Below are 72,089 nucleotides of genomic sequence, written 5' to 3'. Positions count from 1 at the left end.
GTCTTTCCTCTCTAGGACTGGACGCCGCCTCTCACTGATCCCTGACGTTGTCCTCTGTAGGACCTCACGCCGCCTCTCACTGATCCCAGAGGTCGTCCTCTCTAGGACCGGACTCCGCCTCTCAGAGCTCCATGATATCTTTCCTCTCTAGGACATGATGCCGCCTCTCACTGGTCCCTCACGTCTTCCTCTCTAGGACCTGACGCCGCCTCTTACTCATCCCTGACGTATTCCTCTCTAGGACATGATGCCGCTTCTCACTGATCCCAGACGTCTTTCCTCTCTAGGACCAGACGCCGCCTCTCACTGATCCCAGACGTCTTTCCTCTCTAGGACTGGACGCCGCCTCTCACTGATCCGTGACGTCATCCTCTCTAGGAGCCGACGCCGCCTCTCACTGATCCCAGACGTCTTTCCTCTCTAGGACCTGTCGCCGCCTCTCACTGATCCGTGACGTCTTTCCTCTCTAGGACCTGTCGCTGCCTCTTACTGATCTGAGGTCGTCCTCTCTAGGACCGGACACTGCCTCTCATGGCTCCTTGACGACTTTCCGTGATATCTTTTGTCTCTAGGACCTGTTGCAGCCTGTCAGTCATCCCTAACGTCTTCCTCTCTAGGCGGTGACGCTGCCTCTCACTTAGCCCTCCGGTCTTCCTCTCTAGGAAGTGACGTTGCCTCTCACTGATCCCTGACGTCGTCCTCTCTAGGATTGGACGCAGCCTCTCACTGATCCCAGAGGTCTTTCCTCTCTAGGACTGGACGCCGCCTCTCACTGATCCCAGACGTCTTTCCTCTCTAGGACTGGACGCCGCCTCTCACTGATCCCAGACGTCTTTCCTATCTAGGACTGGACGCCGCCTCTCACTGATCAGTGACGTGATCCTCTCTAGGACTGGACGCCGCCTCTCACTGATCCCACACGTCTTTCCTCTCTAGGAGCAGGCGCCCCCTCTCACTGATCCCAGACGTCTTTCCTCTCTAGGACTGGACGCCGCCTCTCACTGATCCCAGACGTCTTTCCTCTCTAGGACTGGACGCCTCCTCTCACTGATCCGTGACGTCATCCTCTCTAGGACCGGACGCCGCCTCTCACTGATCCCAGACGTCTCTCCTCTCTAGGACTGGACGCCGCCTCTCACTGATCCCTGACGTTGTCCTCTCTAGGACAGGACGCCGCCTCTAACTGATCACAGACGTCTTTCCTCTCTAGGACTGGACGCCGCCTCTCACTGATCCCTGAGGTCGTCCTCTCTAGGAACGGACGCCTCCTCTCACTGATCCCTGACGTCGTCCTCTCTAGGATGTGACACTGCCTCTCACGGCTCCGTGATACTTTTCCTCTCTAGTACCCGTGCCCACCTTTCAATGATCCCTGACGTCGATCCTCTCTAAAACGTGACACCGCCTCTCACATATCCGTGATATCTTTCCTCTCTAGGACCGGACGCCGCCTCTCACAGCTCAGTGATATCTTTCCTCTCTAGGACCTGACGCCGCCTCTCACTGATCCCTGAGGTCGTCCTCTCTAGGACCTGACGCCACCTCTCACTGGTCCCTGACGTCTTCCTCTCTAGGACGTGGGGCCGCCTCTCACTGATCGCTGTCGTATTGCTCTCTAGGACCTGAGGCCGCCTCTTACTCTTCCCTGACGTATTCCTCTCTAGGACATGACGCCGCTTCTCACTGATCCCTGAGGTCGTCCTCTCTAGGACGGGACGCTGCCTCTCACTGATCCCAGACGTCTTTCCTCTCTAGGACTGGACGCCGCCTCTCACTGATCCCTGACGTTGTCCTCTCTAGGAAAGGACGCCGCCTCTCACTGATCACAGACGTCATTCCTCTCTAGGACTGGACGCCGCCTCTCACTGATCCCAGACGTCTTTCCTCTCTAGGAATGGACGCCGCCTCTCACTGATCCCTGACGTTGTCCTCTCTAGGACCTGACGCCGGCTCTCACTGATCCCAGAGGTCGTCCTCTCTAGGACCGGACTCCGCCTCTCAGAGCTCCATGATATCTTTCCTCTCTAGGACATGATACCGCCTCTCACTGGTCCCTCACGTCTTCCTCTCTAGGACCTGAGGCCGCCTCTTACTCATCCCTGACGTATTCCTCTCTAGGACATGATGCCGCTTCTCACTGATCCCAGACGTCTTTCCTATCTAGGACGTGACGCCACCTCTCACTGATCCCAGACGTCTTTCCTATCTAGGATGTGACAGCACCTCTCACGACTCCACTCTTTCCTCTCCAGGCCGGGTCGCCGCCTCTTATGGCTCCGTACCGTATTTCCTCCCTAGGACCGGACACCGCCTCTCACTGATTCCTGACGTCTTTCCTCTCTAGGAAGTCGTGCCGCTTCTCACTGATCCCTGACGTCTTTCCTCTCCAGTATTGGACACCGCCTCTGACGGCTCTGTGACGTCTTTCCGTGACGTCTCTCCTGTCTAGGACCTGTCGCCGCCTCTCACTGGTCCTTGAGGTCTTCCTCTCTAGGACTTGAGGCCGCCTCTCACTGATCCCTGACATCGTTCCTTTCTAGAACGTGACACCGCCTCTCACATCTCCGTGTTATCTTTCCTCTCTAGGACCTGACGCCGCCTCTCACTGATCCCAGAGGTCGTCCTCTCTAGGACCGGACTCCGCCTCTCAGAGCTCCATGAAATCTTTCCTCTCTAGGACATGATGCCGCCTCTCAGTGGTCCCTCACGTCTTCCTCTCTAGGACCTGACGCCGCCTCTCACTGATCCCTGACGTATTCCTCTCTAGGACCTGAGGCCACCTCTCACTGATCCCTGACATCGTTCCTCTCTAGAACGTGACACCGCCTCTCACATCTCCGTGCTATCTTTCCTCTCTAGGACATGACGCCGCCTCTCACTGATCCAGGAGGTCGTCCTCTCTAGGACCGGACGCCGCCTATCACTGATCCCAGACGTCTTTCCTCTCTAGGACCGAACGCCGCATCTCACTGATCCCTGACGTATTCCTCTCTAGGACATGACGCCGCCTCTCACTGATCCCTGACGTCGTCCTCTCTAGGATGTGACACCGCCTCTTACAGCTCCAGTCTTTCCTCTCCAGGACGGGACGCCGCCTCTTATGGCTCCGTAGCTTGTTTCCTCCCTAGGACCGGATGCCGCCTCTCACTGATTCCTGACGTCTTTCCTCTCTAGGAAGTGATGCCGCCTCTCAGTGATCCCTGACGTCGTTCCTCTCTAAAACGTGACGCCGCATCTCACAGCTCCGTGATATCTTTCCTTTCTAGGCCCTGACGCCGCCTCTCACTGATCCCTGAGGTCGTCCTCTCTAGGACCGGACGCCACCTCTCACTGATCCCAGACGTCTGTCCTCTCTAGGACGTGACGCCACCTCTCACTGATCCCAGACGTCTTTCCTATCTAGGATGTGATAGCACCTCTCACGACTCCAGTCTTTCCTCTCCAGGCCAGGTCGCCGCCTCTTATGGCTCCGTAGCGTATTTCCTCCCTAGGACTGGACACCGCTTGTCACTGATCCCTAACGTCTTCCTCTCTAGGCGGTGACGCTGCCTCTCACTTATCCCTCCGGTCTTCCTCTCTAGGAAGTGACGCCGCCTCTCACTGATCCCTGACGTTGTCCTCTCTAGGACAGTACGCCGCCTCTCACTGATCACAGACGTCATTCCACTCTAGGACTGCACACCGCCTCTCACTGATCCCAGCCGTCTTTCCTCTCTAGGAATGGACGCCGCCTCTCACTGATCCCTGACGTTGTCCTCTCTAGGACCTGACGCCGCCTCTCACTGATCCCAGAGGTCGTCCTCTCTAGGACCGGACTCGGCCTCTCAGAGCTCCATGATATCTTTCCTCTCTAGGACATGATGCCGCCTCTCACTGGTCCCTCACGTCTTCCTCTCTAGGACCTGACGCCGCCTCTTACTCATCTCTGACGTATTCCTCTCTAGGACATGATGCCGCTTCTCACTGATGCCAGACGTCTTTCCTCTCTAGGACCAGACGCCGCCTCTCACTGATCCCAGACGTCTTTCCTCTCTAGGACTGGACGCCGCCTCTCACTGATCCGTGACGTCATCCTCTCTAGGACCGGACGCCGCCTCTCACTGATCCCAGACGTCTTTCCTCTCTAGGACCTGTCGCCGCCTCTCACTGATCCGTGACGTCTTTCCTCTCTAGGACCTGTCGCTGCCTCTTACTGCTCTGAGGTCGTCCTCTCTAGGACTGGACACAGCCTCTCATGGCTCCTTGACGACTTTCCGTGATATCTTTTGTCTCTAGGACCTGTTGCAGCCTGTCAGTCATCCCTAACGTCTTCCTCTCTAGGCGGTGACGCTGCCTCTCACTTATCCCTCCGGTCTTCCTCTCTAGGAAGTGACGTTGCCTCTCACTGATCCCTGACGTCGTCCTCTCTAGGACTGGACGCCGCCTCTCACTGATCCCAGACGTCTTTCCTCTCTAGGACTGGACGCCGCCTCTCACTGATCCGTGACGTCATCCTCTCTAGGACCGGACGCCGCCTCTCACTGATCCCAGAGGTCGTCCTCTCTAGGACCGGACTCCGCCTCTCAGAGCTCCATGATATCTTTCCTCTCTAGGACATGATGCCGCCTCTCACTGGTCCCTCACGTCTTCCTCTCTAGGACCTGACGCCGCCTCTTACTCATCCCTGACGTATTCCTCTCTAGGACATGATGCCGCTTCTCACTGATGCCAGACGTCTTTCCTCTCTAGGACCAGACGCCGCCTCTCACTGATCCCAGACGTCTTTCCTCTCTAGGACTGGACGCCGCCTCTCACTGATCGGTGACGTCATCCTCTCTAGGAGCGGACGCCGCCTCTCACTGATCCCAGACGTCTTTCCTCTCTAGGACCTGTCGCCGCCTCTCACTGATCCGTGACGTCTTTCCTCTCTAGGACCTGTCGCTGCCTCTTACTGATCTGAGGTCGTCCTCTCTAGGACCGGACACTGCCTCTCATGGCTCCTTGACGACTTTCCGTGATATCTTTTGTCTCTAGGACCTGTTGCAGCCTGTCAGTCATCCCTAACGTCTTCCTCTCTAGGCGGTGACGCTGCCTCTCACTTATCCCTCCGGTCTTCCTCTCTAGGAAGTGACGTTGCCTCTCTCTGATCCCTGACGTCGTCCTCTCTAGGACTGGACGCCGCCTCTCACTGATCCCAGACGTCTTTCCTCTCTAGGACCAGACGCCGCCTCTCACTGATCCCAGACGTCTTTCCTCTCTAGGACTGGACGCCGCCTCTCACTGATCCGTGACGTCATCCTCTCTAGGACTGGACGCCGCCTCTCACTGATCCCACACGTCTTTCCTCTCTAGGAGCGGACGCCCCCTCTCACTGATCCCAGACGTCTTTCCTCTCTAGGACTGGACGCCACCTCTCACTGATCCGGGACGTCATCCTCTCTAGGACCGGACGCCGCCTCTCACTGATCCCAGACGTCTCTCCTCTCTAGGACTGGACGCCGCCTCTCACTGATCCCTGACGTTGTCCTCTCTAGGACAGGACGCCGCCTCTCACTGATCACAGACGTCATTCCACTCTAGGACTGGACGCCGCCTCTCACTGATCCCAGCCGTCTTTCCTCTCTAGGAATGGACGCCGCCTCTCACTGATCCCTGACGTTGTCCTCTCTAGGACCTGACGCCGCCTCTCACTGATCCCAGAGGTCGTCCTCTCTAGGACCGGACTCCGCCTCTCAGAGCTCCATGATATCTTTCCTCTCTAGGACATGATACCGCCTCTCACTGGTCCCTCACGTCTTCCTCTCTAGGACCTGACGCCGCCTCTTACTCATCCCTGACGTATTCCTCTCTAGGACATGATGCCGCTTCTCACTGATGCCAGACGTCTTTCCTCTCTAGGACCAGACGCCGCCTCTCACTGATCCCAGACGTCTTTCCTCTCTAGGACTGGACGCCGACTCTCACTGATCCGTGACGTCATCCTCTCTAGGAGCGGACGCCGCCTCTCACTGATCCCAGATGTCTTTCCTCTGTAGGACCTGTCGCCGCCTCTCACTGATCCGTGACGTCTTTCCTCTCTAGGACCTGTCGTTGCCTCTTACTGATCTGAGGTCGTCCTCTCTAGGACCGGACACTGCCTCTCATGGCTCCTTGACGACTTTCCGTGATATCTTTTGTCTCTAGGACCTGTTGCAGCCTGTCAGTCATCCCTAACGTCTTCCTCTCTAGGCGGTGACGCTGCCTCTCATTTATCCCTCCGGTCTTCCTCTCTAGGAAGTGACGTTGCCTCTCACTGATCCCTGACGTCGTCCTCTCTAGGATTGGACGCCGCCTCTCACTGATCCCAGACGTCTTTCCTCTCTAGGACTGCACGCCGCCTCTCACTGATCCGTGACGTCATCCTCTCTAGGACCGGACGCCGCCTCTCACTGATCCCAGACGTCTCTCCTCTCTAGGACTGGACGCCGCCTCTCACTGATCCCAGACGTCTTTCCTCTCTAGGACTGGACGCCACCTCTCACTGATCCGTGACGTCATCCTCTCTAGGACCGGACGCCGCCTCTCACTGATCCCAGACGTCTCTCCTCTCTAGGACTGGACGCCGCCTCTCACTGATCCCTGACGTTGTCCTCTCTAGGACAGGACGCCGCCTCTAACTGATCACAGACGTCTTTCCTCTCTAGGACTGGACGCCGCCTCTCACTGATCCCTGAGGTCGTCCTCTCTAGGAACGGACGCCTCCTCTCACTGATCCCTGACGTCGTCCTCTCTAGGATGTGACACTGCCTCTCACGGCTCCGTGATGCTTTTCCTCTCTAGTACCCGTGCCCACCTTTCAATGATCCCTGACGTCGATCCTCTCTAAAACGTGACACCGCCTCTCACATATCCGTGATATCTTTCCTCTCTAGGACCGGACGCCGCCTCTCACAGCTCCGTGATATCTTTCCTCTCTAGGACCTGACGCCGCCTCTCACTGATACCTGAGGTCGTCCTCTCTAGGACCTGACGCCACCTCTCACTGGTCCCTGACGTCTTCCTCTCTAGGACGTGGGGCCGCCTCTCACTGATCGCTGTCGTATTGCTCTCTAGGACCTGAGGCCGCCTCTTACTCATCCCTGACGTATTCCTCTCTAGGACATGACGCCGCTTCTCACTGATCCCTGAGGTCGTCCTCTCTAGGACGGGACGCTGCCTCTCACTGATCCCAGACGTCTTTCCTCTCTAGGACTGGACGCCGCCTCTCACTGATCCCTGACATCGTCCTCTCTAGGACGTGACGCCACCTCTCACTGATCCCAGACGTCTTTCCTATCTAGGATGTGACAGCACCTCTCACGACTCCAGTCTTTCCTCTCCAGGCCGGGTCGCCACCTCTTATGGCTCCGTAGTGTATTTCCTCCCTAGGACCGGACACCGCCTCTCACTGATTCCTGACGTCTTTCCTCTCTAGGAAGTCGTGCCGCTTCTCACTGATCCCTGATGTCATTCCTCTCTAAAACGTGACGCCGCATCTCACATATCCGTGACATCTTTCCTCTCTAGGACGTGACGCCACCTCTCACTGATCCCAGATGTCTTTCCTCTCTAGGATGTGACACCGCCTGTCACTGCTCTAGTCTTTCCTCTTCAGGACGGGACGCCGCCTGTTATGGCTCCGTAGCGTGTTTCCTCTCTAGGACCGGACGCCGCCTTTCACTGATCCCTGATGTCCAAAGAGTGGGACACGACTGAATGACTGAACTGAACTGAAAATCTAACAGCACTCGTATATTCGTATGTGAAATAATAGAGTATTGCATATGTAGACCAAGGAAACCTGCATCCAAATGTCTTTGCGTGAAGTATAAAATATACCAAATTTCAGGTAAGATAATCTGTACCTCGATTTTCATTTTTGAAATGTACAAAGTTTCTATTTCATGAGTGAAAATTTGCATCGTGCTTTCATATTTGAGCTATGGACAACATACTTCATGTCAGAAGATGTTAATAGAGATTTTCATATAGAAAATATATAAAATTCCGTATTTCAAACAGGAAAATGTATGCTCAAATTTTCCTATGTAAGATATACACAATTCCATATTCATGTAGGAAAAAGTGTGCACAGACATCCAGATGCGTAACATTCCATAAGCCATGTATCACGACCAAAAATATACAACTAGATTTTCAAAAGGGAAATGCAGATTTCGTATTTCATGTAGAAAACTCTGCACCCATATTTTCATCTGTGAAACATAGAAAAGTACATATTTCATGCAGGAAAATCATCCTTCAGGTGTACATATGTATGAAGCGGGGCATCCAAAGCCAGTGATCTGGAAGAACCCAGAGGAATAATGTGGGGAGGGATGTGGGGTGGGCTTAAGGATGTGTTGGACACATGTGTACCTATGGCTCACTAAGGTTGATGTATGGCAAAAACCGTCACAATGTTGTATAGTAATCATCCTCCAGTTAAAATAAAGAAATCAACTTAACTTACTAACAAAATCAGAAAGAAAAGCACAAGGAACTCTAGTCAGTGCTCTGGAGACACAAATGGGAAGACAATCCAACACGAAGGGATCTATGTTAGCATATAATTGATTCACACTGATGTGCAGGAGAAACTAATACACCAATGTAAAGTAACTATACTCAAATAAAAATTGATTTAAAAATATTACAATGCAACTAGACCTCCAGCAGTGAATAAATAAATGGTTCCCCCATTTGCAATGTATATGTCTTTAGGGGCATTCCGCTAAGTAAAATATTTCAGTTAGAGGAAGACAAAAACTTGATCATCACATGATATTGTTAGTTAAAATACCTGAGTTATAGAAACAGAGAGTTGAATGTGGTTATCAAGGGCTAGTGGAAATGGACCATGATGGCCCAAGATACCAACTTTAGTCATACGTTGAATAATCTCACCAAAGAAGATGCTGTAAGAGGGCAGGAGGAATATGGAGCTGCACACTTAGCTCATGTCCATTAGTGAAGTTCGAAATCCAGCTCCACCAGAGTCAGCCTCTCAGAAGAGTTTAGTTAAAGATATATTGCAGGCTTTGCCCAGGGCCCTCCAGGTCCTCTGGCCTCGTGCCGGGTAGCAAGCCAGGGCACCTGGGGACAGGCTAAAGGCTGTGTCTTGCAGTGGCCCAGAGCCGCTTGCTAGAGCCACTCACTGGCCTGGCTCCAGGTTCAGAGCAATAGCCAAGCGCTCCCATCCCCACCTCCATGACTGAACGGTTGTGGCTTCTGCATGAGTCAGTCTACCGAACCCAGCCCCTGCCCGCTGAGGAGACTGAGGGTCAGCTGCATGCTGGACACCTGGCTCCCTCATTGAAGATGGCTGGGCAAAGTATGGGGACCTTGGTAAGAGGAGGGCACAGAGAACTGAGAGCTGCCTCTTCAGCTGGGACTGGCTTCCTGTGGGAGGATCAAGACTGGGTGCTGGATGAATGCTCCCAGTCAGGATAACCAGCATGCCCAGGGCCCGCCCCCCCACTCCTAAACAGGACCTTGGAGTGTGAAAGTCACGCTTGGAAGCTTTTCTTTCAGCATAGGGAATCATATTTGTTTCGATAGAGGCTTACATGAACACTGTTACCTCACCGTGACCTTATTTCACTAGCAGAGGATCTGACAGGGATACGTTTGCAACGGTTAATCACACCCCTCCCTCACCTCTCCCAGAAGTGTATTTGGCTGAAAACCCTTGGGGAGTTCAGGATTTTTAAAGCCATATGCCATCCTTTCATGGCCCTGCAATAAAACTCTCTCTGCTTTAAGCTCCAATGTTCTGATATTGCTTGGCCTAACTATACTGGGTACGTTGGTATTCATTAACAGTAGCACCTAAAGTCCTATTTCTGAAGAGGGTAACTATCTGAGAGAATACCTCACTCCCAAACCACATTCAGTCATTAAATTATGTGCAATTGATCATTCTTCCAAACACTGATGGCTACAACAAATTACCAGGTGAATTTAGGACAAAAGAACGGTGACAAATGTTGTCATCAGGTCTTCTTTGAGGAATACATGTTACTTTGTAACCTTTGTAATGACTGTGCTTTAATAGGATCATTTCAGTCACTCAGTCGTGTCTAATTTTTTGCGACCCATGCACGCCAGGCTTTCCTGTCCTTCTCCATCTCCTGGAGCCTGTTGAAAGATATGCCCATTGAGTCAGTAATGCCAATCCAACTTTAAATCAGTATGGAAAGTAAGCAAAACGTACATTTGACTCATGATAACATATTAAATAGAAAAATATTCATCAGGCACAGTACCAGACATATGAAAACATGTGTCTTTAGATTTCTCTTCTCTTGAAAATCAAAAGCATATGAAAAGGTTGATTAAAATATCTTCCCCCCAAAGAGAACTAGCACATTCTATTTGCTGACACGAAACCAAGGCTGTGGATAACTGAACTATAACAAAGCTCTAAGTTGAGCTAGTTAAAACTGAACATTAGATTTTCTGTAAATCTATGTTCTATTGAGGTGCTTTCTAATTTATCTTCTCTGTATAGACTACATGCAAGAACATTTGGACTTTCATAAATACAAAATACACTGAGAGAAAATTAATTCGGCTATTCAATAGCAAACAGTTTAGTTACTGTTCTTTTTGAAGTCTATTTTCTTCAATAACTATACCAACATATTTTATGGCTGTTCTCTCTTTCAAAGATTATATCAATGGGTTCGTTTGAATCTCAATGGAGAAGAGGCACAGACTGTTAAAAACTGGAATAATGAGCAATAGTTTTTCAAACACTATGAAGAACACACATAATACAGTGAAGACTCATATAAAATACACATATGCTTGTAGTGAAACTTCATGATAAATGTAAAACTGCAACTGCAACTGGTACGCATACCGATTTGGTTAACATCTCGAAAGGATAGAAGAGAATCAAAACAAACCAAAGAAAAAGGGGAGAAGTTCATCCTGAACTTCAAGTTTTGTGTGGAAACGCTGAAGAATAGTGGACAAAGCAATACTCAGGAAAAGAAAATGTGCTCAGTGTTGTTCGATTAAAAATATTTTTTTCTAATATGCATGATTTCAACTTATGGGTCCTTCATGAAAAAGTTATTAGAGGACTAATGAAGGAAAGTAATCACTGATGGCATAAACAGAAGCAGAAGTTTTGCTGAGCAGAAGATCTATTTAAACCTCAGAAAACCAGTGAAGTTGGTCAGTCGTGTCTGACTCTTTGTGATCCCATGGACTGTAACCTACCAGGCTCCTCCATCCATGGAATTTTCCAGGCAAGACTACTGGAGTGGGCTGCCATTCCCTTCTCCAGGGGATCTTCCCAACCCAGGGATCGAACCCAGATCTCTCGCATTACAGGCAGATGCTTTACCGTCTGAGCTACCAGGGAGGCCCCAAATGTAGGCGATGTCAGGAGTGAGATTAAACCTCAGGTTAAAGAAAAAACACCCGAAGAATTTATGGTAATAAAACACAATGGAAATATGGAAATAAGATAACTTTTTAGAGTAGACTGGTGAAACTAGAACACTGAGATACAACGACAGACTTATTGGAATGGTCAGATACAAAAATCTGACAAACCATTTGCCGGCAAAGATGAGGGACAACAGGAACTCTCATTCGTTGTTAGTGGGAATGCCATTTGGAAGCAATTTCTTACAGAGCTAAACATTGTCAGACCGCATGATCTAACCATTGTGCTCCTAGATAGTTCAGCAAACGATTTGATAGCCACTGCCCACACAAAAACATGCACATGAATTTTATAACAGCTTAATTCATGCTATCTCTCTCCCTGTCTCTCTCTCTCACACACACACACACACAAACACAAATTGGAAGCAACCAAAGTGTGCTTTAATAGACGACTTGATAAACTACTGTAGTACATCAACATAAGAAAATATTATTGAAGAATAAAACAAAGTGAGCTATCAAATCACAAAAAGAAATGGATGAAACCTGAATGAATGTTATAAAGTAAAATAAGCTAGCCTGGAAAAGATCACACACTGCATGCTGCCTATTATATGACATTCTGGAAAAGGTAAAACTATAGAGTGAATGAAAAATATCAGAGACTTTTTTGTTTTGCTTCAGAATAGTTTTATTAGTTTGGATAATGTATGTCAACGTTTAACAATGCCTCTCCTACTTTGACTCACAAATCCAGTCAATTGGATTCTTCGTTGCCCCAGAGCTCATAGGTCTGCAGGAACCTCAACATTGTGGGGGGGTGGGGGTGGTTACCACCAGTTGACGTGGCGAATTTCAGATTCCACACACTGGACACAAATTTCACGAGGTCCATCTCGAGCAGGGTTAAGGTATGGAAAAGGTAGTCTTCTTCAGAGGAAGACTTTTCCTTTTTCCTTCTGAGAGAGCCAAATGAACGGTCCTAATGGGCTGCAGGAGGAGGCTGCACTTTACTCTCGCCACTCTCTCCTGCCAACTTCACTGTCACGTACATCAGCACAATGAAGAAAAGCCAAAGCAACGTGATCTCAAGCAAGTCTCGGACATGCTCTTGTAGATTCTGCCGAATTAAAAAGTGCCCTCCACAGAGCAGCTTCCCCTGGGGTTCTTCAGCTTTCTCTCTCAGAGAAGTAAACTTTAAGGCGTAGACACAGGTAACACCCATGGAAAAGCACAGGAACGATTTGAGAGACCACATGGTGAGCCGAGAGGAAATGGCTCCTGGTGCGCTGGTCTGCCCTGGCACCTGGAGACTGAGGTCCAGCCAGGGCTGGGCCCTTGGTGACGTTTTAGAGGCCCTGCCCCATCCAGAACCCATGAGGCCATTGTGATGACTTCAGGGCAGAGGATAAGGAGGCTTGCAGAGGTCAACTGGTAGTAGGGCTTAAAGGAAGATGGTGAAATTTCCAGCGGGTAGTTGCAAAAGGGTTGGGGGGTGACAGAATGCCATCTCCTTGCCAGTGTATTCTTTCTGAACCTGGTGCTCTACTGGGAGGGTGGGTCTATCTTTCATTTTTATTTTTCCATTTGTTAAATCCAGACACTGGGTGAGCAGAGCAGACCCATGGGCACGTGGCCCTGTGGAACAGAGGGCCAAGTGGGAAAGAAAGATAGTAAAGGAGAGACCGCAAACTAGGAGCCGCTGAGGTGTTTTGTGTGGCCTTCACTGTTCTAAGTCGTGAGTGACTCCTTGGGACCCCATGGACTGTAGCCCAGCGGGCTCCTCTGTCCCTGGGATTTCCCAGGCAAGAATACTGGAGTGGGATGCCATTTTCTTCTCCTGGCAGAGAGGATGTTTTAGGGCAGTGAAACTATTCTGTATGATGTTATGGTAAATAGATGACACTGCATATTTCCCAAAACCCTCAGAATCTTACAGCACATAGAGTGAATCAATGTATGCATATTAAACAAATTTTGACCTCAAGAATGGAATACAGAATCTGTCTAAACTATCCAATTATATTGCAAATATTTAAAACAACCTCAATCAGATTCCCTGACTTAAGTAACTTTGGAAATGAACAGAGTTTGAAAGACTGAAAGCAAAAGATAAAAGCACTGTAATCTAGTTGATCGTGTTCTTTCTAGTAGTGATACAGGTTAACAATCTTGATATGGTTGCACATGCGTACATGAATTAAACTGTTAAATAGATGGCACATGAGTATACATACATACATTTCTTTGTTCTGTGAGCTGAAAGAGTCTAAGAGGAATGATACTCCCCATACCTGAAAGAAACAACGATGTAGAAATAAGCACACATTTTGGTTCCCAATACTTTCCCCAAGGAAAGGAACCAGGCTTCTAGGAGAAATTGCTGATTATAGGGCTCAGAGAAGAAATATAGAAGAGGAGTCTGGGGCATCTTATGGTATCAAAACGGAAGTGAAAAAAAAAAAAAAAGCCCCACAGTAATGGGGTTATGTCAAAGTAGACAGGAATGAGCTTCCAATGGCCAAAACTAGAACAGGATGAGCAACGGAATAAATTAAGTAAGTCATCCTTTGGGATTATACCCCAAAGTATAAAGCAACTATTCATAAAGCAATTTGGTGAGGTCTATCAAGACAGGCATCCATGATAGGGGACGTGGTACTATAGTGGGCCAGATGAAATGGTAGGGATGAAGAGGATATCCATGAAGACAAAGTAGCCTAGTATGGGGAGTCAGAACCCAAATAGGGTGAAACGCTAAGATCCACAAGAACAGGGAAAAGAGGTGTGTAGTATGAGATGTGATCACACCATTGGACTTATCTGTGTCATTAAGATCTTTTCTGTATAGATCTGTGTATTCTCGCCACCTCTTCTTAATATCTTCTGCTTCTCTTAGGTCCATTCCATTTATGTACTTTATTGTGCCTATCTTTGCATGGAATATTCCCTTGGTATCTCTAATTTTCTTCAAGAGATCTCTAGTCTTTCCCATTCTACTCTTTTCCTCTATTTCTTTTCCTTCATCACTGAGGAGGCTTAAACTCTTTGCTCTTCTTTGGAAGTCTGCATTCAGATGGCTATATCTTTCCTTTTCTCCTTTGCCTTTCATTTCTATTATTTGCCCAGTTATTGGTAAGGCCTCCTCAGACAACCATTTTGCCTTTTTGCATTTCTTTCTCTTGGGGATGGTTTTGATCACGGCTTCCTGTGCACTATGACGAACCTCCGTCCATAGTCCTTCAGACACTCTCTCTATCAGATTTAATGCCTTGAATTTATCTGTCACTTCCACTATAAAATCCTAAGGGATTTGATGTAGGTCATACCTGAACCATCTCATGGTTTTCCCTACTTTCTTCAGCTTACGTCTGAATTTGGCAATCAGGAGTTGATGATCTGAGCCAGAGTCAGCTCTCAGTCTTCTTTTTGCTGACTGTATCCAGCTTCTCCATCTTCATCTGCAAGGAACATAATCGATCTGATTTTGGTATTGGCCATCTGGTGAGGTCCATGTGTAGTGTTGTTTCTGGTGTTGTTGGAAGAGGTTGTTTGCTATGACCAGTGTGTTCTCTTGGCAAAACTCTGTTAGCCTTTGCCCTGCTTTTCACTTTTTACTCCAAGGCCAAACTTGCCTGTTATGACAGGTATCTCTTGACTTCGTGCTTTTGCATTCCAGTCCCCTATGATGAACAGGACATCTTTTTTGGTTTTAGATCTAGAAGGTCTTGTAGCCCACCAAAGAACCATTCAACGTCAGCTTCTTCGGCATTATCGTTGGGGCATAGACTTGGAGTACTGTGATATTGAATGGTTTCCTTTGGAAACGAACAGAGATCTTTTTCTCATTTTTGAGATTGCACCCATCCCATCGGAGGCAAGTAGCCTAACCTATCCGTGCTTCCGTATCTCAGCCGTGTGATCTTAGGCAGGTTGCCTGACCGTTCTCTGCTTTCACTTCTGAGCTCTATGATCCTAGGCAAGATGCCTGTATGTGCTGTTCTTTCATATTTCAGCCGTGTGAGCTTAGATAAGTTGCCAAAACTCTCTGTGCTTCTGCATGTGAGCTGTGTGATGTTAGGCAAGATTGCTAACCTCTCTCCTTCCACTTCTGAACTGTGTGAACTTAGGTAAGTTGTCTGATCTCTCTGTGTTTCCACTTCTGAGCTGTGTTCTTTGTCAAGTTGTCAGACCTCTCTGTGCTTATGTGCTTATGTCCTTATGAGCTATGTGACCCTAGGTAAGTTGCCCGACTTCACTGTTGTTCCGCATTGAAGCTCTGTGATTTTAGGCACGTTGCCTGACCTCTCTGTGCTTCTTCATATGAGCTGTGTGATCTTAGGCAAGTTGGCTGACCTCCCTGTGCTTCCACTTCTGACCCATGTGATCTCATCACCCGGCCTGACTTCTCTGGTCTTAACATTAAGAGCTGTGTGATCTTGAACAAGTTGTCTGACCTCTCTGTGCTTCCACGTCTGAGGTCTTTGATCTTAGGGAAGTTGCCTAAACTCTCTGTTGGCTTCCCTGTCTATCAACAACTCCCGGAGCTGGCTCAAACTCCTGTACATCGACTCGTTGGTGCCATCAACCTACTCATCCTCTGTCATCACCTTGGCCTCCTGCAAACAAACGTTCCCAGCATTCACGTCTTTTCCAATGAGTCAGTTCTTCACATCAGGTGGCCAACGTATTGGAGCTTCAGCTCCAGCATCAGTCCTTCAAATGAATATTCAGGACTGATTTCTTTTATGATGGACTGATTTCATGTCCTTGAACTCAAGAGACTGTCAAGAGTCTTCTCCAATATTCCAGTTCAAAAGCATCATTTCTTCAGTGCTCAGCTCTCTTTACTGTCCAACTCTCACATCCATACATGAGCACTGGAAAAACCACAGCTTTGACTAGAGGAAAGTTTGTCAGCAAAGTAATGTCTCTGCTTTTTTCATATGCTGTCTAGATTGGTCAGCGCTTTTCTTCCTGCACGAAGCATCTTTTAATTTCCTGGATGCAGTCTTGTTTCCTTTTATTTTATTTTATTTTTTTGTTAGGTTTTACGTGTGTGTGTAGGGGGCTTCACAGGTGGGGCTAGTGGTAAAAAAAAAACCCACCTGCCAGTGCAGGAGACAAGAGATGTGGGTTCGATCCCTGGGTTGCAAAGATCCCCTGGAGGAGGGCATGACAACCCACTCCAGTATTCCTGCCTGGTGAATCCCTGGACAAAGGAGTCTGACAGGCTATGGTCCACAGAGTCTCAAAGAGCTGGTTGTGACTGAAACGACATAGTACGCACAAATGTGTGTATGTATAGCGAGAACACAATTAGATATACTCTTAACAAATTTCGGGGCTTCTCAGGTGGCTCAGTGGTAAAGAATCCACCTGCCGTTGCAGTATATGCGGGTTTGATCCCTGCACCAGGAAGATCTCCTGGAGGAGGAAATGGCCACCCATGTAAACTCTAGAGCCTGGAAATTTTCCAGCTAGCATTCTTGCCTGGAAAAATCCCATGGACAGAGGAGCCTGGCAAGCCACAATCCATAGGGTCACAAAGAGTCCAATACGACTAAACAAGCAACAGATTTTGAATAATACTTTAAAAATCTTCCTTCATTGTGCATTTAATATCTGAAAGCTCTGTATTGATGTCCCCTATGGCATTACTGAAATTGGTAATTAGTGTCACTACTTGCTTTTTCTCTCTCTTTTTTTAATCAACCTGGTTGAAAGTTTATTATTTTGTTAATCTATTCAAGGTATCAACAATTGGTTTCATGGAGTTTTCTGGTACTACTGATTTTCGGGTTTCTATTTAATTGATTTCTGTTCAGATGTTTGTTAATCTTTTTTTTTTTTTTTTTGCTGGTTGTGGATTAAATTTTATTGTACTTTTCTAGCTTCTTCAGTAAGAAGGTTATTGGTCTTTGAACGATCATTGGCCTTTTTCCTTTTCTAATACAACGATTTAATGCTATAAATTTCCCTCTTTGAAGATTTGGTGTCACCTCATAAATTTTGATCTGTTGTATTTCCTATTTCTCCTTTGATCTTGGCATTAATTTGAAGTGGTTTTAATTTATAAATAGTTTGTGATTTTCTAGCTATCTTTCCACAGCTAATTTCTACTTTAATTCTCCTGTGGTCAGGGAATATACTTTGTATGATTTCAGTCCTTTTGAACTCATGACGTTTTTAAAATCGCATATCTCATGAACTTCCATATTCACTTTAGAAGAATATGTATTTGGTTGCTGTTGTTCTGTTGGTCTTTCCAGGTGGTGCAGTGGTAAAGAATCTGCATGCCAACGCAGGAGAGGCAAGAGACGCAGGTTCAGTCTCTGGGTCCGGAAGATCCCCTGGAGTAAGAAACGGCAACCCACGCCAGTATTTTTCCCTGGAAAATTCCACGGACAGAGAAGCCTGACAAGCCACGATCCATAGGGTCACAAAGAGTCCAATACGACTAACCATGCAACAGGCTACAGTCCGTGGGGTCTTAATGAGTTGGACACAAACGAGTGACTGAGCACATTCTATAAATATCAATTAGGTCAAGCTGGTTCATAGTATTATTCAAGTCTTCTATATATTTTCTCATTTTTTTGCTCTCTTATTGTATTAACGACTGGGAGTGAAAAGTTAAAGTTTCCAGCTGCAACTGTGGATTTGTCTGTTTCTCCTTTCCATTCTATCAGCTTTTGGCTCCTATATTTTTAAAATAGCCTACACATTCATGATTGTTACGTCTTCTCAATGAACTGAATTCTCTATCATTATGCACTGTCCTTTATCTTCAGTAAAAGTCCTCATTCTGAAGTATAGCTTAATGGGATTAATTCAGCCTCTCCAGCTTTGATTTGATTTGGAATTTGAAGGTGTAAGTATTTCCACCCATTTAATTTTAAATTATTAACTTTTTTAGGGTGAGATCATTTTTGACCATACATAATGTGATCTGACCAACTAGGTCTTTAAGTATTTATCTGGCTTCATGGGCCTTCGCTGCTGCGTGCAGGCTTCTCTCTAGTTGCAGTGTATGGGCTTCTCTTGTTGCAGCACAAGGGCTTCGTTGCCTCGAGACATGTGGGATCTTTGCTCCTAGACCAGGGATCACACCTGTGTCACCTGCATTGGAAAGCAGATCCTTAACCACTGGACCACCAGAGGAGTCCCCCAAAGTAGGTCTTTTAGTTGACATGTGTAGGCAAGTTACAATTAGTGTGTACACAGTTCAGTTTTAAATCTCCCATCTGGATATGCTTTTCTTTATATCACATATGTTCTTTCAGTGACCAGTTGTCCATTTCTTCTCTTCGTTTAGATGGTTGTTTTCTTTAATTAGTCCATTCTATTGCCTCTATTGGCTTTCTAGCTATACATCTTATGAAAAATCTTTCTAGGGAATTCCCTGGCACTCCAAGGATTAGCTCTTGGTGCTTTCACTGCCATGGCTCCAGGTCCAGTCCTTGGTTAGGGAACTAAGATCCCACGAGCTGAGTGCACAGCCAAAATAATCTTTCTAGCGGTGGCTCTAGAGTTTACAATATGCATTTTATACTTCTTCCAATAAGCCCTCAATTAATACTATACCCAGTTCCTATCGAAGAACCTTAAAACTGTGTGTTTCCCTTTCCTTCCTGCTATTCTTTTCTTACATTTTATTTTTGCATATGTAACAAACACCACGGTACACTTAATATTTTTGCTTTCAATGATTATCATATGAGATTAACTACTTTTAAAATGTATATTTATAAAAAGTATTACTATTTCCAGTATGAGTCAATTCTTTGTACAGACCCACATGTTTTTCTATCCTTTTCCTTCTTCCTTAAGAACTTCATTAAAAGACTTTGTATGGCAGATCTGTTAGCAATGAATATTCTTAGATTTTTAGTTTGATAGTCATTGGTTTAAATATTTCCACTTCATCTTCACGTTTCAAACAGCATTTGCACTGATTAGACAATTCTGGGTGGTATAAATTCTGATGAGAATTCTGCTTTCTCAAATTTGTTCCTGTGTATGAAACGTGTCTTTTTGTTTCTCTTTCTGCCACTGCTGATGTCACATCAGAGTCGCTGCTGATGTTTGAGTCAATCTTTTCAGTAGTTGAGCTGGCCTTCAGTTGTTTTCTGTCTATAGACATTTTCGATGCAATACAGTTTTTTACTATACTCTAGACATGGAGAATTGTACCTTGTTGAGTTCTGGATTTTATGATAATAGTAATAGCAATAATAATAATTCCTTTCAGTAGTTTTGAGACCGAGCCTGTGATGCATTTCAGATGCTTAGAAGGAGATTTATCCTTTTCAGGCTTGCTTTCAATCATTGTTAGATTGGACCAGAGCAGTCACTAATCTAGGGCTAATTTGCCCCGCTACTGAGGTAATATCTTGCTGAGTAATGTGCAAGATACCTGCATATTATGAGTGTTTTCTTCCCTCTGGCAGGTAAGAAGAAGAACTATCTCCATCCCTCTGTGAACTCTGAGATCGCTCCACCCACTCCTTTTCGGTGGTTCTTTTCGTGGCCTTAGGTGCATTCTTCACACATATGAGCTGATCGGAATGGAGCAGGGGGCTCCCAGGGAACCCTGTACAAATATCGGTAGCGCTCGCTCCTGTTCTCTCTCTCTCTCTGCAGTCCTCCCTGCTAGGTGCAGCTCCCCTTTCTCTTGTCCTGTGTTCCAGGATTTCTAGCTGTGTTGGCCTCCCTGAATGCTGTACTCTGTTTCGTCAGATCTGGCAGAGTGCTGGCCTCTGGGTGGGTTCCCTCTTCCTGCACTAATGCTTGGAAACTTCTTCAGGAAGTAAGCCAGGGAAAATTGTAGTTCTCACCTCGTTTTCCCCCTTCTCTCAGGCATCAGCATCTTGCAGGTTCTACTATGTATGAGAACCATCACAAAATTTCAGTTACTTAAAGTGGGAGGATAAATACAAGCCTGTTAACTCCTCATGGGCTGAACCAATTCCTAAGTCAGTCTTGTTGTTTTCTAAAATGTATTTATTTATTTTAATTGGATAATTGTTTTTTTAAAAAGTTTATCTTTAATTGATGTCTTTACAATTTACATTTCTGTATCTATTTTGTAAAAGACATAATTTATTAGCACAATAGTAAACCTGTACCATAAATAGAGTGTCTGTGCACCGCAAGGAAAGATCCGCAACTCAATTTGGGGTGCACGGACTCGCTAGCTGTGCCACAGGCTCAGTGGTTGGAGCGAATTCGCATGCCCTGCACTGCAACGTGAATTCTTAACCATAGGATTACCAGGGAAGTCCCCTCAAGTCCATCTTAGTTAGTTATTGAATTCTGGGTTCAGAGGGTCAGTTATCTTTCCTTATGACGTGTCTGTGTTTGTGTGTTCTGCGATGAAATGGTTGAGGGAAACTCCCAAGGAGTTGACATGAGTGCAAAGACGTAACAACTTTGATGCAGTCCTGAAAATTACCTCTATTTATGATGCGGCGGAGGCTGTCACGAGGGTCTGGAGTCTGCACCAACCCCATCTTCTCTATTGTACCTACACCAGAAGCGGATCAGCAGGGAACATTTACCGTGGCCATGTGCTGCTCTTCCCTACCCTCACATGAGCTGGGTTCCCTTATGCACACTAACTGCCTGGCCCTGGGCCATGTAAGTTTGAGAACCCTGTTCCTGGACATCTTCCAGAGGCCCTCACATACAAATGCTCTGTGCTACAGGTATTGTTTTCATCATATGACCTTGCTTTATATATTAATAGTTACTCAAATATTATCTGAGTACGGGGCTGGTGAGATTCCATTAGTATATCAGTACATGGACTACACAGGTCATCTCACTCCACGTTCTCTGCTCCCAGGACCTACCACTGGGGTTAGTTATCACTGCCTCCTTGTTCCTTTCAAACAGGTTTCTCTGTATTTAAACCACACACACACACACGGCTTTCACAAACACACACACACACACACACACAGGGCTTCCCTGGTAGCTCGGCTGGTAAAGAACCAGCCTGCAATGTAGGAGACCCCGGTTCGGACCTGGGTCAGGAAGAACCCTGAGAAGCAATAGGCTACCGACTCTGGTATTCTTGGGTTTCCCTGGTGGCTCAGATGCTAAAGAATTCACCTGCAATGCAGGAGACCTGAGCTTGGTCCCAGTGTTGGGAAGATCCCCTGGAGGGGGGCATGGCAACCCACTCCAGTATTCTTGCCTGAAGAATCCCCATGGACAGAGGAGCCTGGAGGGTTACAGTCCATGGGGTCGCAAAGAGGCAGACATGACTGAGCGACTAAGCACAGCAGAGCACACACACAGACAAATACACACACAGAGCAGGCCCCACTATGAGCATCTCCCATTTGCTTCCCCTCCCCACAACTATTAACAGCATCTCCTGAAGCAGTTCCATAGGATCAGTACACACTGGTCCCCTCATTGTGTTCCACGGCCAGTGCGTGCTGCATGCTCTACCATGAACCCCTCACCGTTAGTTTACCATCCAAAGATCATTGACAATTAATGGACATAAAGAGGTTTTGCACAATTATTTGCTACCACCTTCCTTCTACACACAGGTCTACGAATGTGGGTGTGTTGATTATACATTTTTAAAGTGGAGCTGCTGGATCAAGACTCAGTCGGTCACCAATCACCCAATGAGCACCTACTATGTGCTGGGCACTGGGGTGACTGACAAAACTGGACAGAAAATATCCTTCCTTCAGGGACAGGACAAGGATTTTGAAAGGAGTGTTCACTTTGATAGATGCTGCCACAGCGCTGTCCAATCTACAGTGCAGGAGAAGTCAAGCTTGCTTCCTACCTCCTCACATCATTCTCAGGGCGGACAGAGGGGAATCCCCTTTCTCAGATGTCCAGGAGGCCACTCCAACCCCCATTTTGCCCACGCCCGTCCCCTGCACATTAGCATACACAGGCAGCAGTTTTTGGTTGTGGGGCTTGGAAGGCAAGGAATACTAGACCACTCTGCACAGCCCACGTGGAAAACGCAGGTTCAGGCTCTCGCGGGGTACAGCGACAGAGACCCCAGATCAGACCAGGGCTCACACAGGCACTGAGGCTGATGAGCAAGAGCTTGCAGTGGGGGCCTGGGGCCTGAGCACCGAAGGGCCAGTGGAACCCAGTTTCCAGGAGTGTTTGCTGCCCAGTCAACAGGCTGGAGAGGCTTCCCCAGTCAGTGGCTGCTTTAGCGAGGTCACTCTAGGAGTCAGCAGGCATCCTTGGGCGGGGCTCTGAGTTTCAGGTAATCATCCTTCTGAGTTGCAGTGTCCTAAGCACTTCTAAGGTGCCATCTCACTTCTTCTTCACTAGGTCCCTTGAAGAAAACCCTGTCACACCTGTGGGACCTTGAGTCTGGCTCTTTCTCTCACAGACCCTCACCCTTTCCCACCAGCCCTGAGGGAAGTGCCCTGGACTCCTGGTCTGGGTCTGGATATTCGCTGGATCTTGGAGAGATTTTCCGTTCCTCCCTCAGCAGGAATTTGTGACAGACCCCTGTGTGTGGGCAGGAGAGAGGTGTCCTGAAGAATGCAGGGAGTAGACAGGGTCCTCACGGGATCCTCTGAGGAAGGGGGGTGCCAGCTGAGAGGCCACAAATGGAGTGAGGGTGTCAATGAGGCCCTGGGAGTCGGGCTGGGGGAGGGGCTAAAGAGGCCCCTGAGGTGGGAGGGGAGGCCTCTTGGAAGATGAGGGGAGGGGTGGGAATTTGCGGAGAGAGAGGAGTTGTGGCAGCTGTCACCAGGAGAGGGACTCTGGAAGATGACAGATGATTAGAGGGATGTAAGGGAGTTGTCATAGGCACAGTGAGGGGAAACCCTCTCCGATCTCCAGAATTCAGTAGCCCACAGTGGGTGCTGAGAGAGACGACCAAGTCCCCGGGGCTTCTTCTCTGGATCTGGGATTCACTCTGAACCTCCCATGGGGCAGGATACAAAGTTACCATGACCAGAGGTGACCGGTGATGGGGGGAGGGTTAGGGCCTAAGTCAGGGACCCAGACATGGGAAATCAGTTTCAGAACCCCTCAGCTCTAAGGCACACCACACCCCTGGAGTGAAACTGCCTTCCTCAGAATGACATGCTGGTGAATGCAGACTGCAGGGGTTGCAAGACTTGCGGCCTCTCTCCCTTGGTGTTGACTTAACAGAGTCTCAGTGCCACTGCCCACACGGAAGTCCAGAGGGAAAGAATTGGGGCTCTGTGTCCCAGGGTGCAGCCTGTCGGCCCTGTGCGGAGGGGTGTGACGCCTCCGAGCTAAAGGGGAGCTGTTAGCTTGAGTAGTGTCTACTTAGAGAAAAACATACGGTGGAAGTGTTGGGAGTCTAAGTTGGATTCAGGGTCTTCTGGGGACTAGAACCCAGGACACAGCTACTCTGTTAGCTCTGAGGAACCTGCTCTGAGGAGGTAGCAGAGAAGTCAGTATGATTTTGGCTAGGAAATACATTCAGTCAAGTATGGATATTGGTGAAAGATTACTGTGAAACACAGAGATCAGATATCACAAGTTACCGCTTTTCATGCTTTTCTGTGTTTGGGAAGATGCAAGAATCTGGCGTCACTGAACCTTTTCCTGAGGTATCCGTGCAACGAAATAAAGGCCAGCTGGTCCAAAGCATAGTGTGCCTCATCCTGTTTTTCACTCTGAATTCCTTCAGGATGCAGTGTCATTCAGCAACCACAGAGGTTACAACCTCACCCGATAGAACTGGCTGTGAGCAATGCTGTTTGTCTTAGGGATCCTAACTCATCTGAGGCCACAGTGGGAATTTCTGAGCTGGTTAGGGTCTGTGTCCTCAGGTGTGACATATTTGAGCTGCTTGGTATTGGTGTCCAGGATGAGCAGGCTCGGAACTATTTGTGGATCTCTGTCCCAGGTATGGAGTCTCTGAACTATGGGGAGGAGGGGTGGTCTTTGTCCAGAGGGATGGGCCTCTGAGCTGTTCATGTATCTGCAAATGAGAGTGTTCTTGAGATGAAGGCTGGATAGACCCCACTCTCACGGGTCTAGAAGTAGACCTGTGATTTCACATTTGCTATGATTTCTACCATGCCTGCCTACAGAGATGAAAGCTTGGGGCCCCATCCTCAGGGAGAGTAAGTGATGTGCAGTTCACAGGAGCCCATGGAAATAACTCTGATAAGAACAAAACTTTCTGACATGATGACCACCCTTGATAGGGGCCCTGTGACCAAATCTGTGTTCACACACTCACTCATTCAATCTGCCCAACCCACAACAAGGAGGGCACTGTTTGTAGATGGGAGCCCAATCCAAAGCCCAGTGCAGATGGAAAGTCTCAGCACCGGAGGAGGGGAGAAACTGGATGTAAGCCTGGGTTCCTTGGAGGAGGCAGGGAAGACTCAGCACAACCCTGGCCAGGTAGTGAGGGAGGGGGGCATTTGCACAGGGCCGCAAGGACCCTGTGACTGACGCACTGTCAGGATATTTCTCTGTGTCTCCCCATCACACACTCAGCTGGTTACCGGATATATGGAATGCAACCTTCTCATCCCCTGGGAGGTGGTGCTGAAAATTACAGAGGTGAGGCTCCAAGCAGGTGGGGAGAAACTTCACACTCAGCAATTTTCATGAGGCTCCACCACAAATGCAGAGACCCCTGCCTCTCTTTCCCCCATTAAAGCATTCATTGGCACTGAGGTCAGCAGGAGTGTAGTCTGGACAGAAGAGGTTGTGAGGGACCCTGTGTACAGCATGAGCCTCCCCATGACTGGAACATGTCCTTGTCTTGATGGGCAGAGGCCCCTGATGTGTGTCAAGGGAGCATGACCGATGCCCTGGCCATGGGTAACTCAATCACTCCCTAGAGGCAGTCCCCGAGGAGGGGCCTCTTTTCTCCTGTAGAGACAGGTACATCATCCAGTAGCAGGGCTGGGCACCCATAGGTGGCTGCTAACTAAGTGGGGACACTTTGCTTCCAGAAAGAGTCTCTCTGCTCCTATCTAATGCTCTAGCTTTGTCTTTCTCCCTGACAACTCCGTGCCTGTTACATCGTCCCTCTTTGCCTCTGTAAGACTGAATGTGACCTCACTCACACCACGAGGGTCCTTGTTCTGGCTCTCCTGAGGGTATCATCCATTGACATGGATGTTCACTGGGAGCAGTAGGGGGCATTCCCCTTGAGAGTGGGGATTCGAGGAAAGGCACGTTCAGCTTCAGAGGGCCTGTGGTTTTCTTGGGGGTAAACCAGGCGTTCCTCAACAATCATTGTCTGACCTGGGCCTCTGAAGGAAGCATGGGGGCTTCTCTTGTAGGAACCCTCCTGGGGCTCAAGTCAAAGTCCTCCCCATGGCCAGTACGCCCTATGGGACCTGCCCCTCGTTACCTCTCTCATCCAATCTCCTGGCTCTGCCTCCATCACGCTGTGACAGTCACATCAGCCTCCTCACTGTTTTCACACACACGACACTGAGTTCCACTCCCCACTTTTTCCACTGGCCATTATCTCTGTCTGGGGTACTCTTCTCCCAGAGAGGCATCTCTTCTAGGCTTTTGCTCAAAAGTCACAATCTTAGAAAGAACTTCCGTGACCACTCTTTCTAGACATGATCCCCTCTCTCTATTTCACTATCCCGATTTAATTTTAATCACGGCAGTTACAAACGCCTGAAAAATTACTTAGAGTTTGGGGGTGTATGATCCCAACAGAATGTACATTCCATGAGGGCAAGGTTGATTTTCTCCTTCCTAACACTCATAGTTGTGCTTCACACATACATGTGCTTCACACATGACTGAATGACAGAATGAATAAATTTAAACTCGTTGAGAGAGGCACAGCTAGACAGGCTGAGGATTCTGCTAGGGAACATATTCAGGGATGACAAGATGATGACAAAGCTGTGGTCTTTATCTCACCTACATGGTGTCCTTGGGTCCCCTTGGAGATGACCCCTTTTCTAACAGAATGGAAAGTCCTGTTGTCCTTTCACATATCACTCGCAGTCAGCGACAGAGGCCGTCCCCACGCCAGGCCTTCGGATTCCATTCTCAGTAGCTTTATCTCTTCTGCCAGTTGGGGGACTGTGGCCGCCTTTCCCCATGAGACCTATTCTGTGTTAAGCAGGAAAGCACAAACAAGCACCAATGCCAATGCTCAGCACAGAGAAAATTCTTTGAATGCTTCCTGTTACAATAGTGGCCACCACAGAGGAGTAATCTTCAGTTTATGAAGACTTTTTTCCGAGTCCAAGAGTGTGGCAATCTGTGGGGTTTTCCTCCTGACTTTGTCTTTCCACCCTTTGCATTATCATCCTGGGAAGGTTGGGGAATCTACGTCTGTTGTTCCCCAATCTCACCACCAAGAGGCGCTCGAGATGAAACAGTTTTGTCCTGGGATGTACCGCTGAGGGGTAGCGGTAGGACCACCCACTCTGGAAGGTACCATTGGGAGAGTGCGTGTGACAACACAGAGGGTCCCCTGACACCGCGTCGGGCATCGACCACAGTTCCCAGCGGAGGCACTCATGGCGCCACTGGGTCCAACCGCATTCGCTCCACTCCGCCTTCCCGCCGCATTTGAATTTGAGTGGACACTGATATTAAGCCGCAACTTTCTTTGTCTCTTTTCCAACTCCACCCCTTCGTTTTGACATGGTCACATCCAAGGTGGGGATGGCTCCAGAGCGAGAGATTGGCTGCCGCTTTGGGGGTAAGGCGACCGGGAGATGGCCGGAATTAGTTCTTCCGGAGCGCGAGTATACGCGGAAGTCCGGCTACTCCCGCCCTCCTTTTTCTCCTGCTCAGTTCCCATTGGCTGCCTGTCTTAGACAGGCACTGAGGTCGCGGAGCTGGACCTCTGGGCGCGAGGCGTGTGTATACCAGTGCGCCTGCGTTCGTTTGCCCGGCTTTTCAGAGTGTGCCATGTTTTCTCCGAGTTTTACCGCTTTTCCCGAAGGGGTTGAATGGCTGCCTTGGTTACTGGCGAGGTTCGGCACAGTCAGTGGCTGTGCAGGGCGACCGTGTTTCAGTCTTACTGAGCTCTCCCTCAGTCTGGATCAGATGGCAACGCGCGGTAAGTCGCACAGATGCATGCAATTCATGACCAGGGAGAGGTCTCAGGGCTTGTTTCGTGTCTCTCCCTGGAGAGTAACCTGGGTCAGGGAGCTTGGGGTTGTGTATGGCTACGTGTGACATCACAGATGCTGTTTTGGGTACGCTTGATCTCTCTGAGCCATTGGCCAGGATTGTGGGTGATGGGGTATTTGATCGGAGTGGATTTTGAGAGCCATAGTCCAAAGCCTCTAGGATGTGTGTGCCTGTGTGCCGGGATGTGCATTTTTGGAGCTTTGGGGCACTTGAGTCCCTGGGTGTGAGATCTCTGTGTAGGCGTCTGCGCCCCAGAATGTGAGATCTCTGAGCTTTTGATTCTGGGTCCCAAGTTGTGCTGTCTCTGAGCTGCTTTGAGGAGGGGTTTGTCTTAAGGTGGAAACTCTCAGCTGCTTGGGGTCTGCGCACAGGGTGCAGGTTTTCCATTTGTCTGGGAACTTTATCTGCAGGTTGTATGATGTTCTTGAGTTACTCAAGGTTATGTCTTTCTGCTTAGCGGTTTCTGTATTAACTTAGTAAGTGTCCGGAGTGGTTCGGAAGTCAGTCTCCGTGATGTGAAGTATCTGTGCGATTCTCATTTGTTTCTGTCTTGACGACCTTGGTCTGTTTGGAGGCTCTTTGTCGCAGTGTGTTTGGTCTCTGTCGTATTTGAGGGTCTGAGGCTCGAGTTGTGAGCTCTCTGTGCAGATACTCAGTGACCTTTTTTTGTGTGTCTGGGTATCTACCTGAGCTGTTTGGAGTCGTTGTGTTAGAAATAAAACCTCTTGAGTTCTTGGCTGTGAGGTCTCTGTCCAGGAGCTGAGGATTTGGAAGCTGGCAGATATGATTCCGAAGCCTGGAACCTGACATGCTGACTGTGTGTCATTGAGCGTGTATGATAATTAATTCAGTGGGGCCAGTGTCGGTCTTGGAGGGTACCTGTGCATGTTAGCGATGTGTGTAAAGGGCCTGGCTCCCGACTGTCCTTCAGCAAATGTTTTCTGAGCACCTGCCATATACCAGAGCGCTATTCGAGGAGTTTGTAACAGGACAAAACGGACCAAGTCTCTCGTTTCAGAGACCTGGTAGTCAGTAAGTAAATCAAGGGTGGGTGGCAGGCACTATGAAGAAAGATAATACTAGATCAGGGGAAAGGGGGTGTGTGGGGTATGATGTTATTATTTTATTCAAGATAATGAGGGAAAATCTCCCTGAAAGATGGCAATTAAGCAGAGATGTGGAGGAAGTGAGGGAGCAGGCCATGGGCTTACCTAAGGGAAGAGCATTCCAGGCTGAAGGAACAATAAACGCAACAGTCCTGGCAGGGAAATCTACTTGAGGTGCTTCTGAATGTCAAGGAGTCCCGTGATGCTCTGAGTTTGTCATGTTTCATTGGGTTTAGCACTCATTGCAAAGGGTCTGGTGCCGAAATCTCTGTTTCTCCCACAATTTGTGGTCATCCGCATTTCACAGATGAAGGACTCAAGGCTCCAACGTGTGCCCTGCACCTTCTCTCCTAGCTATACCTGAAATTAGGAGTGAAACCTTCTGGTCCATGATGAGACAGAAAGCTTGAGTATACCAGCTGCAGGGATGATAGCATCCAGCTGAATGTCAGTCAGCCAGCGGATATCAGTTACAATATGGGAATCGCGCCTCATAACACTGCTACTCTTGATGCAGGGCAGGACTTAAGAAGGAGGAAGCAACTGGGGCAAAGGAGGGAGGCAGGAAGGAGAAGCTGGAGGACAATGAGAAAATAAAACCAATGGCTTCATCACATTGCTTGGATTTGGCCCATTTTACCTTGAGTAACTGGTTGTGTTAGAATATAGTCACCTTTTCTCTGTCCCTACCCATTTTTTCCCTCCCTTTGTCTGTTGTGCCAGGGATACCACCTGGGCCTGGAGATTTCTGTAAATTTTTCAACTACAAGCTCGATTTTTAAATAGATTATCTATTTCTTTTTGGCTCAACTTTGTTAGTTAGTTCCTTTCACCGAAATTGCCAGATGTAGTTATTATAATCATTCACAGAATCCTTTTAATTTCTGTGAGATCTGAAATCTATTTTACTTCCGATATTCGTAAGTGTTGTCTTTAGATATCTTGCTTTTTTTGGTCTACATGAGTAGACGTTTATGAATTTGTATTGATCTTTTGAAAGAGCCAGCTTTGGGTTTTGTTGATCATCTCTACTTTTTTTTTTTTTCTGATATGTGTTCTGATCGCTATTTCCCTTATTTTGCTGACAGTCTCGCTACTAATGAGGTTTACTAAAGTCCCTGAGAGTTTCCCAAGCATAGTGAAAACGGACAGATTCTAGGGCACTATTGTAGCTGCACTAAGTGAGATGCACCGAGTGCGGATCATGAAATCTCCATTTTTCTTTTTTTAGAATTCCTCAGTTCTGATTGACATGGACAACTTGTCTAGGCACTACTAGAGCAGAGGAATGGTCTTATTTTGCCTCCTGCCAGGCTCTGTCTCCACTGGGAGCATGTGTAGGTGACAGGGGTTTGCTGCCTTCTCTGATGCACAAACCCAAGACCTCCAGTCTAGGAGACTCACTGACCTGCTGTCTGCTGTTCTGAGGAGGCTCTCAGACTATCCTTTCTGCAAAACATCCTGATGCAGTCTTGCCAAGCCTCTATCTGAAAGATTTCTGAAGAAATCCGATTTCTATTTCGTGTGCATTTCTATGAGGTAAGATCAATTTGTGTTATGTGGTAGCTGTTATTCTACATATTTTGCCATAGCCGTTGGATCTTAGCCTTGACTGAATAAATACAGAACACACTGAGGTTTCCACAATGCCTCGAGACCGGTGGTTCCCTGACTGCTGGGCGACTCTGAGCAAGTAACATAGTGTCTCTGTGCCTCATTCTTCCATTAGCCACATAGAAGCACTAGCTTGGAGTAAATTTAACTACTTCATGGGGCAGTGTAGAACACTGACCATGTTAAGACAGGGGAAAGTGTCAGAACAGTATGTGCCATATGGTACGTTCCCGGTCAATTCTAGCTGTTGTCATTACTGTAGTTAATATTATTGCTGTTCCACATTTCCCTGGATAGTGCTCCAGGGACACAGTGTCAAGACCACCTTTGACTCACCGCATGGACCTTGCAGCATCACTTCAGCCCTTCAGGGCCTCAAGAATGGATTGTATGAGGCATGGGGGAAGGATTTTTTTTTTTTTTTTTTTAGCATAATGAGTATTCGGCTCTTCCTGTGGGGACATTGTGAAGCCTAAATACAACACTGAGGCTTCATCATGTGCTCGTATGGAAAAATTTAGTGCATATTCTCTATGCAGTTACAAGTCTAATGACCCCTTCCTATGATATGTATAATGACAGGAAGTAAGTGGTCACTGGCCAGTTATAGAACTAGAGTATATAAAGTTTTAAAAACCTTACAGAGGGTCATTTAAAGGCCAAGAAACTTCTTCACATAGGTTTTTTTTTATTTTGGCTTTCTTTTTATCAAGTGTAATTCCCCTGTATCAAATTCTGAAAATCTCAATCTAATGAAGATATGAAAATGTTAATAGTCAAACTTTCATCATTAATGCTTTATTTCTTGTTTAGTTTTCACATTGCCAGTTTTAGTGTGTTTCTTATTTCTTCTGCTAATATTCATGATTTTTAATCCAAGGGTAATGGTATGGATATTTTCTGAGGTAAATCATGAGGAGATCGTCAGCCATGATTTTGGATGGAGAGTCTGAGGATGGAACACGGGTGCTAGAGAGCGGAGTTGGGGTGGGAGGGGAAAAGGGTGGGGGCGGGGACGGGGGTGTGAGTACAAGCAGAAACGGAAGTGAAGAGAGGCAGGAAGATAAGCTCACCCTTCTGAACCGTGGTTAGCTCTCCATGTGTGCACGTATAATGAAGTCTTTGAGTACTCATCACAACACTATGAGGTAGCATTTTTAATGCTGTCATCCCTTTCGGCAGCTGAGGAAGCAGAAACACGTAGCGGTTAACGGGTGAATGAATTTACCCAAAGTCACCTCCCTGGCAAGAGCTGAGTCAGATTGGTGCCAGGTGGAGAGGAACAGAGACGTGTTGTATCTGACCCCCAATCTGGAACACATTGCGGTGTCTAGTGTACTCTGGATCAAAAGGCAGATCCACATGTCCATCCGCAGGAAACTTTACCGTGTACGGATTGAACACAGTGTCTCCTAAGTGCATGAAAGACCATGGGATGTCAGGTCAGCATGCACATATCACAGAGAACAGTTCCTGGTCCAAATAATAGATACAGTATCATGAAGACATTAACTCCCCTATCTCATACTTTTTAAAAATGAAGAGAACGGAACCTGGAAGGCAATAGATCACATATTAAGGGGTTTTTTCCCTCTCAATTGTGACATTCTAGGTAATTTCCAAATTAACCTATTTCTAGCTTTTAACAAATATTTATTTTTCATTGATTGATTATTATTTACAGTATTGGTTTGATTTCTGTCACACCTCAACCCGAATTAACCATAGTTTTCGGTGTACATATGTCCCCTCCCTCTTGAATCCCTCCCACTTCCCGCTCATTCCCACCCCTCTAGGTTATTACAGAGCCCCCGTTTGTGTTCCCTGAGTCATACAGCAAATTCCCATTGGCTATCTATTTACATATGTTAATGTATATTCATCCATGCTACTCTCTCCATTTATCTCACCCACTCCCTCTCCTCCCCTACCCTTGTGCACAAGTCTGTTCTCTATGTCTGCGTCTCTATTGCTGCTCTGGGATCAGGTTTATCAGTACCATCCTTCTAGATTCCACATGTATGCGTTAATATACGGTATTTGTTTTTCTCGTTCTAACTTACTTCCCTCTGTATAATAGGCTCTGGGTTCATCCACCTCCTTAGAACTGACCCAGATGCATTCCTTTTTTTCTATGGCTGAGTAGCATTCCATTGTATATACGCACCTCAGCTTCTTTATCCATTCCTCTGTCGATGGACATCTAGCTTGCTTCCATGTCTTGGCTACCGTAAATAGTGCTGGAGTGAACACTGGGGTACGTGTGTCTTTTTCAGCTTTGGTTTTTGGAAGGTCATATGCCTAATAGTGGGATTGCTGGGTCACATGGTGGTTTTATTCCTAGTTTTTTGAGGCATTTCCACACTGTCTTCCATAGTGACTGTATCAATTTACATTCCCACCATCTCTAGCACTTGTTGCTTGTGGACTTTTTGATGATGCCCATTCTGTCTGGTGTGAGGTGATATCACGTTGTAGTTTTGATTTGCATTTCTCTAATAATGAGCTTCTCTGGTGCCTCAGATGGTAGAGAGTCTTCCTGCAGTGCAGGAGCCCCAGGTTCAATCCCTGGGTCAGGAAGATCCCCTGGAGGAAGAAATGGCAACCCACTCCAGTATGCTTGCCTGGAAAATTCCATGGACAGAGGAGCCTGGTGGGCTACAGTCCGTGAGCTTGCAAAGAGTTGGACACGACTGAGCGACTAACACTCTAATCATGAGTGATGGAGAGCATCTCTTCATGTGTTTCTTAGCCATCTCTATGTCTTCTTTGGAGAAATATCTGTTTAGGACTTTTGCCCACTTTTTGACTGGGTTGTTTGTTTCTCTGGTATTGACTTGTATGAGCTGTGTGTATGTTTTGGAAATTAATAGTTTGTCAGTTGTTTCAGTTGCTATTATTTTCTCCCATTCTGAGGGTGGTCTTTTCACTGTGTGTATAGTTTCCTTTGCTATGCAAAAACTTTTAAATTAAATTAGCACCTAGTTATTTATTTTTGTTTTTATTTCCTTTATTCTAGGAGGTTTGTCATAGAGGATTTTACTATGATTTGTGTCATAGAGTATTCTGCCTATGTTTTCTTCCTAGAGTTATATAGGTTCTGGTCTTACATTTAGGTCTTTAGTCCATTTTCAGTTTATCTTTGTGTGCGGTGTTAGGAAAGTTATGACCAACCTAGACAGCATGTTAAAAAGCAGAGACATTACTTTGCCAACAAAGGGCCGTCTCGTCAAGGCTATGGTTTTTCCAGTGGTCATGTATGGATGTGAGAATTGGACTATAAAGAAAGCTGAGCGCAGAAGAATTGATGCTTTTGAACTGTGGTGTTGGAGAAGACTCTTGAGAGTCCCTCGGTTTGCAAGGAGATCCAACCAGTCCATCCTAAAGGAGATCAGTCCGGGGTTTTCATTAGAAGGACTGATGTTGAAGCTGAAACTCCAATACTTCGGCCACCTGATGGGAAGAGCTGACTCATTGGAAAAGACCCTGATGCTGGGAAAGTTTGAGGTCAGGAGAAGGGGATGACAGAGGATGAGATGGTTGGATGGCATCACCGACTCAATGGACGTGGGTTTGGGTGGACTCCGGGAGTTAGTGATGGACAGGGAGGCCTGGCGTGCTGCGGTTCATGGGGTCGCAAAGAGTCGCACACAACTGAGCGACTGAACTGAACTGAACTGATGGTGTTAGGAAGTGTTCTAATTTCATTCTTTGCACTGAGTTGTCCAGTTCTTCCAGCACCACTTACTGAAACTGCTGTCTTGTTCCCATTGTATATTCTTGCCTCCTAAGTCAAAGATAAGGTGCCCACATGTGTGTGGGTTTTTCTCTGGGCTTTCTATCTTGTTCCCTTGGCCTTTATTTCTGTTTTTGTGTACTGTCTTGATGACTGTGACTTTGTAGTATAATTTGAAAGCAGGTAAGTTGATTCCTCCCGCTCCATTCTTCTTTCTCAAGATGACTTTGGCTATTCAGGGTCTTTTGTGTTTCCGTACGAACTGTGGCTTTTTTTTTTCTAGTTCTGTGAAAAATGCCATTAGTACTTTGATAGGGATCACATTGAATCTGTAGATTGCATTTGGTAGTATAGTCATTTTCACAATATTGATTCTTTCTACCCAGGAACCTGGATTATCTCTCCATCTGTTTATATCATCTTTGATTTCTTTCATCAAATTATAATTTTCTGTATATAGTTCTTTTGTCTCCTTAGGTAAGTTTATTCCTAGATGTTTTATTCTTTTTGTTGCAGTGGTGAATGGAATTGATTCCTTAATTTCTCTTTCTGATTTTTCATTGTTAGTATGTAGGAATGCAAATGATTTCTGTGTATTGATTTTGTATCCTCCGACTTTGCTAAATTCACTGGTTAGCTCTAGTAATTTTCTGATAGTATCATGGTATTCTATGTACAGCATCACGTCATCTGCAAACAGTGAGTGTTATACTTTCTTCTCTTCCGATCTGGATTCCTTTTATTTCTTTTTCATCTCTGATTGTTGTAGCTAGGACTTCCAAAACTATGCTGAATAATAGTGGTGAAAGTGGACACCCTTGTCTTGTTCCTGATCTTAGGGGGAATGCTTTCAGTTTTTCACCATTGAGAATAATATTTGCTGTGGGCTTATCATATGTGGCCTTTACTATGTTGAGGTAGGTTCCTTCTATGCCCATTTCTTGAAGAGTTTTAATCAGAGCCAATGCCCCCACAGACTGAGGGGTCCACAGGTCATGATTTTAGAGCCCCCACCACTTGATTTACACTGGGTGACTCTGCAAACCCTCCAACCCCTCTTGCGGATACAAACACACACAACAGCACAGCAGAAATTGTGAGCCTGTCTTTGTCTCCTGAGGTAATTGCAGATTTGTGGACTCACTACCCAGAGTTGTCACTGGCCATCCTTTGCTCATTCTTGTCCTGAACAGGGTCACCGCAGAGATGCGTGGACCAGTCTCCCCTAGACTGTGGACGTCTCCTGCCTCCTCTTCTCGTTGTTAGACATCTCATGTTCTTTCGCCTTCATCTCCCATGTCAGCAGGGGGCTGGGCCCATGCACATACACGCAAACACAGGTGACACAAGCACACACCTGTACACACGCATGTGCAAGGCACAGGGACACAAACAGGGAACAAATGTGTCAGTACCTGAAGAACCAGTGGTTCACACGAAATGCAGTGATTTCATATTTCTCATAGGAAAATCCATTCTGATCTTCAAATGTGAAATATACAGAAGTCCAACTTCCATGAAAGAGTGTTCAAGCCTAGATTTTGATAGAAGAAATACAAAGAATTCCATATTTTGCGAAGAAGCAGTGGTGCACATATTTTCATTTGTGAAACAGAGAGAACTCCAATACCATATAGGTTCTCCATATCTTAAGAAAACCAACGCCATGATTTTCGTCTGTGAAATATAGAGATTTCCATATTTAATGTAAGGAAGTCACCACCCAGATTGTCATATATGAGGTATAGAAAATACCATATTTCATGTAAGAAACTCAGCATCCAGATTTTCCTAAAGTGAAATACAAAAAGTTCAATATTTCATGATGTAAATTCAGCACTGACATTTTCATATGTAAAATATAGAGAATTCCATTTTTAACTGAGTAAAATTTCACCCTGATTTTCATATGTGAAATATACCGAATTCCATAGTTTAGGTAGTAATATTGGTGCACAGATTTTGATATCCAGAATATACACAATTCCGGATTGTACATGGGTAAATTAGCACCCAGTTTTTCATGTGTGACATACATAATGTTAAGTACTGCCTAGAGGAAAATTTGAGCAGAGATTTTCCTATATGATATATAGAAGATTTCATATTTTGTGGTAAATGGGTGTCCAGGTTTCACATGTGATTCTATAGAGAGAACTCCACATTTCATGTGGGAAAATTGGCAACTGTATTTTCATATATGAAATATAGACTTCAGGGTTTTTTTGTATGAATGTCTGGGATGGGATTTCCTTATATGAAAGATGAAAAATTTCTTATGTCATGTGTGAAAATCTGTTCACTGATTAATATATGTGAAAAGTAGAGATTTCATATTTCATGTAGGTAAAGTTTTTCCCAGTGTTGTATAATGTGAAATATAGACAGTTACATATTTATGTAATAAAATCATAAGATTTTCATATATGAAAAATACAGAATCCCATGTATCAATATAGCAGAAAAACCCTTCCTCCAATTATCACCTGTAAAATATACAGAAGTCCATATTTCATTTAGGAAAACTTCTAATGTGATGTCCACATGCAAAACACAAAATTCCACATTCACATTTGAGAAACTGTGCCTACAAAACCCATGCTAATATTTTAATATGTGAAGTTTAGGGAATTTAATATTTAGTGTAGGAAAATGAAAGTCTATATTTTCAAATGCTAAACACAGAGAATTCCATATACCATGTAGGAAAATGTGCAGCCAATATTTATAAATGCGATACGAAGAATTGAACATTTCATTTGTGAAATGTAGAGAAATACATATATTGTAGAACACACAACGCCAATATTTTCATATGTGAAATATAGATTAGTCTATATTTAAATCAAGGAAATCTGTGCTCAGATCTTTTATATGGAATGTAAAGAGTACCACACCTCATGTAAGACAAGCTCTATCTAGATTTTCATTTGTGAAATGTACACATTTCGTATTTCTGGAATGAATATTTGCTACTGGAATTTCATATTTGAATGATAGAGAATTGTACATCTCTTGTCAGAAAATTTAATTGAGAAATTCATTTATGAAAGTAGAATTCCATGATTCAGCAGGAAAATGGATACTCAAATTTTCCTATGTGAATAATACAGAATTCCCTATGCATGCAGGAAAATACGTGCACATATATCCATATGTGAAGCAAGCAATATTTCATATATCATGACCAAACATATACAGCTAGATTTTCAGACATGAAATACAGATTTCATACTTCCTGGAGAAAATTCTGTACCCATATTTTCGTGTATGAAATATAGAAAGTTACATATTTCCTGTAGGAAAGTCATCTTTCAGGCTTTCCTATATGAAATATAGAGAATTCCATATTTGAAGTGGGAAAATCTGCACTAATACTTTAATACAAGAAATGTACAGAATTTCATATTTCATGTAGAAAATCTGCACCTAGATTTTCAAATGTGAAATATAAAGAATTCCATTGTTCGTCAAGTTAACCTGCCCTCATGTCTTGAAAGGGACATACAGAGAATTCCATATTTCATGTGGGAGAATCTAAACCAAGATATTCATATATGACATGTAGCGAATTGCACATACTATGGAGCAAAATCAGGGTCCACATGTCATATAGGAAATATAGGGATTCTATATTTCATAGAAGCATATCTAAGGTAAGTTTTCCATATTTGAAACATAGAAAATTCCATAATTCATGTAAAAAATTTGAACTCAAATTTTCGTATCTAAAATATACACGTTTCATATGTCATGTAAGAAAATCTGTACCCTGGTTTTCATATGAGAAATGAACAAACGTCCATATTTCATCTCAAAACTTCCTCATCTTGTTTTTACTTGGGAAATATAGAGAGTTCCATATATTTTCTAAAATATCTGGCCTGAGAGTCCCACATACGAAACGTGGAAAATTTCATATGTGATGCGTGAATATCTGTACACTGATTTCTATATGTGAAATATAGAGATGTCATAGTTCAAGTAGGAAAATCTGTTCCCAGATATCTATATGTGAAATTAGAATTACATATTCTATGTCAAAAAATCATAATTAAGGTTTTCTTATATGAAATATGCAGAATCCCATATAGCAATATAGCAGAAAATCTACACTTAACTTATCATCTGTAAGATATACATGATTTCATACTTCATTTAGGAAAATCTGCACTCAGATTTCCACACGTGAATCATACAGAATTATATAATTTCACAGTTGAAAACCTAGGCCCACAACACCTGTGCCAATATTTTAATATGAGTTCTAAGGAGAATTTAATATTTAATGTAGGTTACTGAATGTCTATATTTTCCAAAGAGAAACACAAGAGAATTCCATATGTCATGTGCAGAATGTGCACACAGATTTTAATAAGTGTAAAATAAAACATTCAGTATTTAAGCAGGAAAACCTTTTTCCAGATTTTCATATAGCATATTGCATGTTTCATGCAGGAAAACCTGTGTCTAGATTTTCAAATGGGAAATATAGAGAGTTACATATTTAGTGTAGAAACATCAGCACCCATGTTTTCATATGTGAAATACAGAGTATCCCCAAACAAGGAGATCTGTGTCCATATTTCTTTATGTGAAATATGAAATATGCCAACTTTCATGTAGGAAAATCTTTACCTAGATGATCATTTATGAGATGTACAAATTTCCTAGTTCAGTAATGAAAATTTGCCTCGGTGTTTCATATTTGGACTATGGAGAATTATATACTTCATGTCCGAAAATCTTAAGTGAGATTTTCATTAGAAAACTGCAAAATATTCCATACTTTATTCAGGAAAACATGTGCTCAAATTTTCCTATGTGAAGAATACAGCATTCCATATTTATGTAGGGAAAAGAGTGCAGAGATATCCAGATGTGAAACATACAATAGTCCATCTATCATGACCAAAAATATACAGCTAGATTTCCAAACATAAATACAGATATCAAATTTAATGTAGAAAAAACTACACCCATAACTCATATGTGATATAGAGAAAATTGCATATTTCATCATTCAGGAAAATCATCATTCAGGTTTATATATGCATAAAGCAGGGCATTCAAAACCAGTGCTCTGGAACAACCCATAGGAATAGGGTGGGGAGGGAGGTGAGTGGGGCTTAAGGATGTGTGGGACACATGTATACCTATGGCTCATTAATGTTGATATATGGCAAAAAGCATCACAATATTGTACAGTAATTATCCTCCAGTTAATACAAATAACTTAATTTGAATTCAAAAACGAAAAAAGTGGAAGGAACTCTACTCAGTGCTCTGTGGTGACCTAAATGGGAAGACAATCCAAAAATGAAGGGATCTATGTATGCCTATAATAGATTGACTTAGATGTACAACGGAAACTAATATAAGATGGTAAAGCAACTCCATTCCAATAAAAATTGTTTTCAAAATATAACAATTCAACTATAGCTCCAGCAGTGAATGAATAAATGGTTCCCCCATTTGCAATATATATGTCTGAGGGGACATTATGCTTTTTAAGTATAATATTTCAGTTAGAGGAAGATAAAAACTATATCATCACATGATATTGTTAGTTAATTTACCTGAGTTATAGAAACAGAGTAGAATGTGATTATCTTGGGCTAGTGGAAATAGACCATGATGGTCTAAGTTACCCACTTTCAGTCAAAGTTTGTATAATCTCACCAAGGAAGATACTGTAATAGGGGCAAGATGGGCATGGAGCTGCCGTCCTTAGCTAAAGACCATAGAGGTTAGAAGACCAGGTCCACCAATAGTCAGCCTCTCAGCAGAGTGTAGTAAAAGGTATATTTCAGCCTTCGTCCATGGCCCTCCAGGTCCTCTGGCCTTGGTCTGGGTAGCAAGGGGTGGAGCCTGGGGACAGGCCAAAGGCCGAGTCTTGCAGAGGTCCAGAGACCTTGCTAGAGACACTCACTGGCCTGGCCCAGGGTTCAGAGCACTAGGCAACCTACCTCTGCCATCCCCACCTCCATGACTCAACGCTTGCAATAATCTGATTGGGTCAGAGTCTACAAGACCCAGCTTCCCCCCCAAAGTTAGGGTAGACTGAGAAGACTGAGGGCAACTGTGGGCTGGGCACCTGGCTCCCTCCTTTAAGGTGGCTGGGCAGGGTATGGGGACCTTGGTAAGAGGAGGGCCCAGAGACTGAGAGCTGCATCTTCAGCTGTGACTGGCCACTGGTGGGAGGACCAAGACTGGGTGCTGGATGAATGCTCTCAGGCAGGATAATCAGCTTGCCCAGGAAGCCCCTCCTCCTAAACAGGACCTTGGAGTGTGAAAGTCAAGCTTGGAATCTTACCTTTCAGCATTGAGACTAATATTTGTTTTGCTAGAGGTTTACAGGAACACAGTTACCTCACTATGACTTTTCTTCAAGAATAGAATATCTGACAGCAAGAAGGTTGTCAGAGCTAATCACATTCCTCCCTCAAGTTTTGTATAAGTGGGCATTCTTGAAAGTGTTTGGAAAGTTCAGGATTGTTAAAGGCATAAGCCACCCATCTCCTTGCATGGCCCTGCAAGAAAATGCTCTCTTCCTTAAACTGCAATGTTCTGATGTTGTTTGTCTAACTAACCCATGGGTACATCAGTTCAGTTCAGTTTATTCAGTCAGTCAATGTCAGTCGTGTCCGACTCTTTGCGACCCCTTGGACGGCAGCACGCCAGGCCTCCCTGTCCATCACCAACTCCCGGAGTTTCCCCAAACTCATGTCCATTGAGTTGGTGATACCATCCAACCATCTCATCCTCTGCCGTCCCCTTCTCCTCCCACCTTCAATCTTTCCCAGCATCAGGGTCTTTTCAAATGAGTCAGATCTTCGCATCAGGTGGCCAAAGTACTGGAGTTCCAGCTTCAACATCACTCCTTCCAATGAACACCCAGGGCTGATCTCCTTTAGGATGGACTGGTTGGATCTTCTTGCTGTCCAAGGGTCTCTCAAGAGTCTTCCCCAACACCACAGTTCAAAAGCATCAATTCTTCCACGCTCAGCTTTCGTTATAGTCCAACTCTCACATCCATACATGACTCCTGGAGAAACCAAAGCCTTGACTAGATGGACCTTTGTTGGCAAAGTAATGTCTCTGCTTTTTAATATGCTGTCTAGGTTGGTCATAGCTTTTCTTCCAAGGAGTAAGCATCTTTTAATTTCCTGGCTGAAGTCACAATCTGCAGTGATTTTGGAGCCCAAAAATATAAAGTCTGCCACTGTTTCCACTCTTTCCCCATCTATTTGCCATGAAGTGATGGTACCAGACGGCATGAGTTCTCTGAATGTTTAAGCAAACTTTTTCACTCTCCTCTTTCACTTTCATTAAGAGGCTCTTTAGTTCTTCTTCACTTTGTGCCATAAGGGTGGTGTCATCTTTATATCTGAGGTTATTGATATTTCTCCCGGTAATCTTGATTCCAGCATGTGCTTCATCCAGCCCAGCGTTTCTCATGATGTACTCTGCATATAAGTTAAATAAGCAGGGTGACAATATACAGCCTTGATATACTCCTTTTCCTATTTGGAACCAGTCTGTTGTTCCATGTCCGGTTCTAACTGTTGCTCCCTGATCTGCATACCGATTTCTCAAGAGGCAGATCAGGTGGGCTGGGGTTCCCTTCTCTTTCAGAATTTTCCACAGTTTATTGTGATCCACACAAAGGCTTTGGCATAGTCAATAAAGCAGAAATAGATGTTCTTCTGGAACTCTCTTGCTTTTTCGATGATCCAGCAGATGTTGGCAATTTGATCTCTGGTTCCTCTGCCTTTTCTAAAACCAGCTCAAATATCTGGAAGTTCACGGTTCACGTATTGCTGAAGCCTGGCTTGGAGAATTTTGAGCATTACTTTACTGGTGTGTGAGATGAGTGCAATTGTGCGGTAGTTGGAGCATTCTTTGGCATTGCCTTTCTTTGGGATTGAAATGAAAACTGACCTTTTCCATAGTAGGGAAGAAGTATTAAAAAAAAAAGGTACTTGACTGCTTTGCATTTCAGGATCCATCCATTATGATCCCCATATTATTGTGCTTGCTCAGAAATTTGTTGTGAGCATTGAGTAAGTACATATTGGAACACTTAGAACAGTACAGTGGGTATATTTCTGATGACAGTGTACAATATATAAAATTTGTTTTTTTCCAATACGGTCATTTTGGTTATTTAAAAAGATGATTTCTAAAAATGTGAGATACCCTTTTACTTGCCACTTATAGGCTGTAAAGAAATAATTTCCCATATATTTTAATAGAGAGACTCATATGATACTATTTGTTTAATATTTAAATTTTGCATGGAAATAAGCACGGTTTTCTCTATGCAAAATAACTTGTTTTAGGACAGTAGTATAAACATCTAAAATGTTAGAGTCTAACTCCAAATTTTACCAAATGAGGTTGTTCTAAGTCAGATCCTGCCCTAATTAATACAACTTTTCTTTCTATCGATATTATCACTGTATTTTCAGCACCAAATATGGTACCTGGTGCATCATCTGCTACTGCTACTGCTAAGTCGCGTCAGTCGTGTCCGACTCTGTGCGACCTCATAGACGGCAGCCCACCAGGCTCCCCTGTCCCTGGGATTCTCCAGGCAAGAGTACTGGAGTGGGTTGCCATTTCCTTCTCCAGGGCATGAAAGTGAAAAGTGAAAGTGGAGTCACTCAGTCGTGTCCGACTCAGTGACCCCATGGACTGCAGCCCGCCAGGCTCCTCCATCCATGGGATTTTCCAGGCAAGAGTACTGGAGTGGGGTGCCATTGCCTTCTCCAGGTGCATCATCTAGGTACTCAATAAATATTTGGTGAATGAAAGAATCTCATGCTCAACTAATTTTCAGTCTTTGTAGATGAAATCATTTTAATTATACATTATATAATCTAACAGAGAGATTCAGTTCCAATGTGGGATATTATCTGTTTTTAACACTTACTCAACAAAGTTTTTAATATCCAAGTAATTCATTCTTCTAAAAGAATGTGAGAAGTACAAAACATTAAATAAGAAAATATGCCCCAATCCCCAACTCAGAAATATTCAACTACTATAAGCACTTTGGTCTTTCCTTTATTTGCATTTTTATATGTATGGTTTTTTGATCAACCTGACTAAAGTCATACATTGCTTTTTTTTCAGATTACATGAGATAGATATTATAATAAGCCTTAAAATATTTGTGAATATTTATGGATTATTTAAAAAATAAGTCAACTTATTTTAAAATTTCTGTTTCAGTAAAATGATCAACCTTTCAGTTCCTGATACAATTGATGAGAGAGCAATCAACAAGAAGAAACTCACACCATTCATCATTCAGGTATGCACTCTTCTCCTCTCCTTCCATGAAACTATTATTTGAGGACCTGTTTTACAGACTGAAGGCTCTGCATTTTGCATTGTCTCATTTAATTCTTACAACAGCTCTGAGTTGAGGATTATTTTCCAGATTTCATAGAAGCTGTGATGCAGAAAGATTTCAGAGCTGTACCAAGGTTAATAGTGCTGGAACTAAAGTTCAAATCCAGGTGTAACTGCAAAGCCCTATATTCTTTTCATTACATTTTGCGTTCAAACATACAGAAATAAGCAAGCATGTTTAAGCTCTTAGTTAATTAGCATGCTTGAAGAATAGAAGGCTTTTATTTTCCATCTCGTATTAGGGCGTTATATAGCAGTATTTCCTCATGCAAGGCCATCTCTTGGGATGAGGAGATTCAGAACTTCTAGAACTCTCATGTGTATTCAGTAGACCTCTCATTTAGGCATTTTAAAAAATTCAACACATAACCCACATGGATATACTTACTCTAGTAACTCAGCCTTTTCCTTTAGGGTCGGTATCTTTCAATCGAGGCTAACTAAAAATGCTGTTAACTTGCCTTGGAAATCTGGAAAAGACTATAAAAATGAGGATAGATTTGTTTTAGCTATGCTTTTAATACCAAAGCTTGGATATTACTTTCTGTGGATCATGTATGGGTAAACTTAATACATAATGTCATTACTGAGTGTTATTTCAGTGAAGGGAGAAAAAGACTGTAAAAAAACAGAAAGGTCAAGAAGCAAGTGTTATAAATTGGCTGTCTTGCAGGAAAACTTGAACTTGGCACTGAATTCAGCTTCTGCCATTGGATGTCATGTTGTGAACATTGGTGCAGAGGATTTGAGGGCTGGGAAGCCTCACCTGGTTTTGGGACTGCTGTGGCAGATCATTAAGATCGGTTTGTTTGCTGACATTGAATTAAGCAGGAATGAAGGTAATGAAACACAGTCATGATCTTGAAAATTGTTTATTGGTTATTTTTTTCTAGTCATGCAGACTGTCACGCTTTCACCTAATTGAGGTGATTAGATGATAATTAGAATTAACAGAAGGTAATGTTATAGTGTTATTCAGGAAAACAGCCTAATTATAACTTTCTTCTTTAGTAGTAATTAACATTTGTCTGGCTCTTTAGAATTCATTTCACAATAAAGACACGAAAACCCAGAGAGTTTAAGGAATTTGTGCAAAGTTCTTTTCTGCTCTACTCACATAGTCCCCACCCCATTACCACCCTCAGGCACACCATCTCCTATTAATTTTAATACCTTTTCTATTCTATTATAGATTTAAGACTCTTCAAAAATATTCTAACCTGCCCTTGATGGTCTCATATTTCCTGAATTAGCAGAAGCACCGTTTTTATAGCATAGGGTTTGATATCACATCATAGACTTGTAGAATGTATAAGCATATGTGATACAATTGTCCTAAGGTCCTAGGAAGTGCTACACTGTCCTCTCCTTTTGAAGTTTAAAATATTAAGCATCACTCCAAATATTCACGTTTTTTTCCGGAAATCACCATATCAATCTTCAGTTACTTTGGGGGAAGAATATATATTGGGAGTTCTCAGTATTTCAGGGTCTCACAATACCTGTCAACAGTCCTATTCTGCACATTTATCCAAGACTTTATGATACTTAAAATTTTCAGTCCACTCAAAGTGGGCTGTATTTAAACAAATAAAATTTTTCTAGTTGCTAGCCTCTTCAGAGCAGTGTTTATCTTGTTAGAGTTAAAGTCCATTGAACAAGGAAAGGAAGACAACAAAATTAAACTACATTGGCTCGTGTAATAAGTCAAATGATTTATCTCTGACAAGGTCTCAGGTGCAGGGAGGTCAGGCTGTTTAATCCTTTCCAGCCTTTTGACTTGGAGATGGAGAGCATGAGGAGGTTTCTGTACAAGTGACAATGTTGCCTCTGCCTTTACTTAAATCCCTCAGTGCCAGAGTGACATGGTGTGAAGTGGAGTCTATGAAAGATGAAGTTTGCCCATTAGAGATATTACTTAGACCTCTTTGGAAGTCAGGCAGTTTTAGTCTTCTTGTTCAGTGTAAATCTCCTTTTATCCTATGGGAGGGAATTATTGCATAAGGACTATACAACTTCTCCATAAAAACAGTACCTAAATTTAGACAATTCTCTGTGCAGATGCCCAAGCTTCTACCTCTTATCTCTGGGGATATTTAACCAAAAACCCTTGGCTTCTTCTGCACATTTAATTCAATAACAAAAAAGTGTTGAGGAACCTTTACATATTAGGTGCTATAGACAATGTAAAGTTGAATTCTTTTTCTTTAAAAACAGGTATGGCAAAAGCCACTACAATATTGTAAAGTAATTAGCCTCCAATTAAATTAATTTAAAAAACCAGGTGTAACATTTCAAGAGTTAGTTATGCTTAAATATAAATACCATAGGGTTTGAATACTCTTTAAATCAAAAGGCTCCAAAGTTTTAAACATACTCCCCCAAGCCTCTGATTTTAATATTATTTAAGAATAGTTTATGTAAATATATGACATAATGTAACAATGTTCAACTTAAAGCTAGAACTTACTTGGTATTTGGAATGTGATGAATAATCAAGATGTTAAAATATGTAATGCTGTGTATTCTTATAATTAAGTGTTTCTATCTGTATCATCTTATAACTCATTATATACTTTCATTTATCTTTATTATTAGACTGTGAGTACCTGAAAACCAGGAACTAGGTCACAGTACTTTTTGTACCTCTGTTACTTACTTAACAGAGTGTCAAAAGACTCAATAAACATGTAATGACTGTTACCATATAATGTATCGGTTGGGTTTTTCTTTTTTTCCTTTGTAGCCTTGGCTGCTTTACTTCGAGATGGTGAGACTTTGGAGGAGCTTATGAAATTATCTCCAGAAGAGCTTCTGCTTAGATGGGCAAATTTTCATTTGGAAAACTCAGGCTGGCAGAAAATCAACAATTTTAGTGCTGACATCAAGGTAACTGTTTAGTTAAATACTTCAGTTCAGTTCAGCTGCTCAGTTGTGTCCGACTCCTTGTGACCCCATGAGCCGCAGCACGCCAGGCCTCCCTGTCCATCACCAACTCCCAGAATCCACCCAAACCCATGTCCATTCAGTCGGTGAAGCCATCCAACCATCTCATCCTCTGTCGTCCCCTTCTCTTCCTGCCCTCAATCTTTCCCAGCATCAGGGTCTTTTCCAATGAGTTAACTCCTTGCATCAGGTGGCCAAAGTATTGGAGTTTCAGCTTCAACATCAGTCCTTCCAATGAACACCCAGGACTGATCTCCTTTAGGATGGACTGGTTGGATCTCCTTGCAGTCAAGGGACTCTCAAGAGTCTTCTCCAACACCACAGTTTAAAAGCATCAATTCTTCTGCACTCAGCTTTCTTTATAGTCCAACTCTCACATCCATACATGACCACTGGAAAAACCATAGCCTTGACTAGACGGACCTTTGTTGACAAAGCGATGTCTCTGCTTTATAATATGCTGTCTAGGTTGGTCATAACTTTCTTTCCAAGGAGTAAGCGTCTTTTAATTTCATGGCTGCAATCACCATCTGCCATGATTTTGGAGCCCAGAAAAATAAAGTCAGCCACTGTTTCCACTGTTTCCCCATCTATTTCCCATGAAGTGATGGAACCAGATGCCATGATCTTAGTTTTCTGAATGTTGGGCTTTAAGCCAACTTTTTCGCTCTCCTCTTTCACTTTCATCAAGAGGATCTTTAGTTTTTCGCTTTCTGCCATAAGGGTGGTATCATCTGCATATCTGAAGTTATTGATATTTCTCCCAGCAATCTTGATTCCAGCTTGTGCTTCCTCCAGCCCATCGTTTCTCATGATGTACTCTGCATATAAGTTAAATAAGCAGGGTGACAATATACAGCCTTAACCGTTTAGTTAAATACTTGACAGGGACATAATAACATGGAGACTTCAGGTCAGCTTAAAGGAGGGAAAATCCTATGAGTTTATCACCCAACCTTGTTGCCTCTAGGCCCTGATGGTAGATTTCAGTAGAGAGACTGAGCCAAGTAAGAGCACCAGCACTAAGTCTAGCTTTCATTTTGTGGAAAGGGGTTTAAATATTACAGTGCTAACATTTTCTATTCTGCCTACTGTTCAACATGCTGTACGAAAAGATCGGCAGTCATGACTTCTGTTCCTAACTGCCTTTCCCAGGCCTCAGTGGATCTGTGTTAGTAAAGGCCTAGAGAGAAAGGGCCTCAGGATTCCCCATTCCCTTTCTTATTTGGCTCCTCTTCTGTCATGTGCTCCCTCCTTCAGGCATTCAGTTCTTGGGGGTAGTTATATACTCTTATGTATGTTTGTATTTCTTACCTCAACCCTGCCCCTATTTTTTAAATTTAAATATATTTTTTAAAATGTTACAATGTTATATTTGTTTCTGCCATACCACAACGCAAATCAGCCATACATTCCCCTCCCTCTCTGGCCTCCTACCCCTCTCCCCATCTCATCCCTCCAGATCATCACAGAGCACCAGACTGGGCTCCCTGTGCTACACTGCAACTTCTCACCAGCTATCCATCTTACACTCCATAGTGTGTGTGTGTGTGTGTGTGTGTGTGTGTGTGTGTGTGTGTGTGTGTGTGTGTATATATATATAGATGCTACTCTCTCCATTCGTCCCACTCTTTCCCTCCCCCACTGTGTCCACAAGTCCATTCTCTGTATCTATGTCTCCATTCCTTCCCTGTAAATAGGTTCATCAGTGTCATTTTTCTAGATTCCATATATATGTATTAATCTACTATATTTGTTTCTCTCTTTCTGACTGACTTCACTCTCTTTAACAGGCTCTAGGTTCATCCATCTCACTAGAACTGACTCAAATTCGTTCTTTTTTATGGCTGAGTAATATTCCATGGTGTATATATACCACATCTTCTTTATCCATTCATCTGTTGATGAACATGTAGGTTGCTCCCATGTCATGGCTGTTGTAAATACTGCTGCTATGAATGTTCGGCTTCCCTCGTAGCTCAGTCGGTAGAGTCTGACTGCAATGCAGGAGACCTAGGTTCAGTCACTGGGTTGGGACGATCCCCTGGAGAAGGAAATGGCAACCCACTCCAGTATTCTTGTCTGGAGAATCCCATGGATAGAGGAGCCTGGCAGGATACCGTCTATGCAGTCGCAAGAGTCAGACACGACTGAGTGACTAAGCACACGTGAATATTGGGGTACATGGATCCTTTTCAGGGTATATGCCCAGTAGTGAGGTTGCTGGGTCATATGGTATTTATTCCTGGTTTTTTAAGGAATCTCCATACTGTTCTCCATAATGGCTGTATCAGTTTACATTCCACCAACAGTATAGGAGGGTTTGCTTTTCTTTACATCCTTTCCAGCATTTATTGTTTGTAGAATTTTTGATGATGGCTATTCTGAATGGTGTGAGGTGATAGCTCATTGTAGTTTTGATTTGAATTTCTCTAAGGATTAATGATGTTGAGCATCTTTTCATGTGTTTCTTGGCCATCTGTATGTCTTCTTTGGAGAAATGTCTGTTTAGGTCTTTTGCCCATTTTTTGAATGCGCTGTTTGTTTTCCTAATATTGAGCTATATGAGCTACTTATATATTCTGGAGATTAATCCTTTGTCAGTTGTTTCATTTGCAATTATTTTCTCCCTTTCTGAGGGTTATCTTTTAATCGTGTTTATTGTTTCCTTTGCTGTGCAAAAGCTTTTAAGTTTAATTAGGTCTATTAGGTTTTTTTTTGTTTTTATTTTCATTACTCTAGGAGGTGGGTCACAGAGGATCTTGCTGTGATTTATATCAAGGAGCATGCTGCCTATGTTTTCTTCTAAGCTTTATAGTTTCTGACCTGATATTTAAGTCTTTAATCCATTTTGAGTTTATTTTTGTGTATGGTGTTAGGAAGTGTTCTAGTTTCATTCTTTTGTAGCTGTCCTGTTTCCCCAGCACTACCTATTGAAGAGGCTGTCTTTTCTCCGTTGTATATTGTTGCCTCTTTTGTCAAAGATAAGGTACCCATAGGTGTGTATAAGCTTATCTCTGGACTTTCTATCTTGTTCCATTGGTCTATGTTTCTGTTTTTGTGCCAGTACCATACTGTCTTGATGACTGTAGATCTGTAGTATAGTCTGAAGTCAGGAATGTTGATTCCTGCAGCTCTGATTTTCTTTGTCAAGATTGCTTTGGCTTTTCAGGGTCTTTTGTGTTTCCATTAAAGTTGTAACTTATTTTGAAAAAAAAAAGTTGCAACTTATTTTGGTTCTATTTCTGTGAAAAATATTATTGGTAGTTTGATAGGGATTACATTGAATCTGTAGATTGCTTTGAGTAGTATAGTCATTTTCACAATATTTCTCCCAATCCAAGAACATGGTATATTTCTCCATCTGTTTGTGTCATATTTGATTTGTTTCATCAGTGTCTCACAGTTTTCTGCATACAGGTCTTTTGTCCCTTTAGGTAGGTTTATTCCTAGGTATTTTATTCTTTTTGTTGCAATGGTGAATGGAATTGTTTCCTTAACATCCCTTTCTGATTTGTCATTGTTAGTGTATAGGAATGCAAGGGATTTCTCTGTATTAATTTTATATCCTACAACTATACCATATTCATTGATTAATTCTGGTAATTTTCTGGTGGAATCTTTATGGTTTTCTATGTTATCATGTCATCTGCAAATAGAGTTTTACTTCTTGTTTTCCAATCTGGATTCCTTTTGTTTCTTTTTCTTTCTTCTCTGATTGCCATGGCTAGGACTTCCAAATCTAGATTGAATAATAGTGGCAAGAGTGGGCACCATTGTCTTGTTCCTAATCTTAGAAGAAATGCTTTCAGTTTTTCGCTATTGAGAATAATGCTTGCTGTGGGTTTGTCGTATATGGCCTTTATTATGTTGAGGTAGGTTCCTTCTGTGCCTACTTTTTGGAGTGTTTTTATCATGAATGGGTATTATATTTTGTCAAAAGCTTTCTCTGCATCTATTTATATGATCGTATGACTTTTATCTTTCAGTTTATTGATATGGTCAATCACATTGATTGATTTGCATATGTTGAAGAATCCTTGCATCCCTGGGATAAATCACCCTTGCTTATGGTGTATGATCCATTAATGTGCTGTTGGATTCTGGTTGCTAAAATTTTGTTGAGGATTTTTGCATCTATATTCATCAATGATATTAGCCTGTAATTTTCTTTTTTGGTGGTATCTTTGTCTGGTTTTGCTCTCAAGGTGATGGTGGCCTCATAGAATGAGTTTGGGAGTTCTCCTTCCTCTGCAATTTTCTGGAAGAATTTGAGCATGATAGGTGTTAGCTCTTCTTTAAACTTTTGGTAGAATTCACCTGTGAAGCCATCTGGCCCTGGGCCTTTGTTTGCTGAAAGATTTTTAAATCACAGTTTCAATGTTGGTGCTTGTGATTGGTCCGTTTGTGATTTCTAATTCTTCCTGTTTCAGTTTTGGAAGGTTGTACTTTTCTAAGAACTTATCCATTTCCAGGTTGTTCATTTTATTGGCATATGGTTGCTCACAGTAGTCTTTTATGATCCTTTGTATTTCTGCGTTCTGTAGTAACTTCTTTTTTGTTTCTAGTTTTATTGATTTGAGTCTTCTCCCTTTTTTCCTTGACGAGTCTGGCTAGTGGGTTGTCAATTTTATATTCTCAAAGAACCAGCTTTTAGTTTTATTGATCTTTGCTATTGTTTCCTTCATGTATTTTTCATTTATATCTTTACGATTTCTGTCCTTCTACTAACTTCAGGGGTTTTTTTTTTTTTGTTCTTCTTTTTCTATTTGCTTTGGCATAAAGTCTGGTTGTTTATGATGTTTTTCTCATTTCTTGAGGTAGGCTCGTATTGCTATAAACTTCCCTCTTTTGCTGCGTCCCATAGGTTTTGGGTTGTCATGTTTTCATTGTCATTTATTTCTAGGTATTTTTAATTTCCTTTTTGATGCCTTCAGTACCTGTTGGTTATTTAGAAGCAGGTTGTTTAGCTTCCATGTGTTTGTGTTTTTTTTTTTTTTTTCCTGTAATTCATATCTAGTCTCATAGCATTGTGGTTCAGAGAAAATGCTTGATACAATTTCAGTTTTCTTAAATTTCCTGATGATTGTGATTGAAGATGTGATCTGTCCTGGAGAGTGTTCCGTGTACACTTGAGAAAAAAGTGTATTCTGCTGTTTTGGAAAGGGAATCTTATTTTTAAATGAATATTGTAAAAAATTCTCCTTTGATATTTTTTTAAAAAAATATTCTGCTTTTAATAGTTTTAAAAAGCAGAGGATTTCTGGGTAATGTGAAAAGGAAGTTCCAATTTATGTTCACATTCAAATTTTCACCTAAAGCCCCTTTTTGGGGTAGTAAGTTACAGACTCTTTGGGGTTTACTCTTCACCTGTCTTTCTCAAGTGCATAGGGAGAAGGCACATACAAATTATTTCTGCACCCTTAGTAGATAGTTGTAAGTGAAAGCACTTTCACAACTGTAATGCCCTACTCCTTAGGAGATAACCTCTGTGCCACTAATGTAAGATCTGGGTTTGCGTTCCATGAATTTCTCTGCAGTGGCTTTCACTCTCACCTGATTCTCCCCATTCTTAGAATAATTTCTGACAAGTGTATCAAACGTACATAGTTGGCTCATTGAAGATACAGCTTTCTAGGCCTCTCCCAGAGCTCTGTACTTAGCAGGTCAGAGCTTACATCTGGCCATCTCCATATTCAGCAACTTCCCTGGGGGATTAGGGTGTACACAATCCATAGGAGTTACCATGAGAAACATTCCTTTATAATCTGTTTGGACTGTCAAGGCCCAGTAATAGAAAACTACCAAAGCTGGGAAGGTGATCTTCAGATGTAACATTGATCTCAGGTGGCCTCGGCCTATAGCAGCTTGAGGCAGGGATTCTGTTCCCAGCCAGAGATTGAGGTCAGGCTACAGCCGTGAGAGAACTGAATCTTAGCCACTAGACCACGAGGGACCAGTGGGACCAAGGCCCTGGCCCATCAGCTGTGTAGAAATGAATTTCCACATAGAGACTGAGACAAGTAAAACAAGTGTTTATTAGGAGGAAAACGTATATGTGAATAGACTCACATGGGTGGGCTCAGAGAGACAGTTGCACCCTCGTGGTGGTTGAAGTCACTTTCATGGAGCATTTCTTCTGGGTTTCCCTTTGCCAGTCATCTTGCTTTGTCTGGTTCTGAGTCCGTGTTTGGTTTATCTCAGGATCCTCCCATGTGTGCATGTGTATCTCTTAGCCAAGATGGATTCTAGTGAAGAGGCCTATGGGTAGGTTGACATCACTTACTATGAGCTTGAGACAGGAGATACATGGGTCCAGGCTGAAGAGTTTCTCCCCTGTGGACAGAAATTCTATAATAGAAGAAACTCCATAAAAACTGGATGATGGAGGAGGCTGGGCCTTGCCCAGATAAGAAATAAAAGACCATATATTCCTCATTCTTGAAGTCAAGGATACCTTTCTGACTACACAGGCACAGGAAGGCTCAATGGAGGTCAAAAGGAAGGGGGCAACACCTCAATTTCTGGCTGGGAACCAAAGCCCTGCTTCAAGGCACTGTGGACTGAGGCTACCCAAAATCACCGTGATGCTACCTCTTCTATCTCTTATCTGGACAGGGCCCAGCCTGCTCCATCATCCAGCTTTTATGGAGTTTCTGCTATTACTATTATGGAGTTTCTGTCCACAGGGAGAAACTTCAGCCTGGGGCCCATGTATGTCCTGCCTCAACATGATAAAGAAACTTCACTCCAGTTCCTGTCCTCTGGTATTCCAGAGAGGCAGAATTGTACTTGACATGTGTGTTGGAGACCCTCATTAAATGTTTACACTAATATAGTGGTTTTCAGGTTTTGTTCTGTGTAGCATCCACACAGCCTGAATTCACCCAGCCCACATCCCATATGAGCAATACCATTTTGTTTTAGGTATTGGTATTCCAAGTAAAAGTGTTCCAGTGTTGAAAGAGGTCAAGGGCTTAAAACAAAGAGAAGCTCATTTGGTTAAATATATTCAGATGATTAAGGGTTTACTGTTATTTCACCACCTCAAGTAGAAATCATTTAAAAATTTTTGTCATTTCAATTTATAATTTAATGCATTGTTAACACAACTAATCTCTTCTCCATAGGTTATGGTATATACATATTATGCTTTGTAATGATATAACCTGTTTATTTTCTCTTTCCCTATGCTTCCTGGATTTCTCCTATCCTACTTGTTTCTCGTGCTTGTTTTATCTGTCAAGCTTATTGACTTCAGTAACTCAGTGAAGGTACAGAACTAGTTATATGTTTTCTAGCATTATTATATTGATGATTTCAATAAATTGTAAAGTCATGACAAAATCCAGTTCATCCATATTCAAGGCAGACATAAGGCCAGATAGGTGGACTTTTCTGGGAAAAGGAACTGTTAAATAAGAAGATAGAGATTTGTGTCACATTCTTACAAAATCCAATGCAAATATCCTTCCACACATGGGACAATAGGATACATTCATTCTTTGTAAATGTGATCTCACTGACATTTGCAATTCATTTTTAGGATTCCAAAGCCTATTTTCATCTTCTCAATCAAATCGCACCAAAAGGACAAAAGGAAGGTGAACCACGGATAGATATTAACATGTCGGGTTTCAATGTAAGTATAGATGTTCTTGTGAATTCTACAAGCTTACAAAATTGTCAATTTCTTATAGATAACAAGAATGCTTATAATTGCATGTTGTGATGTTGGCAGTTTTAAGTATTATCTTAAATTTTATTACTGTAGATGTAATTTATAGACAGAAAGACCAGCTTTGATTTATATTAATAGTTTATTGGTGAGTTCTGTAGTTATGGTGTTGTTGGTTTTTATGGATGGCATAAAATATTCAGAGTAAGTGTGGGGAAATAAGCACTAGAGGCTAACCTTTTCTGAGTGTTTGGATTATAATCACAATGATAGATTTAATGAAAACATATTCTTATGTTGAGAGTAATGTGAATGTGTTTACAAACTCCTGATCTCTCAAATCCAATTTGGTGAATTACTGTCACAGACCATGTTCCCTTGTTACATCACTTATTTGCTCAATGACCTTGGACGAGTTCCTTTGTTCATACATGAAGTAACAAGTTGGCCTAGACTATTGAGTCTCAACTTTCTAGGATCCTGTTGTTCTTTGTATTCATTAGATATGGAATGGATTCTACTGATTTTTAAAAAATGCACATTTCTAGCATATTTCATATCCACTTCAGGATTGAGTGGATTACACTTGCTAAACATTTTATGCAGCCCTTATCAGAACTGAATTTGTCACTGACTTGTAGTACTTACATTTCTGTCTGTTTTTAAATCTGAAATTCTTCAGTTCAGGTCCCTCTTGGCACAAATGAGGGGCCCTCCTGTGCATGAAGGAAGCTATCTGGGATGGCTAGCCAGGTGATCTTATGCCTGGGTAGATAACACCAGTGTACTGATTCTGATTATGATACAGCTCTTCTCTAGTCACTTCTCCCTGGTTGATCTTAAAGCACTCCCTTCGCTGTCTCTGTCCTCCTCAGAATCCTTTAAGGATTCCCCGTTGACTTAAGAGTTCAATCTGAAATGTTCTGCTGTGCACGTGAAGCCCTGCTACACCATCTTGCTCCATTTCTTCTAGCCAGGGCAATTTCCTACTGCTCTGTCCACACATTCATTTTACTGTTGAGCCTTTCATCATGCTTTTCCTTTGTTTTTCAGTGTCCTTTATCTTTGTCAGTCTTATACCTTCTTTAGGGATATGTATCTCCATCATAACATCCAGTTTCCTCATGATCCTTTGTGATTCCTCTCTGCCTCCATACTCCACCATCCCAGGCAACCACTGATTTGCTTTCTTTCAATGTAGTTTGAATTTTTGAGAATTTTATGGAATCATATAATAGGTGCCCTTTTTTTAATCAAGCTTCTTTCAGCGTTATTATTTTGAGATTCATCTGTGTTGTTACATAAATCAGAAATTCATTCCTTTTTATTGCTGAATAATATTTCAGTGAATGGATATGCTATAATTTGTTATCCATTCACCCCAATGAACATTTGGATTGTTTCAAGTTTGAGGCTATTACAAATACAGCTGCTCTGAACATTCATATACAAGTCTTTGTGTGAGTTTATGCATTCATTTATCTTTGGTAAATACCTAGGAGTAGAATGGCTGGGTAATGGTATATGTGCGTTTAACTTTTCTAAGCAGCCGCCAAGTTGTTTTCCAAAATGGTTGTACCATTGCACATTGCTACCAGTAGCACATGAAAGTTCCAGTTCATCCACATGCTCACTGACACTTTAATGTGGTTAGTTTAAACATTAAGAATTTTGGCAGTGGTAGAGGTGTCTCATTGTGATTTTAATTTGCATTTCCCTAATGGCTAATGATGTTGAACATCTTTCCATGTAGTTATTTGCTGTCTATACATCTTTGTTTAAACACTTTACCCATTTTAATTGCATTGTTTGTTTTCTTATCAAGTTTTGAGTGTTTTATATATTTTGGATATAAGTCCTTGATTGGATATGTGATTTGCAGATACTTAGTCCCAGTGGTTTTCCAAGAACAGGCATTGTTTAATTTGAACAAAGTCAGATTTAGTCATTTTTTTTCTTTGACAAATCATGCTTTTGATGTTGTATCTAAGAAATTTTAGCCTAACACAAGGTCACAAACATTTCTTATGTCTCCTCTTAGAGGGTTTATAGTTGGGGTTTTATATCTAGTTTTTTATTTATAGTTTTGGGTTTATACATTTACATGTGTGTGTGTATTGAAGGTTAATTTTGAATATGATGTGAGGTATGGGCTGAAGTTCTTTTTGGCATATATATATATATTTATTTGATTGTCTTTTGTTTCATTATTCTGTATCTTAATTTTTTAAAATTGTTACTATTTCAACGTTTCCTTCTACTCCAATATCATCAATGCTTTTTGTTTAAGAATGCCGAGATGATAAAAAATATGAGATTTAAAAATAAAGATAGTCACATGCATCGAACATGGAATGGTGCTCTGTTTCACATATGACAATACACATGTCTCAATGCCATTCTCCCAGAACGTCCCACCCTCACCTTCTCCCTCAGAGTCCATAAAATTGTTCCATGCATCTGTGTCTCTCATTCTGTCCCGCATATAGGGTTATCGTTACCATCTTTCAGATTCCATATATATGCATTAGTATACTGTATTGTTGTTTTTCTTTCTGGCTTACTTCACTCTGTATAATGGGCTCCAGTTTCATCCATCTCAGTAGAACCGGTTCAAATGTATTTTTTTTAATGGCTGAGTAATATTCCATTGTGTATATGTACCACAGGGGGCCGGGGCAGTGGGATGATCCAGAGGGATGGGAGGGGGAGGGAGGTGGGTGGGGGGTTCGGGAAGGGGAACACATGTAAACCCATGGCTGATTCTTGTCAATGTATGGCAAAAACTATTACAATATTGTAAAGTAATTAGCCCCCAAGTAAAATAAATAAATTTATAAAAAAAAAAAAAAAAAATAAAGATAGTAAATAGCATGAACCAGAAGTATTAAAGTAACAGAAAATAGAATAGGCTCTATGAGATGAACTCACTAGGCTCATGGAGAATCCCAAAGGCTGAATCCCAGTCAACTGCTCATCTGCTGGTGGTTACTGATTGCTCTGCAATGGTAACAGTGAAGGGTAACACAGTAAATACCCATTCTTCTGGAGACCTAGATGATCGAGGCCCCTCACTGGAGATGAAAAAAGTAAAGATAGCATCACCCATTAAAGACAGAGTTAAGACTCAAATTATAGAATCTGAACTGTGTTGGTTTGTAAGTAACATTCCTCAAATTTCCTTTATCTCTTATTTCCCCCTTATTATAAAAATCCCTTCTTACCTGACACTCTTTTCCAGAAGACATACATTTACCCTGGGGCATACTGGGGTGGCCACATCTATAGTAACTGCCAAGAGAAGTCTAGAGGGGGCAGATCACTGGAAACGAATAATCCAAAAGCAATTGTTCCTCCTGCAGCTCCAGTTTTTTTTTACTTTTATTGTTGGGAGGTGGGGATGGTGAGCACTTGGGAAACTATCTTTAATTTGGTATGAAATTATCAGATCTGTAACTTATACTCCTCACCAAACTGTATGTTAGTCAAGAAATCAGCATGCATCTTTCCAAAAGGAAAGAAGTTGGGGTTGAGGGGGTGGGGGGGACAAAACAGAGAAGAAGTTAGGAGTCCTAGGAATTAGCTGAAAGTAAGTATTTTACACAGAAATAGACAACTTTGCTTCCTGGATGGAAAAGTAAAATCAAAAAATAGTTTAAGAGAAAGATGATAATTTGAAATATGTAATTTAAACCTCAAAATTATTGGAGCCTGGTATCCTTGATTATTATTGTAAAAAATTTCTTCATAATTCCTTCATCTTTTTCAGCCTTACACCCTCTTTAGGGCCTAAATTTAAAATCTGAACAAGTTTCACTTTTTTTCTTAATGAATTTTGGCATGAGAGAAGTAATTTCAGTTGAGTGAAATGTATCCTGTCCTTAGATTCGTGATCTGGTGCCATCTAGGGTATTTTCAAGGTACTGCATATCCAGCACAGGCAACTTTTTTTTTTTTTTTTTGCATTCAAAACAGTAATATAAGTACCATGTGTTGGCTAAGAAAAAATAGAATTGTATACCCAGCTTATCATTGTAGGGCAAAGTTTCTATATTTTTAGTATGGCCTTTTTTTAAAAAAAGTCTTATTTTACTTCAACAGGAAACAGATGATTTGAAGAGGGCTGAGAGTATGCTTCAACAAGCAGACAAATTAGGTTGCAGAAAGTTTGTTACCCCAGCTGATGTTGTCAGTGGGAACCCCAAACTGAACTTAGCCTTTGTGGCTAACCTGTTTAATAAATACCCAGCACTCACTAAGCCAGAGAACCAAGATATTGATTGGACTCTATTAGAAGGTAATAGAGTATACAGGTTTAGTATACAGGTTTCTTAAATTATATTTGGGGCTACACAGTAGAAATACATAGGCCACGATGATTTCATAATCTTGATTTAATAAGTTTCCTTATCTACTTTCCTTTAGCAACTGTCTACTATAAGTAGTCCCAAGGGCTGAGTAAAAAGTGGCAACTGATAGAAAGGGATGATACAAGGGAACTTTTATTTTAATTTACTTATTTTTGGCTGCTCTGGGTCTTTGTTGCTGCGTGTCGGCTTTCTCTAGTTGCTGCACCCGGGGGCTACTCTTTGTTTTGGTGCTCAGCCTTCTCATTGGGGTGGCTTCTCTTGTTGAGGAGCGTAGGTTCAGTAGTTGGGCTTCGTTGCCCCATGGCATAGGGGATCTTCCTGAACCAGGGATCGAACCTGTGTCCCCTGCTTTGGCAGGAGGACTTTTATCCACTGTACCACCAAGGAAGTCTGGGAACTTTTAAAGTAAGCTAGCCTAGGATCACTTAGTATAAGGCCACTTAGTAAACCAATGTTTTATTTTAATATTTTGTATTTAGGTCACTTATTTTTAAACCTCCCTCCAAAAAAATGCACGTGTGCATAAAATTTGACCTATGTAAATCTGCAGTATTTGATTCATTCTTGCATAGTCAGACTAACTGAAACTGCTCTCATTTCCTTTCACCTTTAACCTACTCAAAAAATAATAATAATGCATGTAAATATTCATTTAATTTGGGAAAGGCAGAGTATACCTTTGCCAGATTATATATGCATGAAGTATAGTACTTAAAAATTAACAAATGTAATTAGTAGCTCATTGCATATCCACTAGCATTATTATGAAATCAGATGGTAAAGAATCTGCCTGCAGTGCAGGAGACCTGGGATCAATCCCTGGGTTGGGAAGATCCCCTGGAGAAGGGAATGGCTCCCCACTCCAGTGTTCTTGCCTAAGAAATCCGTGGACAGAGGATTCTGGAAGGCTACAGTCCATGGGATCACAAAGAGCTGGACACAACTTAGCAACTAATACTTCAAACTCTCAATTAGCAGCTCATTGCATATATACTAGGATTACTGTAAAATCTTTAAATTTTATGCTTTTGAAGTTTCAAATAATTTGTTGCTCTAATATAGGCACGTAAAAAAAAAGTACATATATGTAACTTAGTATCAGTATTTTTAAATGGGTAGAGAGAAGATGTAAATTAATGTGTATAGAGGTTTGTATGACCATGGTAAATTTTTCTAATAAAAACTAAACCAATAATATCAGTTACTTTAGAAGTATGGGGATTTGGGGAGATACTGGAGAAGGATGAGATAGGGAAGAGAGCATAAAAAGTTCGTATACCTCTTAGCTGGTTATAATAAGGTTATATTTTTACTTTTAAAAGAAAGTCATCCAATTTAAAAAACAAGAGAGTATGTATTTAGAGAGACTGCTTAGAGATTCATATTGGAGAAAACCTTTAGATCTGAAAAAAAAATAATCATCTAATTGTGGGTTGATGTTATATGCACATATGCAAGGTGTTTAATGATTATATAAACACTGTGAATATTTTTAATAGGAGAAACTCGCGAAGAAAGAACCTTTCGTAACTGGATGAACTCTCTTGGTGTTAATCCCCATGTAAACCATCTCTATGCGTAAGCCTTCCAATGCTCTTGTAAAGTTTTGAACATCATGAATGGATGCTGCATAAATAATTATAGCTCTAAACCTTTTCTAAATGTTAGTTTGTAGCCATTACTTTATTGGAAAATGTGGTGACTTCCGTTATCATTTCCCAAATACACAAAAGCCCAGATTATTTCTTTACATGGTCATTAAGTGAAAAAATGTATAAATATCTTTCTAACACCCTAGGGAACAGAGACTTTATATTTTGAAACGGAGACCAGAGAGCACATTAAGTAGACCATCCATGATGCCTTGAGGTCTTTGTGTTCACTGTTCTCTCAGCCTGGAATGTTCTTTTCCACATCAAATGCTTTATTCCCTTGCTATATTCAAGCCGCTGATTCAGATCCTAACCACCACCTACCACTGCCTAACTCCTAACCTCTTTCTTTTTGTTTTTCATAGCAATTAAATACATTCCCCTAACCCATTTATCCATATACTTGTTTATTCTCTTTCTTTCTCTGACTCTAAAGGCCTGGAATTTTTCTCCTATGAGCCCAGCTTCTAGAACAGTTCTTTGCAAACAATAAGCTCTCAATAACTATTTTTAAGTGAATTGGATGGTGTTAGCTCCATTTTTAGCACAGATTAATAAAATACATGAGTCTTTTGACAGTGTAGTGTCCTTGTTTTTAAGGAAACAGGCTCTGCTCTCTGAAAACACTGATCAAACTCTTTTTAAATCATCAGTGACCTGCAAGATGCCCTGGTAATCTTACAGCTATATGAACGAATTAAAGTTCCTGTTGACTGGAGTAAGGTGAATAAACCTCCATACCCGAAACTTGGAGCCAACATGAAAAAGGTAGCTAATTAAGTTGCTGCACATATTTGTTACGGACTGTTTTTATTCTCAATTTGTTTCTTTTGTTTGGGAAACTCTTTGACTCTGAGCTTCTTGAGGACAGAAACTGTGTCTTACTTTGTGCGCACCTGCATATAAAGATTAAACAAGTGAAAATCTTTAATCATTTGCTTTTGTTTGTTTGCAGCTAGAAAACTGCAACTATGCTGTTGAATTAGGGAAGCATCCTGCCAAATTCTCCCTGGTTGGCATTGGAGGGCAAGACCTGAATGATGGAAATCAAACCCTGACTTTAGCTTTGGTCTGGCAGCTGATGAGAAGGTATAGTATACAATTTTAACTGCTCAAGTTCACTATCATACAGGTCTGTGATCTAGTCTTTACTATTTCTAAGGAAACGTATCAATGACTACACCTTTGAAATTTTTATGTTTAGACTCCGAAGTGAGTTTAAGTAATGAGTATATGTTGGATGGTCAATGGGAAATGCCTTCTCGATAGTGAGGCAACAGAATTGTGAATATTTCCCTTTTTTATAATCTGCCTGACACAGACCTGAGCCTCATTTAGAGTTGGTGAATAAAAACAGCAAAAATTATGAACATGTATACATTTGAGAAAGAAGATCTCTTAACTGTAATGCTAAAAAGCAATTCATTATAACTGGGTACCAGCCAAAGCACAGCTTACTTTAAGTCGTTACCAGGGGTTGGCCTAGTACACAGTGAGCCTGCAGTAAGTAGACTGGTGGACTTACTCAGTAGAGCGCTGAAAATCTTCCCACCAGCAGTGCAAAAGGCAGCTCAATGGCAAGCCACTACTGCCTGAAATTTTTTTTTTCATATAGTGTGAATGTCTTCTCGTGAAATCTTTCCTTTAATCTCTCAAACCTAAGGAAAAGAAATGAAAGATAAAGCATTCTAATAATTGTATTTTTTTTCTAATAAACTAGGACAGAAACTGTTCTGCTGCTTTTTTAAAATTAATTTCTATTGGTGTTTAGTTGCTTTACAATGTTGTGTTAGTTTCTGCTATACAGCAAAGTGAATCAGCTATATGTTTAAATATATCCCGTCTTTTTCAGCACAGAGCATTGAGTCGAGTTCCCTATCCTATGCAGTAGCTTCTCATTAGTTACCTATTTCTTCTGCTGCTTCATTTAGATATACCCTCAATGTCCTGGAAGATCTCGGTGATGGTCAGAAAGCTAATGACGACATCATTGTAAGCTGGGTGAACAGAACATTGAATGAAGCTGGAAAATCAACCTCCATTCAGAGTTTTAAGGTAAGAATTCCATGTTTGACTATTAAACGTTATGTTTGCTATAAAAAGTATCTATAGTTTGGAAAGCTAGCCTTTGGATTCTTTGTGAGTGAGATCATTGTGGGGCTAACGACATGATTCTTTTCTAATTCACTAGACTTTGTTTTTGACAGCGTTATATAAGTGATCATGCATTAATTTGTACACATGGAAATTCTCAAATGTATTGTCCTTTTACTCTAGGATAAGACGATCAGCTCTAGTTTGGCAGTTGTGGATTTAATTGACGCCATCCAGCCAGGCTGCATAAACTATGACCTTGTTAAGAGTGGCACTCTGACAGAAGATGACAAGCACAATAATGCCAAGTAAGGGATGCTGCCTAATATCCTCATAAGGGCATAGACATTGTAGGCAGGCAGATCTGCATTATCATTCAGGTTCTGCCACTCAAGAATGGTGTCAGCTGGGGGAAGCATCTTCTAGCCTCAGATTCCTCATCCATAAAATGGGAGCAATAATACTTACCTTGGAGATTTTGAAATGAGTAAAATACGTTAAGAGCCTAACATTGCTGCACCTGACCTAATAGGTAGGTGCTCAGTCAGCCATTGGTTTGTAGGTTATAGAAATAATGTATGTGTTAAAGCAACTTAGCTGCAAACTTAGAACAGAAGAAAAATGGGCTAAGGATAACCATGCCTTTGATAGGGTTTTCTTTTGTTGCACTCTTTTCAAACGTTTTTAAAACTTACTGTGCATAGCCCACCTTACTACATACACTGAGTTTATCTTGGTCCCTTAAGTGGGCAGGATGCTAAACCCTCAGCTGAAACCGTGCCTTGAAAGTTCCCTGCATTTTGACAACATGCAGAAGGTCCTTCCCACCTGCCTCTTCCCTTCTTCTCCAAAGATCTAGACTGTGATCTGGTTTCATGGGCAACCCATGAAAGCTCTCCTAGTATACACTGAAAATCAGCTCCCAACAGGGCTTCACAAGATAGCTAAGAAGCATTACTGTAAAACTTCATTTTGGCATCACATACTGCATCACATCATTTCTTCCCTCCTTGAAAAAAATATTTGCAGCATAATATGATAAAGATTTATAGAGAACTCCTCAAAGTTCTTTTTCCAGAAACTTGATCATATTTAAAGATTCCTGTTATAGAACACCTAGAAATGCCTTGTGTATTAATTGAGGGGTGCTCCTGCAAATTTCCTCGGCTGGACATGTCAGTTCTTAACTCCTTTCCTTTTTCTACCCTTTTCATTCCTTGCTTCAGCCACACTGGCATGTACCATACAGACTGTCTCTCCTCCCTTGGATATTTCGAAGTATTCACTGCATCTATGAAATTGTATTTTGCATCTGGCACAGTTTTCCATTCTGTGTCTCTAAGATCTCGTGATAGCCACTGTTATCTTATTACATGCTCAATGAGAATATCAATATCTGAGTAATTATATATACATATTTTCAACATCTGGGTATATATACATATATGTATATACACACACACACACATATTCTAGAAAAGTGTTTTTTCATATCAGTGCTCCTAAATTGTTCTCATTTTACATTGTAGAAAAGGAGTGAATAAATATCATCAGCCCCAAATAGTAGAGCTTAAAAATCTGGTATCACTTATGAGTGACCTCAAAAAATAAAAGAGAAGACAATGAAAAATAAAGTCATTCTGATCTGAACTCTCACTGTAGAAGTTTTGCATCCTAGACAGTTGAGTATATAAGAGGAAATAGATGCCTCATGTCAGTGCCCATGACTGACCAGAATTGCACTTCAATTTTTGTTTCCTCCAAAAAATAGGTACGCAGTGTCGATGGCTAGAAGACTTGGAACCAGGGTGTACGCTCTCCCAGAAGACCTTGTGGAAGTAAAGCCCAAGATGGTCATGACTGTGTTTGCATGCTTGATGGGCAGGGGTATGAAGAGAGTGTAAAATAACCAATTTGAATAAAAAACAACCTTGCTCCCAGGTGCATGATTAGCAGTACAGCAATTTCTGGCCGAAGTGCTCATGGCTTAAGAAACTATTGGTTATTGAAAGGACTTTTTAGTTTTCACAAGACTAAGCTCATCATGGGAGCCCTCAGGTGAAAGAGTTTTAGTAGCAACAACTCCTCTTTCCCATAGTCAAGGTGGATTTGTCAGGCCCACCTGAAATGTGCCCGTAGTCAAATCATTTACTCGCTCCTCATAGATCGCTGCCCTTGACATTTTCCATTGCTGTACGTATTTCTATGTATCTGTTTTCCTCTTAGAATGTCCACCTCGTGGGACTTGCTTAGATGATTGAATATGAATATTATTGATATTAGGCAATAATTTGCTTTCCATCCAGTATGCTAGTTCTTATTCAAGAACTGTGGTCAGAGGGTATTTGTATATGAGTATCCTTTGCTTATCTTTCTAGTACTGAAAATTGACAGAAGTAACTGGCTGTGCAGAATGTAATAGAAGCTTTTCATATTCTTTTATTCTTAAAATCAGTATCTTTTTACAGTATTCTGTCTACATGATCCTTTTTTGTACATTTAAGAATATTTTGATTACGTTAAATAAGACTGCTGATTTTGCTACTTTTTTAAGGGGTCTTCAAGTAAGTAAAAAACATAGAGGGAAATGTACCTTGAATTTCCATCTTCCCTCCCACACTAAAGCTGTAAACACTTGACATATTTTGTCCTGAAACATTGGTTCAATATATGCTTATTTGTTTTAAAACATGTACCATCAAACTCTCTCTTTAGATTTAAAATGCTGTTGAATATGACACTTTTGAGGAGAGAGTGGGCTCAGAATTTAGGAAGGATATGGTAGGCCAAGTATGCTAAGTGTATATTAAATTTTCTAATTTTACACCTAAGATAAGGAGATGTGGTCACTAAAAAATAAACATATATGTAGGACTTAATGTACTCTAATGTACTCTTGCTTTGTCAAGCTGTTTGCTATAGTTTTTAAGATCATAATGTTACTCTAACTCTAATGTAATCTGGTAGCGATTATTAGTTCAAATAAAGGCATTTACATAATTAGTCTCTTCGTGCCTCTGTCCCTTCTTAGTATGCCTATAATGTTTGCCAGTTTTTTTTCTCCAATATTCTAACTCATTTTCTGGTGTACTTTATAATATGATGTTTGTTAAATTTATGCTTTTGGAGCTGAATTACACAGATGGACAGATTAAGGTTATAATCCTCAATGAGGTAAGATGGTTTTCTCCAACTTACCAAAATTTCTTAGTCCATTTTCTCCCTTTTTCTTTCTTTTCATGTCATTCAATCTTTTCAGTGTTCAGTAATGACACGATATGTGTTTGCATGCGTGCTAAGTCACTTCAGTCTTGTTGGACTCTTTGTGACCCTATGGACTGTATCCCGCCAGGCTCCTCTGTCCATGGGATTCTCCAGGCAAGAATACTGGAGTGGGTTGTCATTCCCTTCTCCAGGGGATCTTTCCAACACAGGGCTAGAACCTGCATCTCCTGCAACTCCTGCATTGCAGGCGATTCTTTACTGCTGAGCCACCAGGGACGCCTGTTCTATGGTATACAGAAGGTCAAAACAATGGGGATCCAAACAACCAGGGAGGAGAGGTGGCTTATGACAGGTTTTCTTAGCCTCATCACTATTGACATTTTGGGCTGGATAATTCTTTGTTGGAGGTGGGAGGGAGCTGTCCTGTGCATTATTGCAGAGCATTTAGCTGTGTCCCTGGCCTCTATCCACTAGATGTCAGTAGCATACCCCCAGTGTGTAGACCAAATATGTCTCCAGAACCAGTCAAATGTTCCAAGGTGGGGGCAAAATCATCTCTAGTTGACAAAATGTTGTTTATGGTACCGTTTTAACGTTTTGTGTGAATCAGTAATATGAAATGCAATCCTTTAAGGAACTACATGGTGATACTATAAAATAGTTTTTATTTATAGCCTAAGAATAAGAAAGACCTTTCTTAATATGATATAAACCCCAGAGCTATAAAAGAAAGATAAATGTGACAATTCTACTTTTGCAATAAATGAGTAAGCAAAGTCACAATATAGATGACTGAGAAAAAATGTTTGGTCCCATTGTCTTAGTCCATTCAGGCTGCTGTAACAAAGTATCATAGACTGCGTGATTTATAAATACCAAATTTATTTCTCACAGTTAGGCAGTCTGGAAGTCCCAGATCAAGGCACTGGAAGGTTTGCTGTGTGGTGAGAGCACACCTCCTAGTTCACAGATGGCTGTCTTTTAGCTGTAACCTCACATTGTGATAGGGACAAGGAGCTCTGGAGTCTCTTTAATAAGGGCACTGACCCCACTCATGACTTCACCTTTATAACTTAATGTCCCACCTCCTAATACCGTCACACTGGGAGATTGTGTTTCAACATGCAAATTTTGGAGGAGCCTGAAACATTTAGTCTATAGTACCCGTATGATGGATTTTCTTAATATAAGGATAAAAGACCAGTCTCTGCAAATATATACCAGGGTAACTGATAAGACAGGACAGTTATCCCTTATGACCTGTCTTCTACTTTGTATTTCCCATGCTTATCTACATATGTTTCCTTCCAGGTACAAAAGTTCTCTGTAAGTAATGCCTTGAAGTGGCTTTGAAGCAAGATATTAATAAAAAAGACTTATTCCATCTTGCCCTTTATTCAAAACAGGAGCTAGTTTCTTGGGTGGTTCACTGTACAGAGCCCACCATCTGTAGGAATGCACCTTTGGTTACTTAAGTGTTCACATGAGACAGTTGGCCTGAACACACCATTCTTCTTTCCTCCAAATAAAGGGCTAAAATCACTAATATATTAAGAAATCTAACAAATCTGTAAAAGAGAAAGTTCCATTAGAAAAATGGGCAAAGGAGATCAATATCCAATTCAAAGCCTATAATCAAACAAAGAACATTAAAAGGGAATGCTGATTCTCAAAAAGTAACGAGGGTTATGTAGTTTCAACCAACAAAGAGCTGCCTTTTTTAGTAGACTTTATTTTTAGAGCAATTTTAGGTTCACAGCAAAATTGAGTAAAATGTACAAAGATTTTCCACATACCTCCAGCCCACACACATGCATGAGCCTCCCTCACTAACAACATCCCCCACCAGAGTGGTACATTTGTTATAGTTGATGAACCTACATGGACACATCCATAATCACCTAAAGTCCATAGTTTACCTTGGATATTCTGTGGATTTTGACAAATGTGTAATGACATGAATCTACCTTTATAGTATAATATATAGGATTTTCACTGCCCTAGAATCTTCTGTTCTCTGCCTTGCCATCCCTCCCTATTCCCTAACCCCTGGAAACCGCTGATCTTTTTACGATCTCCATAGTTTTGCCTTTTCCAGAATGTCAGAATCATACAGTATAGCCTTTTCAGATTGTTTTCTTTCACTGAGTAATAGGCATTTAATAGAACTGCCTTTTTTATGAACTGCCTGCCATTGATTTTTTTAAACAGTAATTGATAAATTATTTGATGCTAATGAAGGTATGAGCATACAGGCATTCTCTGACACCACAGATGGAAGAGTGATCAGTTTATAGCTTGTTGAAGGCAAGTTGGTAATTACAGAGAAACCAAAAACTAGCATATCCTTCAACTCTGTGCAGCCAGCAAGTACAGCAGTGTGCCATGATACATCTTGTAATATAATAAAGGGTTGGTGAGATAAATATGGTCCATCTACACAATGCAATAGTTATGTAGTTGTTAAAAAGATGGCTGTGACTCAGAGCACCGGCTTTGAGTGCCCTGCTTCCTGCATAGAACTTGCACTGGTCATCTATTTTACATATGGTAATATACATGTTTCAATGCTATTCTCTCAAATCATCCCACCCTCACCTTCTCCCACTTAGAACAAAAGTCTGTTCTTTATGTGGAATCTAAAAAAAAAGGCGAGGTACAAATATTTACAAACCAGAAGTAGAGTCACGAATGTAGAAAACAATTTTTGGTTACTACAAGGAAAGGAGGGGATAAATTGGGAGATTGGGATTGGCATATACACACTACTATATATAAAATTGACATTTACACACTGCTATATATATAAAATAGATAACTAATGACAACCTACTGTATAGCACAGGGAGCTCTACTCAATACTCTGCACTGACTTGTATGGGCAAAGAATCTAAAAAAGTGGATATATGTATAACATACACTTTGCTGCATAGCAGAAACTAACACAATATTGTAAGTCAACTATTCTCCAATAAAAAGTTTAGAAAAAAGATGGCTGTGACTCTGTAATGACGAGGAAAGATGTCCTGTGTTAATCCCACTTTAGAAAAATAAATGATAGTATATATATAGATAAAGGGACTTCCCTGGTGGCTCAGACGGTAAAGTGTCTGCCTACAATGTTGGAGACCTGGGTTCAGTCCCTGGGTCGGGAAGATCTCCTGGAGAAGGAAATGGCAACCCACTCCAGTATTCTTGCCTGAAAAATCCCATGGACAGTGGAACGTGGTAGGCTACAGTCCATGGGGTCGCAAAGAGTCGGACACGACTGAGCGACTTCACTTTCATATAGATAAAAGTGTTAGAAATTCCATAAATATATTTGTGTAGTTATACTTGGAGGGATGGAGTGTGATTAACAAGGGGTTTTTACTTTTTATATTACATATTTCTATAATATCAGAAGGCTAAGATTAAAATACACTATTACCATACTCAGGCAAATAACACAAATTTTTTTAACCTACAATGAAGTTAAGAGTGTTATAGTGAACATGTATATATTCTTTACCTACATTCCTCAGTTGCTAGCATTTTGACATAGTTGTTTTGTATCTGTGTGTTCCTCTGCTGAACCATTTGAAAGTAAATTGTAGATATTGTGACATTTTACTCTTAAATATTTCATCATAAATCTGAGAATAAGGACATTCTCCACAAGCTGGAATCAAGACTGCCGGGAGAAATATCAATAACCTCAGATATGCAGATGACAACACCCTTATGGCAGAAAGTTAAGAACTAAAGAGCCTTTTAATAAAAGTGAAAGAGGAGAGTGAAAAAGTTGGCTTAAAGCTCAACATTCAGAAAACTAAGATCATGGCATCTGGTCCCATCACTTCATGGCAAATAGATGGGGAAACATTGGCTGACTTTATTTTTCTGGGCTCCAAAATCACTGCAGATGGTGATTGCAGCCGTGAAATTAAAAGACACTTACTCCTTGGAAGGAAAGTTATGACCAACCTAGACAGCATATTAAAAAGCAGAGACATCACTTTGTCAACAAAGGTCCGTCTAGTCGAGGCTATGGTTTTTCCAATAGTCATGTATGGATGTGAGAGTTGGACTATAAAGAAAGCTAAGTGCCAAAGAATTGATGCTTTTGAACTTATGGTGTTGGAGAAGACTCTTGAGAGTCCTTTGGACCGCAAGGAGATCTAACCAGTCCATCCAAAGGGAAATCGGCCCTGGGTGTTGATTGAAAAAGGACTGACGTTGAAGCTGAAGCTCCAGTGCTTTGGCCACCTGATGCGAAGAGCTGACTCATTGGAGAAGACCCTGATGCTGGGAAAGATTGAGGGCAGGAGGAGAAGGGGACGACAGAAGATGAGATGGTTGGATGGCATCACCGACTCAATGGACATGGGTTTGGGTGTACCCAGGGAGTTGGTGATGGACAGGGAGGCCTGGTGTGCTGCGGTTCACGGGGTCGCAAAGAGTTGGGCGCGACTGAGCGACTGAACTGAACTGAACCCACATGCTACAACAACATTGTCATGATATCTCCAAAGTATAACATAGATATGTCTAATACAAAGTCTAAATTCAAAATTTCCAGATGATTCCAAAAATATCTTTAAAAAATTTTTCTTGGCGGATAGTTAATTTTCAATGTTGTATTAGTTTCAGGTGTCCAGCAAAGTGATTCAGTTATACATATATTCCTTCTTTTTATATTCTTTGCTCACACAGGTTATCACAGAATATTGAAGAATAGTATTCCCTGTGCTATCAAGTATGTCCTTCTTGGTTATCTATCTTATGTGTAGTAGTGTGTATGTGTTCATCCCAAGATTCTGATTTATCCATCCCTGCCAGGGTTCTGTTTTGGTAACCATAAGTTTGTTCTCAACATCTGTAAGTCTGTTTGTATTTTGTAAACAAGTTCATTTGTATCTTTTTTTTAAATTAGATTCCACATATGAGTGATATCATATGATATTTGTTTTTCTCTGTCTGGCTTGTGTGATAATCTCTAGGTCCATCCATGTTGCTGCAAATGGCATTAATCCATTGTTTTTTATGGCTGAGTAGTAGTCTATTATATATGTATACCGCATCTTCTTTATCCATTTCTCTGTCAATGGACATTTAGTATAGCATATCTCTCCATTTAGTTAGGTCTTCTTTGTTTATTTAATCAGCATTTAAAATTTTTTAGTATACAGATTCAGTACATTTTTTAAAGTTTATGCCTAAGTATTTCATTTTATTTGGAGTTTTTGGGTAAGTTTTTTGGGACTTTCTACACAGACAATCATGTCATCAGCAAAAATCTGTTAAGACGGTAGATCTCATGTTAAGTGTTCCTAAAGTTAAAAACAAATCATTGCTAATTTAATGGGAAGTGGTTCTCTGTCCTTCATATACTTTCCCAGAAGCACTGCATGGGAAGGTTTATTTCAAGGATCAGCAAGATGGAGATGACGACCACTTACTGGAAAGCAAATAGTATTGGTGAAAGGTTTTTAAGTAAAACCATTAAACCCCAGGTAAAGGAACTTGCAGCAACTCATGAGGTATTTATCAGATTTTGTCCACTTTGTGAAATGTCCCTCAGGGAAGAATTTAGGACTTCAGTCTTCCTCTTTGTCACCTTTTATTCAATATACTTCCTGTGCCTAGAGAAGTTCTCCAAGTTACATTTTACTTTGAGTCTTATGTTAAAATATTTTTCATTAATGGTCAGTTAAACAATACTGAGCAACTGCTTAATTTCAGGCTTTTGTCTAAGGCCTGAATAAAATGAATGAGACCCATTCTTTTCCTTGAGCTCAACAGTTTCAGATCTGGGATATGAACACTTACCACTAGGTTAAAGTGTGACTGTGGAAGTTTGTATCCAGAGTACAAAGTGAAAAAGGGAAAATTTGGACAGGGGTAGACAATGTGTGTGGCTTGGGGTCATGGTACTTGGCAAAATCCCCAATGCAAAGTGATGCTTTAGCTGCTGATTTATTTCTTGCAAATTTGATTGGCGATAAAGGGTCCCAGAAAGGTTTTTCGAAATCCTGCAGGCTTCTTCCGGAGAAGGCAATGGCACCCCACTCCAGTACTCTTGCCTGGAAAATCCCATGGATGGAGGAGCCTGGTAGGCCACAGTCCATGGGGTCGCAAAGAGTTGGACACAACTGAGCGACTTCACTTTCACTTTTCTCTTTCATGCACTGGAGAAGGAAATGGCAACCAACTCCAGTATTCTTGCCTGGAGAATCCCAGGGACGGCGGAGCCTGGTGGGCTGCCGTCTATGGGGTCACACAGAGTCAGACACGACTGAAGCGACTTAGCAGCAGCAGCAGCAGGCTTCTTCTTGAGATACAGATTTGACCCATATTTACTCCTGGGTTTCAAAATCTTAATTTCAAAACTGCTACAACTGGCTGAATTTCATGGAAGGGGCCCCTTGTAAGGCTTGACAGCCAAGACTTAAAATATAGATAAGACAGTCCTCTCAGAGTCTGTCACCGATGAGAAAGCGGAAAATAGCCCCTGGCCTATGGAAGCTGGCCTGGCATTCACGGCTCAGTCTGTTCTCTCGTGAGCATGAAGAAATTCACGCGCCAACATCCGACAAGGCCCCTCTGGGGTGGTGACAAAATGAGACCAAAACAAGGCCACTGTGTAATCTTGTCTGAACACAGACAAAACATGAATGTCCTCTAAGTCTCAGAAATGAGCAAACATCCTCTCCTCGCTGATAGGAGGTACTGCTGCTATCT

General features: G+C 42.3%; 1 protein-coding gene across 4 annotated transcripts; it reads left to right on the top strand.

Annotated features, from left to right (window-relative positions):
• Nucleotides 1–26,821: 26,821 nt before the first annotated feature.
• On the top strand, nt 26,822–65,144 carry LOC145536789 (plastin-3-like). Of its 4 annotated transcripts, XM_081566630.1 has the most exons (14): nt 27,197–27,448; nt 29,860–30,167; nt 43,219–43,300; nt 44,075–44,240; nt 46,148–46,290; nt 53,595–53,621; nt 53,894–53,989; nt 58,127–58,322; nt 59,895–59,973; nt 60,701–60,815; nt 61,003–61,136; nt 61,979–62,102; nt 62,325–62,449; nt 63,913–65,144. In XM_081566630.1, the coding sequence occupies exons 2-14, from the start codon at nt 30,163–30,165 to the stop codon at nt 64,043–64,045; spliced, it is 1,425 nt and encodes a 474-aa protein (XP_081422756.1). In that variant the 5' UTR covers nt 27,197–27,448; nt 29,860–30,162; the 3' UTR covers nt 64,046–65,144. The 4 variants fall into 4 exon arrangements, with proteins under 4 accessions (XP_081422754.1, XP_081422755.1, XP_081422756.1 ...); XM_081566628.1 differs by lacking the exons at nt 27,197–27,448; nt 53,595–53,621 and adding an exon at nt 26,822–27,085; XM_081566627.1 differs by lacking the exon at nt 53,595–53,621.
• The last annotated feature ends 6,945 nt before the right edge of the window (nt 65,145–72,089 follow it).

This window comes from Giraffa tippelskirchi, chromosome X (genome assembly GCF_054371585.1).
Source record: "Giraffa tippelskirchi isolate mGirTip1 chromosome X, T2T-mGirTip1v1.2.pri, whole genome shotgun sequence".
In the NCBI taxonomy this organism is placed as follows: Eukaryota; Metazoa; Chordata; class Mammalia; order Artiodactyla; family Giraffidae; genus Giraffa; species Giraffa tippelskirchi.
The sequence above is the reverse complement of the archived record's forward strand: the minus strand, read 5'-3'. Positions and strand labels throughout refer to the sequence as shown.

Bases quoted from the DNA above. Each gene is read 5' to 3' on its own strand.
- LOC145536789 (XM_081566630.1), top strand. The intron at 43,301-44,074 runs GTATGCACTCTT...GCTGTCTTGCAG, and splicing joins TCACACCATTCATCATTCAG to GAAAACTTGAACTTGGCACT. The intron at 59,974-60,700 runs GTAAGCCTTCCA...TTAAATCATCAG, and splicing joins CATGTAAACCATCTCTATGC to TGACCTGCAAGATGCCCTGG.